Genomic DNA, 72,089 nt, shown 5'->3' on the forward strand with positions numbered 1-72,089 from the left:
GGTATTGATCCAAATTCATTTTCTCTCCCTTCAGCACAGCTCATGTTAGCATGGCTTTTGGCTTTGTCCCTCCATCAGCTTTGAATCCCTCCAGGAAGGTATAGAATATCTCTAGTGTTCTTTGGTCTCAGATTGAGCCACTTAAAAAATTTTTTCGATTTAATTGCAAATTTATGTTCTAACACTATAAATCTATGTCCTCCTACATTGTCTCTTGGGTTATATTACTTGTATAAATCTAGGAAAATGGCAAAGAGAAATAAAAATGAAATGTTAAACACAGTCATAACTTTATGACAAAAATTGCAACTTGCTGGAATCCATGGCATTATAAGGCTATATACTTTCACAATAGATTATTGTGAGGATGAAATGGATACTATGAGGAAGGGCCTTGTAAACCACAAAGGTCTATAACAAATGTAAGGAATTGTTACATCATTGTCCATCTCTCTGGGCCTTAGTTTGCTCATCTGTGAGATGAATTGTTGAGAGTTCTTGTTCTGCTGTAGTGGTTTAAGCTCACTGTAGCCCATCCCTTCCACTGATTGCAACTAAACCCTCAAAATAAAATTGAAAAAACCCCCACAGCTACCTGAGGGGCCGGCCTGGTGGTGTAGTGGTTAAGTTTGCACACTCTACTTCAGTGGCCCAGGGTTTGCTGGTTTGGATCCTGGGCACAGACCTGTGCAGGTGTCCCACATATAAAGTAGAGGAAGATGGGCACAGATGTTAGCTCAGGGCCAATCTTCCTCAGCAAAAAGAGGACGATTGGCTGTGGATGTTAGCTCAGGGCTAATCCCCACCCCCCCACCCCAAAAAAAACCCCAGCTACAGGAGTACTCTGAAAAGGGTTGTGTATAGTGGAACTAGGCACTAGCCACATGGAATGTTTGAAGAGGGACCCCAAATGCTCTGTAGCCCAACTGACTGACCTATAGGATTTTTGTCCAGTGCCTGAAAACCTGACTTGGAGGTCAGCTTCCAGGTGAGAGTGTTCGGAAGAGGGAAACAAAATGCAAATACTCCTTGGAAGGTTAACCCCTCTGGACTCCACTATTGATATTTCATCATAAATTTAGTTCAGCAGATGGAACTTGAACCCTGAGAACAAACCCAAATATGGACTCCACTCTATCTGTCCTCTGGAGCAAGCCCCAAAGGATGATCTCACTTATGCTTCCAGTTGGGAAATGCAACAGGATTTGAAAGTCCTGGAAATAATATTCTTCAGTTACAAATTGGTGCTATAGCTCCATCAAAGTAGGCCATTTCCTGCTGAAAATAAAAAACTGTTTTCTGTGGTTTTTCAAAATAAAATTACTATTTCACTCTCTTGATATTCTAGCCTAGGAAGGTAGGGGTTTTCTCCACAAAAAGAGAGAATTTAAAGAATCCTGTAGCTTCCATACTTTAAGAATTAAAATATTCTTTATAATAACTTCTAGTAATGTTATTCTATGGTTTTGTAAATCCTAATGGTTTTATACCCTCTCTACATTAACACAAACAGAATATTAATAAATATTTTTAATCTTTGTTATGTCAGAAAATGTCTTAGTGGCTTTTTTTACTTATTGCGCTCACTGAATAGAGTTTTGTTTCCCTATTCTTGTTTTAAAAAGCAAATTATAAGAGCTAGTCCAATATTCAAAAACAAAGTTATCTAGTGCATCAAAGGAGCTAAAAAAGGAAAATCATATTAATTGATATGGAAAAAACATTTGACAAAATCCAAACCCCATCACGATAAAAGAAACTGTCAGCAAATTAGGAATAGAGAGGAACTTCCTGAACTTGGTAAAGAAGCTACAAGAACTCTCTGGCATGAAACAGTGTGGTTGGGTTGGCAGTGCTATTCCACCAGGCGAATGGTGTGTTGGCATTGTGGTGGCAGGTGTAGGGGTAGGGAAAGCACTGGACGTTTTTTGAGTGTAGACACTGAAAACGGAGAGCAGAGCATTGAGATGGTGATGGTAAGTATTTGGTCAAAATCACACCAGATTCACGATTTTGCCAGGAGCTACCTTTGTATGGCAAGCTTGTGGTACTGGTGTTGCCCTCTGGTCTGTAGACAGCTGTGTCTAGGCATGAAGAAATGATACCAATAAACATGTGACGCAGAAAGGCCAGTCAGTTTCCTAGGTCTATTTAACTGTCCATTTTCAGAATTGATTTGGCCCTTGAATTCTGTCTGTACTGTCAGTATTCATAAACACCAACTTAAAGATAGTGAAGATTACGTATTCAATGTGTGACACTGATACCAGAAGATATGGGCCTAACAGTGTTCAATTGTGATATGTCTGGTACAGTTAAGTCCTTCCTCTTTTATGGTTTCTGATACAGAAGCTGTTGGATGTTTTCTCTGGATTTTGATGAATGTGTCTCTTGGTCTACCCTTTTAAAATCTCGTCCCCGTTGGTCCAGAGGGATGATTCCAACTTAGAAGCTTCACTGACTTGCCATTACCTTCTTACGTGAGAAAAACCCTTCAAGCCTTGTTCGCTTTCTTTGGTGTGGTTTGTATACTGGCTTCAAAATATTGCTGGTGGGATGACTTACACCAGAGGATGCTTCATAAAAATCAGTTATAATATGTTTTACAGCAGGTTGGACTCTTTTGATGTATCTTGTTTGTAGTATTTGTATCAAGGTACACAGAGAGTGTTGACATTACTAGAATTGAGGAGATCTGCTAAAATACAAGCATAAAAACCGTAGGAGAGGCAAAATTTCCTTGTCTGGAAATCAATTATGTAGCAAGAAGAAAGAGTACTTAGATGGCTTTTTCCTGCTACCTCCAAATCCAAGAAAACAGTGTCTCAACTCTGCATACACCTTGGGACTTATCAGCATGGCTGAATTTCTGCGCTTTTGTTTTATTTGTGTTCCAAAAGTCACTACCAAGATTGTGTCGTCAATATCCCTGAGTATGAGAATCGGCCACAATGAGTTCGAGCTGGGTTGTCTGGCTGCTCGTGTTCCCAAGATGGCAAGCAAATTTACTTTCTTCTTTGCTGTTATTTTACTTAAGACAACCTTTAAAAATATAGGTTAGCCTTCCTTTAGCCATGGAAAAGACAAGTACATAAACCAGAAACAAAACTTCCTACCAAAAGACGTATTTAATCCAGAAGGAACATGGAAACCACTGATTTAAATCTGATACTCTTTCACAAACACACCAGATGTTTTATATACCAAATTATCTCTTGGTGCTGAAATCCAGATCTTCTGACATCCAAATATTGCTATTGCAAGTGTTGAAATATTCCCAAGTTTAACATGTGTAAGGAAACCAAACCTTTCTCCAGATAAAACTATGCACTCTCAAACCATCCAAAGAGCTGTGATTTATTTCAGGGATTGCAAATGTGTGGTAAGGCATTAAATATGCCATATGACATAAGGTGTTTAGGTTATACTTAACATATTTATTTTCAGAGGTTTAACACCATTAATCCATGACAGGTGTGGGGTCTATGATTTGAAACAATTATATTTCAAGCCATTCATATCAGCGCTAAAGAGATGACTTCATTCTTCCCAGTTACCATATGTCCTAACCATGCAAATGAGAAGGAAAAGAACATCTGGTCAATCACTGTGGTCTTGCCTGTGATGCAGGACATGTGATATTGCATGTGCCTCTCATAGGGTTCCTTCGGGATGTCAGCATGGCGGATGGTTTCATACTTTACACAGCTGGTACATTTAGGACGTACCATCAATCTTAGCTCTGTGGCATGGTTACACCTTTGGGTTTTTACTGGGCTTTGGTGATGAATTCCATTTTGGGATTATGCAAATATGCACCTTCAAGGGAGAGTAGCGTATTTGTGTAACAGCATCGCTATATAATTTGACAGTTTATGGGTAGAAACGTGGCCTGGGAAGAGACAGTTCTCTGGAAATCCTGAATTAGAATTTCTATATCTTGGTGTTAATACTGACTTCATTTTGGCAGCATTGAGAAACATTCACTAAGCTCTATCTTTATTTAATCCTTTGTAAAAATATAAAACAGCCACCAAATAATCATCTTGTCATTGTGTTAATCATTGGACAGGGCCTATAATACCCATGCATGGATTACGTACAAAGCAAATCATCTTTTTTAAAGTGTATGTTTGAATGACAATTTATTTTAAAAAGCATGATTTGAGAATTACAGCACAAATCTGGTAACATATTTATTTACTTTGTTACCTCCCATTGGCCCATTTGGTCATCTTCTTACTTGCCCGGGGCTCCAACAGCAAATCTGGGCATCACAAGGTCATAGTTTCTTGGGATCAGTGACCCCTTCTTTGCCACTGCTAAATCCATCCTGTGAGGGAGGGTTTACTCAGGGAGGAGACTTAGTCCTCATCTGAAAAAGCTCGTGGGTCACCAGGGCACGACCAACAGCTCTGGACTTACATATGTTTTACTCTTCTGAAGTGAGGACAATTTTACTGTTCATTTTTTCTATGACTTGGCATTTCTTGAACAATGTCCAAGTAAAATCACTTTTAAAATGTGAGGAATAATTAAACTTGGAGCTTTAGTTTCAGATGCAGGTACAGAAACAAACATGGATCCACACATACACACATGTATATGGAAACCAAAAAATTAAATTAAAAATGAGCAACAATCCAGATCTTCAGAACACCTTTAAATAAAGGCCAGTATAAATATTTTCTTGGTTATATTTTTCCCATTAGTATTCACATGATGGAACAAAAAAGGAGTTTTCTTTTCTTTTTCTCCTGCATAATTAATTCTTTAAGAAGCTGTGAGAGATGGACTGTATTTTTTTTAGCTTCTGAATGCCAGCCGGCACAGTGGGGGCAGTTAAATAATAAATAATAACAAATACTGGGTTTATTGACTCCTGAACCCTGAATCAATCAATTAATCATGATATTATGGCAAGATCAAAGGGAGAAAAATTCTAAAACTGACTGCAAGATGCAAATGGATAAGTCTGTCAGCAGGAAGAATTGCAAACCATTTTGATCAAATATAGAGTGATGACCAATTATGCTCTTTAGGGCCTGATAGCTTAGGTTTATCTAAATGCTGTAAAGTACATCCTTCCAGGATCTAATGATCTCCTAAACATCACTTGTTAGGGTAAAGCAATGTAGTCTAATCACACTAAAGACTGAAGCCACAGATTCAGAGTGGTTAGCACCATCTATATTTAAAGGATAATTTCCCTGAAAATTGTCCCTTGCAACATGTGATTTGGATGGTTCAATAAGTCTGACAACCAGGCCAGTTTCTCCCGTTTGCACTGCAGTTAACTTTCCTTTTCCCAGTCCCCAACCATTGGTTAGGCACTAAAGTAAGAGATTTTATGTGAACTTTTTGATCAATCTACAAGAAACAATGCAGATGGTGCTAAGACGAAGAGTGAGTCATCAGGCGGAGGCAGAAGCCCCAGGTCAGAACTTGCAATATACAGTAATAACACTCAGCCATAATAATGGGCACAAAGGTCTCCCCCATGGCTGCGGGGCTCCAGAATAATAACTGCTAGACGTTTATGCCGTCTGTTATGGATTTGTTTTCTGGATTCATTCGCCCCACCTTGGAGGAGAGTACCAGGCGTGTGGTTGGTACCCAGGGGAGGTTTTCCTGAGTCCAGAGAACCCTCTTGAGTTCTGCTAGGGAATGTGGTCTTTCCAATAGGCTGCTCAGAACACAAGCAGCAACCATAACTAGGGAGTTTCTTTTGGACAATCGAGATGCTGCCTTCAGCAAATTTCCAGGGTTCTTGGTTGTAAATAGCGACATCTGGGGAGACATTTTCAAGGCCTCAGGAAGTTAGTACTCAGGGTTGAGATCTAGACATTGTGTTCTGGGATTTTTCTTTTTTAAGGGCCAGATTGAATTCATTCATTCACTCAACAAGCATTTGCTGAACATCCACGGTGTGCTCGATACTGTAGATTTGTGGATTCAAAGAGGAATAAGGTTTGATCACTGTACTTAGGAATTCATTGAACATCTCCTAGAGCTGAGTGGTACTTTCACATCCATTATCTCCTTTAATCGAGCCATTCTCTGAAGGGTGTTTCTCATTTTAAGATGAGGAAAGTGCGGTTCAGCGAGGTGATGTAGTTTACCTAAGGTTCCTTGGTTGGTGTCAAAATGTGGACTGAACAGAGTTCTCCTCCTTGGCCTGGTGTTCTTTATTCTACATTATAGCATATATGCCCCCTCTGAATCTTGGCTTCCTCCTCCATAAATTAAGGCAGAAAGACTGTTTTGTCAAATTCTCCTCTTTCTCTCTAAACATTCTGTTTTATACATAACCAGTATTTGGATACAAGGAATTACACAGGACTTTAATTTCAGTGACTCACCAACCCCACTCGAATACCTTGGGACTTAGGTAAACCAATTGGCACAATGCCTTCCCAGTTCTCGTGGTGATTTTATTCCCGAAAGCTGCCTGGCGTTAGCCTTCCGAGGGCTGCCAGAAGAGCTCCTAGAGGTGGGTCTGGTTCTGAAGACCCTTCTTCCTCCCCTGTTATAGTCTGTCCCTTCCCCAGGTCACAGTGATTGGGTGGTTAGTTGATAGTGTTTGCTAGGGGTTTCCTGGTTCTCTTCTCCCTGAGTCATCAGTATCACAGCTCTCTTCCTTGTGGATCCCTCATAAACCTTCCCAAGGTTCTGGGAGAGCAGTATTTCCTGGGATGAAAACCACCTCATGTTTTGTTCTAGGTTGCATTGTGTCCCTTCAAGACTTTATATGTTGAAGTCCTAACCCCCAGGACCTCAGAATGTGATCTTATTTGGAAATAGGGTCAGTGCAATTGCAATAAGTTAAGTTAGGATGAGGACACACTGGAGTAGGCTGGGTCTCTAATCCAACATGATGGTGTCCTTATAAAAGGGGGAAATCTGGACACATATACACACCCAGGTAGAATGCCATGTGAAGATGAAGGCAGAGATCAGAGTAAGGCAGCAGAAGGCAATAAACACCACAGATTGCCAGCAAACACCGGAAGATAGGAGAGAGGCATGGAATAGATTCTCCCTTACAGTCTTGGAATGAACTAATCCTACCAACACTTTGATTTCAGAAGCCTAGCTTCCAGAACTGTGAGACAATACATTTCTGTTGTGTTTCGTTTGTTTGTTTGCTTTTTTATTTGAGGAAGACTGGCCTTGAGCTAACATCTGTGCCCATCTTCCTCTACTTTATATGTGGGACGCCTACCACAGCATGGCCTGACAAATGGTGCCATGTCCACACCAGGGATCCGAACTGGTGAATCCTGGGCCACCAAAGTGGAATGTGCAAACTCAACTGCTGTGCCACCAGGCCGGCCCCCATTTCTGTTGCTTAAGTGACCCAGTTTGTGGTTCTTTGTTATGGCAGCCCTAGCAAAGTAATCACCCCTTATATAACAGTACTGGCTTGGAGAGAAAGACGTTTCTCTTGACTCAGGATGCTATCTCCCTGGATTCTCACCATTAATGGAAGAATGCCCACTCATACCTTTCTACATGGGACTATCAGTCTTCCTCAAATGACCAAATAGTTCCACCAGTTGCCCGAAACCTTATACAAATGACCTAGAGCATTGGCCATCACTTCCTCTCTTGTGTTTTCCTAAGGGCCCGCACATAGTGTTCACTAAGGCCTTTCTGTTATACTCCTTGACTCCACAAGCCTTTGGCAAATTGAATTTCTAATGGTGGTTGTGTAACTCTCAGTGTGCTTCTCACTATAGGAGGAATGAGAAGGCCATGCATTGATCTGCAAAATCTGATACTATTTGAGATGCTACTTTCCTCCCAACTGAAAAATACCAATGAGTGAGATGAAGGCATCTCCCTCCCAAACAGCCCGGTGCTCCCTGGCTCCGTGCCTTATTAAGCTATTCATTCATTCATCCTTTCCTACATCAAACATTTATGAAACACCAGCTACATGTTGTCAGTATAAAGAAGTAGACTGCTGGGGCCGGCCCGCTGGCACAGTGGTTAAGTTTGCATGTTCTGCTTCGGCAGCCCAGGGTTGGCGGATCCCAGCTACACACCTATGCACTGCTTGTCAAGCCATGCTGTGGCAGGCCTCCCACATATAAGTGGTGGAAGACAGGCACAGATGTTAGCTCAGGGCCAGTCTTCTTCAGCAAAAAAGAGGAGGATTGGCAGCAGATGTTAGCTCAGGGCTAATTTTCCTTAAAAAAATAAAAAAGAAGTAGTAAACTGTTAGCCTGTCCCCAAGGAGCTCAAAGCCTAGTAGGAGAGACACTCCAAGTCCAGTGGGAGAGTCAGACATGGAAGGAATTGTTCTGTAACAAGTCCATGGTAGAGTAATTACCTATGAAGCTAGAGGCAAAGTGGCTAAATGTACTTGGGAGAAAATTTTTGGAAGTTTTCACAGAGGAAGTGACTTTTGAGGAATGGGAAAGAATTAATGGCAATTTGGGGAAGGGAAGGACAAGGACACAGGATGGGGAAGGGATCCCAGGTAGAGGTGACAAGTAGAAGGCTCCACGGCTTGAAAACACCTAGTTCTATTCGGCTAGAGTGTATATAGGACACGTATGTCTAGGTTTAGCAGGAGGTAGGGCTCAAAAGTGAAGTGGGGGATCAGCACTGGAGGGCTTGCCACACTTTGAGTGGAGCCGTTAGTAACAGGAAGCCACGGAAGTTGTTTACGTTTGGGAGCAATACGGTCAGATCTGTTTTTTGGAACAACCACTCTGGTGACAGAATGACTGACTTAGAGAGGGCGGAGACTGGAGGCCGGATACCAGTAGGGAGGCTGATTCCTTGAATGAAAAATTGGAACCTGGTTCCGCAAATACTAATGTGGTTGTGGACATAACAGGACAGAGTATCTAAAATCGGGGCTATTTGGAAACATTTCCAGAAGCTGTACCCAGGGGCTCTGCAGAAAAGAGAGAATGAAGGTGCAAACCAGGGCAGCGCAAGTTGGAGTGGAGACAAAGGGAGGCATTTATGAGTTAAAAAGGAGATAATAGATGACATATTTAATACAAGAGTGAAGAAGAAAGAGGAATCGAAGTGGCTTCCAGATATTTTATTTGCCCATAAAGATAATGGCAGATGGAGATGCTAAGAGAAGGGAAAAAAGTAATGAATTTCCTGAGAATGCTAATGGGTTCAGTTTGGAAAAACTGAGTTTGATATGCTCAGATATCAAACTCAGATATACTCAGAGAGGATATCTAGGGAGAGAGAACCAGAGGCAGTTGAAATGTTGGACAGGATTTCAGAAGGAAATAATTATGACAATAACAACAAGATAGTATCAACAATTTATTGAACTCTTATGATATGCCAGACCCTGTTGCTCAGTCTTTTTTATGATTATTTTTTTTCATTCCTTCAACAATCCTGTGAAGTATTATCTTCTTCTTATAGATAGAAAAGCTCGTGGTCACACAGCTTATAGGTAACAGAATTGGGATTCCAACCTGAGTCTGCCCGACCTAAAAGCCTGTGTTCTCAACCCCTCTCTTCTACTGCCACCACTGCATGCATGGCTGTGATGCTGTCAACTAGACGAGGTCAGGCACTGCCTGTCTATGGAAGGGAATCCATCAATGTCTGCTAAGTAACTGACCAAGGTTCTCCATGCCACCTGGGTAGCAAGCAGGAAGAAATGGGTTGCACAGTTGATTGAAATATAGCAACAAACAACAGGCACAACTAGTAAGAACACAGAGTCAGCTGCTACTACATGGAGTAGGAGACATGACAGCCTTCTCCTTGTTGGAGGGACAAGTTTCCCTGGTGCTTACATCTCACAGAAGCCCTCATTGAAGATGCTTCTACCTAACTGAGGTGAGAACCCTTCTGGGCATCAAGTCCTCTAAGACTCCCATTGCGATTCTCATGAAGAGGTATGTACTGTCTTGCCCCTTCCCACTCTCCAGCTGTCCAGGAGATCAGCTGCAGGCCCCAAGGAAAGCAACAGTTAATAATCTCAGTACTTTTCTGGAGAATTAGATTTTCCAGATCAATTTTCCTGATGTATAATTCCCTAGAAGGCCCAGGTTTTAGGCCTGCCTGACGTCTATTCCTACAGTCCCTTATCCACCTATCTGGGTCAATAGAGTTAAACACACAAGACCATGTTCCATTAAAAGAGCCTACGTACTTATCAGGCACTCAGTGGCCAAAAAAAAGAGTGGCACTAATGTTTTGCCCCTCTTCCAATCTCCCACCTTTGATGGAAGGTGTAATAGCTCACTCTCTGCACATCTTTGATGGGTGTGGATGTAGCTGGTGATATATGCAATGGTAAATCCTCCCAGTGATTGTTCAAAGGGGTAGTGAAGGAGGCACATTCGTCTCCAGCCGTCATCATCTGAAGAGATAGATGTAGATGCACATTGTAGCAACTCTCACTTGGGATTCAAACTTTCCAATAATCTTTTCCCTGCCTCCTATACTCAGAAATGGGGCCTGGAAGTTGCTCAATCAGCAAAGAGGGCTTTCCTCTTACTACTGTATTTATTCACAAGGTCCTCTAGTTAGAAGTGCACATGCACCTTCCTTTGATTCAATTCCTTTATAGAGGAGGGGCCGAGCTGCTCAAAGCGGGGCCCAGGGCCTTACCGTCACCTGGGAGCTTGTTAGAAATGAGGAAGCTTGGGCTCCACCTCAGACATGATGAATCAGTGTCTGCCCTAAAATGACCTCCAGGGGATTAGTATGCACGTCAACCCTGACAAGCACTGGTTTAGTGACTCCAAGTTGAGGAATAAAAGAAAGTAATACATTTTGACAATCAGAAGTGGCCAACACGAGCTCATTAACTTTTGTTTTATTACTAGATTTTCCATCCATAAAACACACTGATATATATTCTCCCTTCCTCACCTTTCTAGACAAGATAATCACAATGAGAACTTTACAAAACTCTCTACACAAGCAAATAGCTAGAAATTAGGTTTTCATTTTGGGGATGGAACTGGATATCTAGATCTGTTGTTTCCCATTCAAATACATGTGTCTAAAATTCCATTGATGTTACTAGAAGGTTCTTCTTTTGTGTGTTTTGTTTTGTGAGGAAGATTGGCCCTGAGCTAACATCTGTTGCCAATATTCCTCTTTTTGCTTGAGGGAGACTGTCACTGAGCTAACATGTGTGACAATCTTTCTCTATTTTATGTGGGACACCACCACAGCGTGGCATGATGAGTGGTGCTGGGTCCGTGCTCAGGATCCAAACCCATGAACCTTGGGCCACCGAAGTGGAGTGCGCAAACTTAACCACTACACCACCAGACCAGCCTCACCAGGTGGTTCTTAAAAACCAAGGGTAGATTGTCTCCGAAGAGAAAAGGAACATGTTCTATTGTTAAGCAACTGAAATCAATGTAATAATTGAAAACAAATAAGCATGATCTTTTTGGCTCCAGATACACGTCTAGGATTTGAGATGTGGGTCATTAACAGGTGAGAAGCCAAGATCAGCCAATCAAAGCATGAATGAGGGGCTGGCCCGGTGGTGTAGTAGTTAAGTTCGCACCCTTGGCTTCAGTGGCTTGGCGTTTGCAGGTTCAGATCCCAGATGCTGACCCAGCACCACTTATTAAGCCATTCTGTGGCAGCATCCCACATAAAATAGAGGAAGATTGTCACAGATGCTAGCTCAGTGACGATCTTGCTCAAGCAAAAAAAAAAAAAAAGAGGAAGGTTGGCAACAGATGTTAGCTCAGGGCTGATCTTCCTCACAAACAAAAACCAAAAAACAAACATAAGTGAACAAGCAAGAAAAATAAGTGGGTACCAGGCTGAGTGCTGCTCCAACAGAAAGGAAGCAGAAGGGTGGATGCTGCTAGATGCAAAACCTCAAATACTCAGTGAATTGACAAGAAAAGTGGGTTCCATGTGGACATCACGGGGGGGAATAAACAAAGGCTGAGATTCTGCTGTGATATTTCTGCACTGACGACAAAGAATCAAGGCCACTAAAATTCAAAGGGAACTGGAAGCAGGAATTAAAATTTTAAAGGAGTACTTCTCACAGCATTAATCAAGATTTACATACTAAGAAGACTGGCAGAATTTGAAGGTTTGGTCTGACTCTGAGACTTTCAGGAGCCCCCAGTCTCCTGGACAAGTTGCTGCAATTCCACCAGGAGAAAACGGTCACTTTTTAAAGCCATTTGTCTCACACAGAATAACGTCAAGCCTAAGAACATTCACATAAATGTCAACATTGTCAAGCAAACATCTTCAAAGATGGGAATACCTTTTTGATTTTTGCGTTTTGATGAATCTGTTGTGAAGAATATGCCTTGAAGAATATCAAATCTTTCAAGGTTCTGGATCAAGAACGATTTCTACAATTAACTCACTTTTGGGGAAGAAGGATTGATAAAAGGCCTTGTGAAAATTTAGATTCGTATAATTAAAGCTAGCTTGGAAATAAAAGCTGAAGTTCTGAAGCTTCGTGACCTATAGCTGTGAGGTGCAATTATCACTTTCTTTTCTGCACCTTCCATTTGAACAGCCTAATTTTTTGTAAGAAATGTATTCACTGAAACAGTAGAAACTGAAGCACTGACAGGTCGCTTTGATTGAATAGGTGTTTTCACTTTAATTCAATAAATAAATTAAGGTCAGATTTCTTGCCATGAGCCATGTTTCTCTCACTACAATAACAGGTGCAATATGTTATGTGTGTGATCTGGTGCTTCCTTTAAAAACCAAGAAATTCCTTTTGTCAAGCTCCATTAAAAATATTTTTTCTCTTCCTGACCTTTGTACTCATTTCATGGCTAAAATAGGATTCTATAACTGAATAATTATAACATATTTCAAACAACTTTGAACTATAATTATGAATATTATCTCTTAGTTCCACAGATAATTAATCATAGTGACCTGGGCTTTTTAAAAATTAAATTAGTGTTTTATAGGCTTTATGATCAGAAAAGCATCAGCATGCCTGTTCAGATGACATCTACAGCCATCAAAATGCATAATGTGTGACAACTGTATATCAGAATTTCCCTGAATAAATAGTCATTCGAGCCTGTCAGTTTCTGGTGTTTATGACCCCCAATCTTTTAGGAACAGGTATTTATATAGTCATTGGAATCATTCACTTACTTTTGGTGAAAATAACGAAACTCTGGGATGATTTTGTGATCTAGGGTATTAGTTCTCAAATTTCAGGATCTAGTCATAGTAATTCAAACAAAGAAAGTTTAGTATAAAGAATTATCAACTAGTAGTGGGGCATAACTAATCAAGGGTAAAAAGAACCCTAAAGAAAACAAGCATGGCAAATATTGGGAGCAGCCACTAGCTGTAGGGTTGGGGTGGGCTACACAGGGAATGAACACATTTGGAAGAGGGTTCTCTCTCCCCCTAGCACCAAGGCTGAGGGTCAGACTTCTTTGGAGAGGGGTAACTGAGGTTCATTCGATGGCGGAGAAGATCACTGAGGTGCCACAGGCCGAGGGAGTGGAGTGAGCACTCCAGGCAAGAGCGTCTGCAGAGAGCTTGAAGTGGCTTAAGGACCTACAGCCATATAAATATTAGAACACATACTGCTTCACTAACTTCCAGGGTTTTTTGAAGCTTTTACAGATATTGCAATAATGGAAAAATGTCTTACATTTGTGTCAAACTTTATGCAGATTGTTTCATATATGTTTTCTCATTCAAAACTCACAGGTCTGTGTACTTTGATTTGCCCTCCCCTACCATTTTCTAAGGATTAAGGCCGAATTTCTCAGAGTGACTCATATGCTTTCAGAGCACAAATCTAACATATTTCTCTAGACTCATTTCTCATTCGTTCCTACGCTCCGTTCCTAAAAGTTATAATGGATGCTTTCTTAAACCCCATTTAACCCCCTTATTGGATGTACGATATTTCCCATTCTTTCTGTAAAACACACTAACTGATGTTTATAGCCTGAAAAACACACCTGGCTAGCAGGACACTCTCTAGTATGCCCTCAACTTCTGCTTCTACCAGTTGGAGTTGTATACTCACAAAGAAGCCGATGAGCGTATGTGTGCTCCCAAATCTGTTTGTTTCAGTTATGCTTATTATAATTATATAATGTAATTGAACTGAATGTAAAGCATTGTGATATGAGTGCAAAAAGAGAGTTGCGTGTAAGAAATAAAATTGAGAATTTCTGGTTTCAGCAAGCTGGCAGACAAAACAATCTGGAAAGTCTCCTTCTAATAGCTTCTATGCATGCTGGAAAAAATACGATAAAAATTCTTAGAAATGTAGAACTGCATTGATGACAAAATGGAAACCTCCAGGTCCCAGGGGTAAATAAGGAACTGTAAATCAAAGAAGGGTGCGTCTGAGCTGAGGCTAAGTCATCCCTGGAGGTTGGGGCAAGGAGGTCTTTAATGTCCATGAGGAGGAGGAAATGAGGCTGGTCCTGCATAGGCAGAGAGTTTGAAACAAAACCTTTGTATAAAGCCTGGATTTTGAAAATCTGAACCTTCTGTATAAAGGTGGGCTAAAAAACAATCCACACACCAACATAGGGAGACGATGAGAAAGCTTATCTCTCCAGGGGTGAAGGAAAAAAAAGGAAAATCTCCTCTGAGAACCTGAAATCTAAGATTTGAAATTATAATATCCACAGGTTCTGGATACTCTCAAACCAAGAAATTCAACAAAAATTACTGTGAGCTGATGATGTCCCCGGGATATTTTACAGAGGCAAATGCAAAACCACTTTGGAGGAACATACCTTCGCCCCTGTGCCAGGGGATTTCATCAGAATTTGCTGGAGATAAGGTCACAATCCAAGATTATAAAACAAATGAGAAAACAACATACCGTGAATAAGAGCTACCTGGCACGATAAACAGGAGAATGAATCTCCCAAAGCTTCAGATAACAGAGAACTGTAATAGAAATGATAAAACGAGTACATTTAAAATAATTGAAAATGCGAAAGAAAGCATAAAAATCATTAAAAGTAAGATGCAAGGAAAAGACCAGACACATTTGCAAATAAATCAAACCCCTAGTAATGATTACTATAGTCCTTGAAATAAAAAACCTATTGGATGAGTTGTGAAGGGAATTCTTAATGCAGTGCAGTCTATGTGAATTGTGTGCCAGTACAGTTATGTTGGTTATTGAACCCCCAAGTGGCAATCTCTGCCTTCTTCTGCCCTTTTCACATTCCTCATATGGTCTGAATACAACAGAAGTGTAAAGATTATTCTAAATAGAATATGTTATTGAGATTTTTTGACTTGGTTCCATAGCCCTTGGGACCCAGATGTCAGAAGACATATGCTAGCTGAGAAGGGGAGTGTTACCTTCCCACTCAAGGAGTCCAGCAGCATTGAAAAACCTATAGAGAGTCATGCTCATGTGGGTTGTGGCATGACTGGAGTCACTGTGATGCTGAGACTTTAGTTGAGAAAGACATAGTGAGACCCAGGGCTACTGGTTTGCCTACAATGAGACAAAGACAGTGGAGAGTTTGGCCTGTGCTGTGTCCAGCGTGGCTCTGCAATTTAGAGAAGAGCTTGAAGCTCCAGGTGCTACGTCTTCTCCCACTGGAGTGCTGTTGTTGGGAGAACTTTTTCAGAAAGTACCCCAGCTGTTTCCTATGGGCCCGGGAGGGATTTTTGTGCAATCCAATGTTTAAGCAATTGTTTTTACCTCAGAGGGTGCACAGAATTCCTTTCAAAAAGTTTACCTTAAGTCTATAGCACTGAATAAAGCATCAAGGCTTTATTTGGCATTCTCAAATGACAGTGGCTGAGAAGTTGAATGTAAATAACAGAGGTACAGTAGCTAGGCAATAAATTTCAAATGGAAAGTATAAAAGAGAAATTTAGAAATATTGAGGATGAAATGAGAAGGCCTAACGTGGGTCTAATAAGAGTTGCAAAAAGAGAAAAGAGGGAGAATAGTGAAGAGGCGATATATAAAGATGTAACGGCTTATAAGCACCCAGAGAGAGGTCAGCTTACAAAAGGAATGACCGTTAAACACACAGCTGAATTTTTAATATTAACAACTGAAGTCTGAAGCCAGTAGAATGATATATTCAAAATGCTGAAAGAAAATAATTGTTATCTAGAATTACCAGGCTAAACTATCATTCAAGAGTGTGGATACAATTAAGATATTTTCAGAAAAACAAGATGGAGTGAATCGAGCACTCACAGAGCCTCACTGCAAGAACTTATAAAGGAAATAGTTTAGTAAGAAGGAAATTTAACCCAAAGAAAGGAGTAGGAGACAGAAAGCACTGGTGACCTAAGAAATTTGTAAAATATGAATAAATCTAAACAAGAAATGACTGTATAAAACTATAATAATGATGTTGAAGACAAATAGGGGAGAGAGTTTAAAAGCAAGATGGAATTTAAATACTTGGCAAAAATAACATGCACGATCGAAGGAGATATCAGAGTTAAAATATCCTAAGTTTCAGGGCCGGCCTAGTGGTGCAGCGGTTAAGTGCGCACGTTCTGCTTTGGCGGCCCGGGGTTTGCCGGTTCAGATCCTGAGTGCAGACATGGCACCACTTGGCAAGCCATGCTGTGGCAGGCATCCCACGTATAAAGTAGAGGAAGATGGGCCAGGTGTTAGCTCAGGGCCAGTCTTCCTCAGCAAAAAGAGGAGGATTGGCAGCAGATGTTAGCTCAAGGCTAATCTTCCTCAAAAAAAAAAAAATATATATATATATATATTGTAAGTTTCTTGCTTTGTTTGGAAGGAGTAAAGTTATATTGATTAATTTTATAATTTGGTAAGTCAAATATACATAATCATTAATCAAGTGTAATCATTAAAAATAGCATTAATGGTATATCTTCCAAGCCAATTTAAAGAATAAAACAAATAATTCAACAGAAATTAGGAAAGGGGGGAAAAAGGGAAATACATAAAAAGCTTGTTTAGTAGAAATTTCAAAATAATAGCGTAGAAATAAGTGGAAATATTTCAATATTACAACAAATGTAAATGAACTAATTTAGTAGCTAAAAGCAGAGAATCTTGGATTAGATTGTTTTAAATCTGTAATATTTAAAAGAGACTGAACTAAAACTTAATACAGAAAGGCTACAATTAAAGGATAGAAAAATTATTCTAGGCCATACTAAATAAAAGAAAGGTAATATAATATGTTAATAAGTACTCTTTAAAAAGTAAGAGCATTATTCTTTAGTTATTAGCATTGTTACATGACGATAACAAAGAACATTTTACTAAGAAAATAGGTCAGTTCAAGACTTGTATGCACCCAACATCATAAGAAGGGGGGAAAGATCTCCAACTAATTTTTTTTCTTTTGGTGAGGAAGATTGGCCCTGAGCTAACATCTATGCCAATCTTCCTCCATTTTGTATGTGGGATGCCACCACAGCATGGCTTGATGAGTAGTGTGTAAGTCCGTGCCTGGGGTCTGGGCCCATGAACCCCGGGCTGATGGAGTGGAACACACAAACTTAACCACATGCCACCAGGTCGGGCCCAACCCAACTCATTTTTTGAGGCTATTATAATTTTGATAGCAAAATTGGAAAAGGACAGTATGTGAATAAGGAATTATACGTTGTTCTTTCTTACGAACAGAGATGAGTATAAAATATATAACAAATAATCAAATATGGTTCTCTCAATAATAAAAGAATATTTAATATATAAAAATTTACTACAATATTAAGGGAGAACAGCCATTTAATACGTCAATATTTACAAAAACTTTCTGAAAAAAATGAACACTCATTTATGGTAACATTTCTTTGCAAACTAGATTAGAATAAAACTTCTTTAATCAGATAAAGATATCTAACAAAAATATATAACGAACGTCATACTTAGAAATATTCTAGGTAAGAACAACAGCAAAGATGTTCTCTATTCTTGCTCATATTCAGCATTGTATTAGAAATCCCAGTCAGCACAATAAGAGGAGAAAAAGACTGATTGGCATTTGTCATTGTTTGCAGTGTCTATATAGAAAATGTAAGATGACAAATCATTAGAGTTAATCAGCGAGGCAAACAATACTGTTTGATCTATCAAAAGTATCAAAACTTCAGAAGTGATCTGTTTACCCCAGCAAGAAATAATTCGAAAATACAATTTTAAAAATATATTCTTTGTCACTGAAAGAAATAATCTAAGTTAACTAAGTATAAATCCAATAAAAGTTGTTTTGAGACTTCTATAAAGAAAATAATAAATTTTATTAAAAGACAAAAAGGGGACCTAGATGAATGAGGAATCATATCATGTTTCTGGATGAATAGACTTGGTTTGATAAATTCTTCTCCAATTAAAACTTATATTCTGCATGATTATAGTCAAAATATGAGCAGGAGTTGTTAGCGAACTCGACGATCTGATTCAGAAACTCACATAGAAGAGTAAATGGACAAGGATGGTCAAGACAATTTTGAGGAAGAAGAGTAACCAGGGGGAGTGATCTTCTCTGTTATCAAGATTTACCATAAAGCTCTAGTGATGGAAAGTGTGATGTTGATATGTGGATAGACAAATTAGACCATTGGACCTAGAAATAGACTCAAGTACATATGGAAGTTTGGTCATTGACACTAGCAGCACTACAAATAAGTGAGAGAATGTTAATTCCTAAAAAAAATGATGCTAGGACAACTGGCTATCTATGTGAAAAAAATTACATCTCTATCTCAACACACACACACACACACACAGTCTCTCTCTCTCTCTCTCTCTCCCTCTCACACATACTCACACACAGATGGATTAAAGACCAATATGAGAGAAGCAAATCTTAAACACTTTAAGAAAAACATGCAAAAGAAGATAGAAGAAGAGCTTTATGATTTTGGTATAGGAAAGATGCATTGAATAAGATACAAAAAATACAAGCTAAAAAAGAAAAGATGGTTAAAATGAACTACGTTAAAATCTAAGACAAAGTTGAAAAGACAACCCACCATCCAGAAGACGATATTTGCAAAGAACACAAAGATTAGGATCCAATATCAAGAACTCTTATAACTCAACAAGAAACAGACAGAAAAAAAAAAAAACTATGAGAAACATGGAGAAAAGATGTAACACGTAATTCGCAGAGAGCGAAAACTGACTGGCCAATAAATGTATAAGAAATGTCTGACTTCTCTAGTTATCTAAGAAATTTAAATTAAAACAACAGTGGTATACCATTATGTTACTAGCGAGAATTAAATGGCAAAAATTAAAAAGTCTGATGACTCCAAGTGTTAGTGAGGTTGTGGGAACATTGTTGGTGGGACCTTAAGAAGGATGGCTACTTTGAAGAACTATTCGGTAATATCAAGTAAAATTGGAAATGCACAAACTCTGTGACCCAGCTATTCCACTTCTTGGTACACACTAAGGCTCCTGCAGGGCAGAACCCGTGGAGCTGTGCGATGCACAGCCTTTCACATCCTAGAGCAATTCTTGCAAATGTGCACTAAGAGACCATTCTAAAAAACTGGAGGAAAAACTAGGGGTTTGGGGCTCATACTCATTAGAAGTTGTCCTTCTGGTCCCACTCCAGAACCAAGAAGTTGAGAGTGGAAATTGTAGACATACTTTGATATTTATGTAAGAAATCTGATATATGACTCCTATCAAAAGACATACACCGATGAAAAAAGTTTTTTGCCCTATATCAAAAGACTGAAGAATAAATACGCTTTGATGGGTTTATATAAGAATATAAAGTTCTGAACAAAACAAAATGCAATTTTCCTTTGTTTTACAAGGCAGTTGCATTTCTGGAAAATCAAACAAATATTCCTGGATATTTGAATGGGGTCCAAAACAAAAGAAAACAAAACATATCCTCTGTGGTTTATATGTAAAATGAATTAGCATCAAGGCTCAGATAATTATAAACAGGTTTTTTAGCTCCTAAATGCTTGGCACGACAGTGGACATTTGAAAGTCATGTGGGAAGCAGGACAATCGTTTGTGTGGGGAACTGACCCCAGGGTGGGGATGGTCAGCTTCCCTGACCTCTGCCCACTAAATGCCAGTTGTGCCCCAGTCACTGAGACAATAACCCCCCGGGGGATGGGAACCACTGTTCAATCCAGACCCAGTTCAAGCATTTTCTCCTTCCTGGAGAGCTCTTTATTACTCATTTCTCTGCGCCGCCACCGCGCATGTGACACTATAACATTTATCCCATTGTAGAGCAGTGAGCTTTTTCCATATCTGTTCTCTTCTCCAAACCACGGCTTCCCCCGGCACTGGGACCACGTGGTATTTTATATACCCAGATCCCAGAAGTGCTCAGTAAACGCTCGTTGTCTGAAAAATAATTTAATCAAATCCAGCCTTTTAGGTTTGAGTTTCTAGCATGTCCCTGGACTGCTTGCTGCCTGTCTTTTATTTTTTTTTCTTTTCAATGAAAGCTTTTATCTATAAAAGGCTAAAAAAAAAAAAAAAAGAGTCCTTTAGCAGAAGTCATCTTTAGTTTTTTTGAAAAGTCTGTTGCGTACTGCTGGCACCTCAGATCAGTCCCTGTTAACTGAATGTCTTCATCTACAGAGAAATTAGTGTAAAGAGTGTTATAGCTCTTGTTAGGGAAATATGCAAATATATATGGTCAACATTTAAAAAATACTGGAAGACCTGGATTTTGCATTCATTCTTCACTCCCCCGTAGGGCAGCCACCCTTAATATTTCCCCCCTTCTTTTGGCTATATCTTTGTCAATCAACTCTCATTTGGCCAGTTCTGGTCCAACATCCAGCATAAAGATATCCCTGTGGGTCTAGACGAGACTTCACACTCTAAGGTTCGTGGATTGATGAGACGATCTTACCAACCGAAATAAGATTTTTCACAATTTTTAAATCACAAGTGGCATTAATTGAACCCAAGAAGAAATCAAGGGGATTCATGCTCAGATTTATAAATTTTCTTCTTTCTGCATTTTAATTATACTGACATTTTAATTGCATTGTAATTGCACTTTAATTGCATGTATTTGTATAAATTAAAAAATAATTAGGGCTCTGCAGCCCTATGGGAAACTAATTTATGCACATAGACCTTTAAAGATGTACACGTGGAGAATGATTGCACTGTTCTCACCATGTTAGACACATTGAAATTGTCCTTGCTGAAAAGGTCTATAGCTGTCTAGACTGACATGCTTTCCCTGTTCTTTCTGTGATTGAGAAAGCAAGACAGAGCTGGAGCTTGCACAGAGGGCAGTGCTTAGCGCTCATGGGACTCCCAGTTTGGAAATTTCTTTAAATATCAAAAGAAATATATATATGTATATGATTTATGCAAGAAATACAATGTATGACTCCTATCAAAGCAGAAAATATACTCCTATTTATGTATATAGGCTTATAAGATTATAGGAGTATATATATTTAGGAGTATATATGTTTTTCCTGTTTTCTGATAGGAGTCATACATTGTATTTCTTGTGTAAATCATGTACATATTTTAAAATATATGGACATATATATAAATTTTTTTTCTTGCTTAGTCCTGAGAAGTTTCTGTGCTCTGATTGCATGTGGGTGGTAAGGACAGAGGATGAGTCACTGAATTAGGGCAACAGAACCAATGAATTTTTAACAATATTCCTGGCACAGGTTATCCTGGCAAAGCATATGTGTGATCCAGGGGCCATTCATTCAACAAGCATTTATTGAATGCCTGCTGGGTGTCTGGCACTACTGAGGTATGGCCCCACCCCATTTACCCAAAAGCAATTTGAATTTTCCAGCCTTCATTCCTGTCTCCTTCTTCAATGTCTTAGCTTTCACTGGAAACCTGAGCTTTACATAACCTTGGCAGATTGTGGATTGGTTTCCCGGGGTCCTGGTTTCTCTGCCGCTTCAGAACATGCCCTTCCCCTCATCTACCCAATATCCCAGAGAGTTCTTAGTGGCAGGTTTATTGCTCAAAACTTGCGTTTTTATCTTTTTGGAAAGGAAAAAGCTAAGAAGCTTAGTAAGTAAAATTGTATTACTCCCTGGCCTTGAGATGCTGGTCCCAAATGCTTTTGTAAGCAAGAGGGTCCAGTGTAAGCAAACCTGCCGTCCTCACCTCTCTCAGGGCCTGTACTGGAGCTGTTCTCTCTGCCTGCCCTTCTGGCCATCCCCCTCCTACACACACAGCATTCATTCTATTCCTCCCAAGAAAACTTCTTGGGTGCCCATTGTGGAATTATTCCCTCACTGTCTTTTGTTCTTGTAGAACATTCTGCCGCCTTCTCTTTTGTGACACTTAGGTTAGAGCTATATTCTGTCAGATTCTGGAGGTCAGAGATGGTGTCGTATTTATTTTTCAGCCACTTGAAGGACCCAGAGTAGGGCTGTGTCTCTGATAGATATAACCTGAGTCTGGAATTCAAAGGGCAAACATCTTTGTGTGTGTGTGTGTGTGTGTGTTTGTGTGTGTGTTAGTGTTACTGAATTATAAGCCCCTATTAGAACCTTCTAGGGTCTTCTATTGCATGAAAACATGTCAGTCAACATTCTCAGGGGCATTTGTAGGCTCTGCTCTGGGCTGTGGCCGGGTTCCCTGGCCCTGTTTTTTTATGGGGCTGCTCTCTGCAAAAGGAAACTCATCAATTCTTAAAATGTTTTGTGCCAGATGGTATTTTAGGCCTTGGAAGCTTACCCCTCTCTAAAAGGCGTATGATGGGGAGAGCAATGGAGGGGAGTTATAGCTCCTTTGGACACCGTCCTTGGGTGTCTCCTGAAGAGAAGAAAATCCAAAAAGGAATACTTCCCATTCAAGCCAGGTAAAGCTTATCACAAATCTTCTGTCCCTTGCAAACACCTAGTCAGAGTAGGGAGGCTCCAGGCTCCTGCCCCCTTGGACTGAAGCTTATTCAGGTCTAGATACTGTCCCCGAGCTCCAGGAACAACAGTGTTTACCTTTGGCCTAGCCAAATATATGAGTTAAGGTGATGCTAACTGCTATTACAAATAGATCCCACAAAGTATAATATCTCAAACACAAGAGGAGTTCATTTCTTGCTAAGGTGGTAGTTCAATGTAGTGGTTCCCTGTTGGTGGATGTTTCCTTTATGAAAGGATTTTGGCCCAGGCTTCTTCCATCCTGTGGCTCTGTCAGCCCGTAGGGGTTGGCTTGTCTGCATCCAGCCAGTGGGATGGGACAGGTAGTGAAGGTACAATAGCTACTTAAAAGTCATGGTCTGGAAGTGACGCACATCATCTCTGTTCACATTGCATTGTCTCTCGATGCAGGAGGACTGGGAAAGTAGGCCTTGATTGGGCAGCTGCTTTCTGGAGACAATTCACAGCTCTGTAGCATAGAAGGGCGATTCTGAATTGAGGGTACAGTTAGCTGCTAGGCTTGCTCTGCTGCTTTTCTAGGGCAACACCATTTGTTGTCCAATGGCCCAAATGCCCATCTTGCATCAAATTATCTGCTGCTTACTGCCAAGCAGTCATTTCATTACAGTTGAACCAGTGAAGCATCCCCTGCTTCCCATCAGTTGATTGGTAAGTGTCCCAAACGTGCTCCCAACCTTGTCTCCACCTATCTTGGGCAGAGGGGAGAAGAAACCTACCACTCTAGTAGGTACTTAACTGTGTACTTACTGCGTGGAACCTGATGGTGCAGTTCTTACCTCTGTACCAGGCTTTGCTCATTCTTCCCCTTTTCACAAGGGGCACAGCACAGTCAATCCCTTTTGTTCTCCTATGGCTCAGACGGTGGGGAGGGACAGTTTCTAATGAATTTCACCTAAGCTCATGGTGCCTGATTTAAAACAATTGCCTTGGCAGAAGGCCCCTGCCTGTCTCCTCCAGTTACAGCTCCCAACTGTGGGCCTCAGTCCTGGAGTTTTCTTAAGCAGACTTCCTTAGTCCTGTGCATATGTGAAAATGGTCCTGGGGCCCCTGGTCCTGATCTCTCCACCCCTTTCCTCCTTAGGCATCCTCTTTTACAACTGTTGGACCTCACGATTTAAGGCCTATTTTGGAGTTAGAAATATTCTTAATTTAATTGAATTTAAGAGTCTTCTTGAGAAAGAAGTGTTATGTGTTACAGAAAAGAAAATATTTCATGAGAATTTAACTGAGCGAGTATACTATATCCTGTGTCACATGAAATGGGCTATAAGAAATACGAAGGAACATAAATTACGGTCTCTACTTACGAGGATCTTATAAGTTAGTTAGCAAGAACTGCTAATCACCCAGGACACAAAAAAGCTGTGTAGTGAGTGAAAGGTGCTAATTCTAGGCTCCTACCCAGATATAAGATGAATTGAGGGGAGGTTTCTGGAGCATCCTTCCCGACTGTCTTCCTTGCCATCCTTCATCTGATAAAGTACAAAACTAAGGCTATATTTTGCTTAACCTTTCCAAATCTGATTAAAGAAGAAAATTTTAAAGTATTGTTATTTTATCCTGCAACTGTAAAAACAGTGTTCATTTTTTCCAACTCTGAGAAAGTGTACCAAAATTTAATTCATACTTTTTAAAATTTTCAGGATTAGAAATATTTGTTTAATCTTGCTCATGGTAGAAATGCAAACAGCATTAAAGAGTTTATAGTGAAAAATAAGTTTCTCTTTTACCCTGTACCTCAGACTTCCTCTGAGGCAACCACTGCTCTCACCTATCCCCCTGCTTCCGGAGGCGATCTGTGAGTATACACATTGGGCATTTCGTTCTTCATTTTCTCCCAACTTCTTCCTCTCCATTTACTAGATCAGTAGTTCTCGTTTTCTCGTGCAAAAGAAACATCTGGGGAACTTCCTAGAAATGCAGATTGTCTAGTTCTTTTCCAAGAGACTCAGTGGGTCTGGATGAGTTCAAGGAATTTGCATTTGTAACCAGGTGACCCTGAAGTAGGTGGCAGGTGTACCCTACTCTGAGTCACGGTTCTAGAAAATAATTAGGGTCTCACTGCACTGGTGACTAATCTGGTCAAGTCACAGGCTGCTGGGTAGATTTTATCTATTCCTATCATGATGCCATACTCACTTTCCCAGTCTTTGACATTTACCGGGGTTACCTTCCCTTTGGTCACCATGGTGACGCACAGAGGTCTTCCACATGTGATTAGCCTAAGGATGTTGATCTGCTCCATTGCCTCTCGCTGACTGCCTCACTGCTGAACTGCGGAGTGTTATTCACCAGACTGAGGAAACTCAATTTGTTTTCTTTCTTCCTCTGGTTGTATGATTGCAGTTAACATCAGTTTTCTTATATCTCTGAGGAACAGGTAAGAGGCACAAAACCGTAGACTTTTGAGAGATGAAAGTAACTTAGACATAGTTTCAGTGAATCTGTTCATGGGGAAACGGAGGCCAAGAGAGATTAAGGAATGGAACCAAGGTCACAAAATAAATTAGTGGCAGAGCTGGTTTACTAATTGTTTTCTCATCTTAGTGGCAGCTAAAACCTCAGGGTCCCTGAAAGGCATTCAAACTGTTCCTCTTCCCCAGTCCACCTACCTCTTTGAAAAATGTCTCTGTGCCCTATCCATCCTGACCCCCATGGGTCAGACTAGCCCTGGTTAGTTGTCTTGCTAAGGGTAGTGATAGTGTGAATTATTTCTGAACTCTTGAACGTGGCAAAATCTCATCTACTTGAACCTTAGGTCACCAAATACAAAGCAATTTTGAATGGAGGGTGTTGTAGTTACTTTAAGTTTCTGTGGGAACACAGGAGCTCACAATTTTTATCCTCATCTTCCTCAAACAAAGACCCAGGGAACAGTCCTTATTACTTCTCAGAGGTTGGGGGAGGGCTGAGGTCATGAAAAGGTTGCTTGGTTTACAGTCTCATCGCGCCTTCCTCCTGCTATTGACAAGGCATCAGGATGGTTTATAGATTGCCGCCTCCCTTTAAGGCCTATTTGCTGATGTTTTGAGACATTTATCCAATCTCAAGAAACTCAAGGGACCTGGTTTCAACTTTGAATTATATATTATCCATATTCTGGATGGAATGGGCAATTTTAATGGAAAAAGCCCATTAATCAGGCCAGGGATTACGAAAGGCTTTGATTTATATATTTGTTGAAATCATCCATATTGATGTAAAATTTTTACAGTTCTATGAATTTAATAATATTTTAACCTGAATATGATTCTTAACACACACATCCCTCCCTCACCACACATGCATTCTTCCTTTTTTTTTTTTTCGCCTTTGGTGAAATATTAACTTATTGTACCATACATTTGATAATGTCCCCAGAGTTTAGCCAGGAGAAATATCAGAATGTCCTTGGAGAACATGTATGTCTTGAGGAGAACAAGAAGGATTCCAGGAAAAAAGACTCAGATCCTGAAACAAATTATAGTAATTTCAGAGAGGAAATTAAGTATTTACTGAAAGATGCATTTACTAGACTAGTGACTTTTCCCACTTTTTTGTAGTTTAGCTACTGTATTCAAGAAAAGAAAATTAAGTGGAGCTTTTGGATACAAGTGGTGAGAAATGGGAATTACTTATCATTTGCAAGCCTTTGAGCACATACAGTTTGGTACTTAGGTAATTATAGCTGTTGGTGAATCATTCCAATACCTTTACTGATTTAGTTGCAGCCTTTCAAACGGATATTTATGTTAAGCCTGAAGATGGGTACAGGCATGAAAGTAAAGGTATCTCTTTTAATCTCTTGTAACATGTAGCCCATATCTCTAGCTGTAGGATAAGGAACAATTCTATTTTACTCATGTGCATTTTTCTTGGAATTCTGCATCCCTGGGAAAATGTTGTCAAAGGTCACATTAGCTGTGCAGTGAGGTGGGGACAGTGTACCCGGGCACATTCTGAAAGTAAAAACCTTGCTGTACATGTCTGCTCCCATTACACTATGCATCAGTGCTTATAATTTTTAAGGACCAAAACCGCCCATTGCTATTTTTAGTCCATTTACTCTCTTTTGAGGATGATGGCTGTTATTCAACATTTTGCTTTGTAAATACGTCCCCCTGCCGTTGAAATCCAAATAGATGTCAGTTTTCCATCTGTACATTTTCATACCTACCACACAACTGGGCTGGGCTCATTTGCATTTAGTCGTCTTGGGAGGGTTAATGATTTTATTTTTAAAAGGTCAATTGCTGACACACAACCTATAAAAGAGCTATTCAAGATTCTTTTCGCTCATTCTTCAAATACTCATTTTAGTTTTGGTCTTTTTAATTCACTACTACAAATCAGTTGCCTCTAGGAATTTCAATATTACATTATAGCATAACAAACTATCCAATATTGCTAATGGCCTATTTAGCAGTGAAATGCTTTTTTTCTGGTTTTAAGCAATTTCTAATTTTGATGAGGATCAGGCACCATCTATAAGGATGGAGTTAATAGCTCCCTGGAGGGACACATCACTAGCCAGGTCGTAAAAATCATGCATGGCTTGCTCTTTGAGCCATAAGGCAAGAGGAAAACAAATACATCTATTTTCCCCCAGCATTATGGTCTGAAGATACTTGAAAAATTGCAGTCATTATATTGTTATTGTTGTTGTTGTTATTTTTTACAATGCATCTGAAATCTGGGTATTTATTTACATCTATCTATCTGGTATTTATATCCTTTCCCTGAGAATTTGCTCTCTAAGATGTCTTCCTTCAAAATCACGTCCAAAGCAGAATGCAAGTGCCGGGATGAACATAATACACCATTTGAGATTTTGCTGTGTGAAGCTATTGTCTGGAAAAGTCAGGCAAAAGAACTAGTTAGTGAGAGGAGAAATTACTCAATGTATTTGTTTTGGCTGCTCCCATCGATCAGATTTGTGGGATAACAACTTAATTCCTTGTGATAAAACACACCAATCCTCTCCTATTTCTATATTGAAAATGCACCCCAGTTGGACTAAGACAAAATCAATCTAAAGGCAAATGCGTTTGCTTTGTCACTATGAAACATGCTTGGGGAAGAAGGACCTCATGGATGGAGGCAGAAACAGAGTGGCAGAGGAGGAAACAGGAGTGGGTGGGCTGAGGACGGGATTTGGGATGCCTCCTAGAAATCACATGATAAGAAGAAATTGGGAAAAAGATCCCAGGGTTAGGAGAAGAGAAGGCCAACCAGCGAGGTGTAGAAGACTTACTAGAATTCGACATAGATGCAGAGCGGGGAACACACACGGAGATCTTCAAGATGTTCTCCTCTTCAGGAAGAGGGATGGGTGTGTATTACTAAGTGGGTGCAGAGAAATACCTTGGATTAAGGTCACCTGAAACCTAAGCAGATTCGGAAAGGACTTATTTTTCATCAAAGGGAAAGGAACTAATGTTTGTTGTGCTCCTACTAATGGGCCAGGTCTTCCACAGATGTTATGTCATTTAATTCTGCACAGCATCCCTATGAAGGAAATGACAATAATAATAGCTAACGTCATTTGCATGCTTACTATGTGTTCCACACAGTGCTAAGGGCTTGTTTTGCATTGCTTCCTCGTAACAGTCCTTTATAATTAAGGAAACAGACTCAAAGATGAGGGTAATTTACTCAAGGATGGACAGTTAACAGAGCTGTAATTTAAATCCAAATATGTCTGACCCAATGCCCAGACCTTGTGGCTTACCATGCTTCCTCAATGAGTGAAAAATCCACTGAAGATGGAAGATCCATCTGTTAATTTGTGACGCATTGTATCTGGTGGGTAGGCTGAGTACCTGCTATTTAATCGGGTAGGCCAAGTCGTTACCTAAATCCCTCAGAATGAAGTCAAGGCAATTAATAGTCAAAGGAAGTTGTTAGAGTCAGAGTTTCCATGACTCATGGATGGGCAAGGGCAAGGAGTGGAAATATTGGCTAGGCCCTATCCCTAGGTTACCATCTAATGATAAATAATCAAACTCACAAGAACAAAAGACTCCAAACCTTTAACCTTTTTGAGTGGTAGTGATGGAAAGACTCTTAGAAGGGTGTGGAAACCCTTGATTGGATGGTACTTTGGAAAATGTTATTTTATTCAGCATCCCATGTTGCCTCTGGGCTTCACAACTATCACGTATCGATGAGGCTAATTCAGCTTCATAACTCTCTCCACGTGTGAGGAGAGGGATTGGGCCTCTGAAGAGGAGGACTTTTTGGAACCCGTCTTGTGTTGAGCTCATGGGTGGATCTGCTCTCCGCACAGCCTCACCAGCTACTGCAGCAGTTTGCGGAGATTTCGCCTGAGGGGAGAAAAGGTCAGAGGTGCCAAAAACCCGGAGGCCAGTAGCCAGAGCAGTGCAGTCCTCCTCCCCCCACCACAGATTCCTGTGGGATTAAGTAGAACTTTCATCACTGGATTTCCCTGGCTTCTGATGACCAGGATGTGGTTGTGGTTGGCCAGAGTGTGCTTATTTTGAAATTTGAGGTTTATGTCCAGCTACCACCAAGAATTCTCACTGGGTGGCATTGCCTGTGCCCTTTCAGTCTTAAATGGGAAAAGAAGTGGGTTCAGAAAGAAGCTCTTGTCTCAAAAATGGAGTATTTTCATGATTAAGTTATAATTTTCATGAATGAGACATAGTATCCTTAAGCTATATTATGTAATGGTTTTCAGTTAGAATTTTGTGGTGTGCTCTTTGTTAAAAAAAAAACATGTATCAGGTTTATAAAATGAATTTGCTAAATTCTGAGCTCCCCACAACTTATTTTCCCTTCAAAAGGCCCCAAACGTCTTGCTATACTTTTAATTTATGATAAAGACTTTTATTATTTGACATATTGGAAAAAATAGAGAGTGGCATATAAGACTTCCAGTTATCTGTGCTTTAATTTAGGCTAATTTCCTAAATTTCCACATGTACCTAATGCCCTGTCTGCCTTGTGAAGCGGAGAGCCACAGATGTTGTCTGAATAATTATTTAAAGGTAAGGAGTTTCAACAGCTCTTCAGTTGAGAGAGCATGAGAAGACCACCTGGGCATCTAAAAACCATCTCCCATTTCAAAGTGGAGTTTGAAAACCCCAAACCCTCTGAAACACATGCTGAAAACATGCAAGAAAATCAAGTTTTTCTTCCGAAATAATTAGGATTGAAAATAAACATGCCATGGTGAAAACAAGCGGCTGAGTGGCAGAGGAGAGTAAACCGCTGCCCAGCTATTAGAGGGGTTTATGAAGATGTGACAGGGTAGGACGATGACAGTGAAACCGGGCCAGATTCTAGGTTCATAACCAGGGACTGTTGGGTTGTAATTTTTTATTAAGGTGCAAAAGTGGAGAGAAAATTTATATTGGAGGACAAAAGAAAAAACAAGGCTCTAGAACTATCTATGTGGTAAAATGCCAGATACCATGGCTTTGACAATAATAGGAATTTTCTGTTCTGCCTCTTTCAGAATTAATTTTCTTCTCCTCTTGAAATCAGGAGAAATTACAAAAATCTTTTATATTAGATTTGCAAATATCAGTGACACCCACCCCCACCTTTTCTTTATCAGCTTACCCTTTTGACAAGCATTCCACAGTAGAATGAATAAATTCAGCATATTTTCCTGTTCGCCAAGCATAAATTATTGCTAACCATGGTGAAAGGCTATTTGAAAGCTGTTTTATTTTACAGAGGCGTCTTCTCTTATCTATAAATGATTCTATTGGAAATCAAAGTAGATATCGTCTTATCTTTGTGACCTCAGGAAACTGAACTATGATGACATATTTCCATTCTAAAGAGGGCAATGAGAGGATTCATGCATAAGCTGCATAAACTCTACTAATCTATTCCTGCTCTTGGATCACATTCCCAGTCTTTGAAATACTAGGAGAATTACCATAGCATTAGTATGTGATACGACACCATTGTGAATTATCTGATGAGTGTGTTCGAACTGGCAGGCTTCAGCCTTAGGTGGGGAGACTGTACTCTGTGACCTCGAGATCTCTTCCAACTGAAACGCATTACAGGTCATTCTTACCATAGCCCTTTAGGAATGGGCTGTGGCTCTGTTATTTTTGCTCGTCTTTCAGCTCTAGTGCATTAAGTCCTGATTTCCCTCAACCACGTTGTGTGATTCCTACACCTGAAAGGATTGCAACAATTTGATAAAGTATCAGTTTGAAGTAGCACTAACAAGATGTGTGTCTATCAAATGATTATAGCTTGTATTCAATGACAAACAGCCTGGAAATTCACAGTTTTCATGCAATAGCACATTTATTCAGTCCTCATTTCATCTGACGCCTTCCTTCTGCCCAGCGCTTTCATCATCATAAGTTGAGCATTGAACCACGAAGTTGGCATTTGGTATTAACATGTTATACTGTATCCCTTACCATCTTGCTATTTTCTTGATTGATTTTTATTTCTATTTATTTCTATTTTTATTTTGGAGGAGTGAGGTAAGGATCAATGATTTCTGAAAATGAACATTTTTAATGAAGCCGTTCTGGACTGTGGCTTCTCACTCTTTGGGCATTGGCGCTATAGAAAAGAAATTGGACATTTTGAACCTTGTGTGGTAAGGCAGAAAATAATCCTGAATCAAAGACTCTTGGCTCTGAGCAGGGCTGACTCACAGCCTTGGCTCTTCCATTGAGCAGGAAGCAGAACTTGGAGGAGGCACGTGCATGAGGTTGAGCAGTGAGACCAACTGCCTGACAAGCCGTGTTGGTTGTTCTTTCAGCGAAGTGAAAAGCATGTGAAAATTATTCATCCTCATATGTTAGGTCTTAAAATAGTTTGCACTGTTGATCCATTTATAGGAAACATGCAACCGGTTTTCTCCGCCCACCTAGGTGAAAGTTTAAATGACCAAAAACTCTTCATGGTAGAAACGCATGTGAAATATAAAATGTTGGGATCCACTTTGACTACTCTCCCTTTCTTGCCTGGAGACATCTCTTTAGTTACAAGATTTTTACCCCTGAACTGCGTCTTATGGAAACCACCCCATTACCTCCTAACCTCTCACCTGTATCACCGCCATTGCCTTTAAAGGGCATGACGTGGTTAAGGTTCCTTGGTTGCAAGCAACAGAAACCAATTCTGGGTAATAAAAAGGAATTACTGGAAGGACACACAGAATCAGCAGGAGATGGACAACTGACATCTCTGAAGGCCAGGAATTAGGAAGCACAACACCTGCTTCACAGCAGGTCGAATCTGGTCGGGACAACTGTGGCCATGGCTGAGGTGCAGGCATTCCTTCTGTCCTTGCATCGCTGGTTTCAAGAGTGTCCAAATGACCCTTTTTGTCCCTGGATGTGTTGGGGTGAGAAGAGAGAAAGTCTAATCCCATGGCTTCCTGAACCCCTGGGATTACCATCCCTCTAAGACCACACATGGCGGGATTAGGTAATTACCAAAAATGAAACTAGAGGGACATTAAAAAGCAGAAAAGGAGGCTGGGTGACAAACGTCTGTGAGAAGGCATTTTTTTTCCTGCAATTCCCCATCTTTCCAACTCATTTCAATTCAACTTAGCAAACATTTATTAAGTATCAACCCTGCACGAGGTGCTGTGTTAGGTATGGGGCATTCTGGTGAAAGGGGTCTCTATAGTTTGCCACCAATTGTGTTGCATTTACGGGGCCCATGTACTCCCATAGCTTTTTTTTCAGACTTTATTTTTTAGAATTGATTTAGGTTCACAGTAAAATTGGAAGGAAGGTACAGAGATTTCCCATATAACCCCTGTCTCCACACAAGCATAGCCTCCTTCATTGTCAACATTCCCCACGAGACTGGTACATTTGTTGCAACAAATGAACCTACATTGACACATCATTACTACTCAAGAGTCCATAGTTTATGTTAGGGCTCCCTCTTGGTGCTGTATATTCTATGAGTTTGGACAAATGTATAATGACATGCTTCTACCTTTATATTATCATATGGAGTATTGTCACCTCCCTAAAAATCTTCTGTGCTGTGCTGGTTTATCCCTCCCTCCCCCAGCCCCTCATTGCTGATCTTTTTACCACCTCCATAGTTTTGCCTTTTCCAGAACATCATACAGTTAGAATCATACAGTATGTAGCTTTTTCAGATTGGCTTCTTTCACTTAGTAATATGCGTTTAAGGTTCCTCCATGTCTTTTCAAGGCTTGATAGCTCTTTTTTTTTTCTTAGTGCTGAATAATATCCCATTGTTTAGATGCACCACAGTGTATTTATCCATTCACCTACTGAAGGATCTCTTGCTTGCTCCCAAGTTTGGGCAATTATGAATAAAGATTCTATAAACATTCATGTGCAGATTTTTGTGTGAACCTGTTTTCCACTCCTTTGAGTAAATACCAAGGAGTGTGATTGCTGGATCATACAGTAGGAATATCTTTGGTTTTGTATGGCCATGGCTTTTCATTGAGGAGCGGAGATGAAGGGCTGGCCATCTCTGACGTGCATTCCAACATTGTCTTCTGAGAGGATCTGAAGACTTCCTTTGACCCATTCTGCACCTCTCTCTGGTGTTCTTTCACCTGCTAAGGTGCACTAATTCCCCTCCCTTCCCCTTGCGTCCTAGCCTTTTCCCAGCTACCTGTCAAACAATATCGTTAAGATCTTAGGTGAAAACAGGCATAAGGGGTCTTACTGAGGTGCTGGAAATCTTCTAAATCTGGATTGTGGTGATGGTTGCCCAATTCAGTAAATTTACTAAAAATCAGCAAATTTTACATTTCAGATGTGAGAGATGGATTTCAGCATACACTCACAGGCACACAGATATATACCGAAACTGGCATTGTCCCAAAGGTCACCCCCTGTCCCCAACTTAATCTTTGGAAATAGGGCTGGTACCTCTCTAGCTTTAACAATTTTGTGTCTCTTGGCAATGATTTCTCATATTGGAAACTTCTTCACTTTTCTCCCTTCTAGTAATGGGCCTCCTAATGACTGGGATTGTTCAGGATTCCTGTGAGGCCCTCCTGAACTCTGGCCCTCCTCTCAACCCCAGACGGTTCTATGTGTTTGACAGAGAGCTAGTGGGATAGAGCATGGAACCCAGAGTGCCTTTAAAGTAGGAAACGTATTACTGAGTGTTGTCGGCCTCCTGGCTGAGAGATCTGCTTACTTTTATTAATAAAACTCCATATTCATAAGCAAAAGCATATTAACAACGACAATAATAATAATGCATTTTAAGACTGCGCTCAGCCAAGTCTCCTGTTTTCCTGATATCGAGTAGAAAATGCACCCTCTCCTCTTTGCCCGCTTCTTCCAAGGAGGTGAAGGAGCTTTGAAGTCCCTTTGTTTCTGAATGAGCAGCAGAATGAAAGAGCCTTCATTTAAAATGGGGAGGCTGAGCCAGCTTGCTTTCTCTCCAGCTCCCTCAGTGAGCCCAGCAGCCGACCTTTTGGCTCAGGAACGGGCCTGCTAGTTAAATGCAACCACTGAACAATCACTTGACAGGATTTCCAGCTTATTAAAAATGGAGTATGGCCACCAGGGATTCAAGCACAAAGGTAATGAAAGAGCACCTATTAAAAACTTTAAGACGGGCGCACACACATTCCAGGGTGCACCGATCTTTAACCCCCACGGACCGCCTAAGATGAGGATTCGAAGACCCGGGATGAAGAAATGAAACTAGAGCTACAAAACTGAAATTACAGGACTCTTTCAAAACTGGGCTTTTTTTTTTTTTCAAAGTTGTTTTCTAAATGATGGAGCAGTGATGTTGATGATGTTGCTTATACCTAATTTACATTTTATATATTTCAAGATGTAAGCCCTAGTTGTATAAATCAGTAAAATAATGTAAACATTCAGACACAATTAAAAACCATGTCTTCTAATTTTAATGGATGAAGTGTGTGGTACATGAAGGAAAATGAGAGTGTCAGCTTCTGTAACCTTGGGTGACATATATCTTATGGCAGGGTACAATTTTCCTGTCACTGCCCTCACCTGCTGATGAATAAAATATAAAAAATATGTTGTCTGAAAACCTCCTGACATTGTTTTCTTGTGACTTCTCTGTGGTTTCTTCTCAGGTAATCTTAAAAGGGATCTGGTTTTCAATGTCATGATTAAAACATATAGATGTGCTCCAATTTATATACGTGACTGTTTCTTGCTGCCTATCATTTGGTTACCTTCTATACATTTTCACGTTGTCCTCTGGAAGAGGAATGCTGGTTCCTCTCACGTGGAGCACCGTCAGACTGTTGGTGCCATATTTATTAATTTCTGTTTCTGAACGTGAGTAGACTTGGAAAGAGGTCGACACAGGGAATGTTGAGTTGCTCTCAGGTTGGCCCGTGGTGACTGGAGGCTTCAGCAGAGCAGCTAGGAGTCAGATTCCAGAAGCCCGATTTTCTTTATAAGACACTTGAATGTGGTGGAGAGAGCCTAGAACGAGCAGGCAGTAGGCCCAGCTCTCTCTCCCTCTTCTGCTGACAACTTGTTTCACTTGAGACAGGACACTTCACATCTTTGTCCCTCCGTCTCTTCATCTGTGAAATGGGGGGTATGTGAGGTGAGGCTAGATAATCTCTAAGCTCTGGGCTTTGACACTCTCATCATTTGATTATGGAATCAGAAAAATCTGAAAGGCCCTCCCAGGATGAGCAAGTTCATTGTCTTCTGTTACAGTGATTCTGTACCAATGGCACTCTGCATGAAAGGCGACCTGGTCTAAATCAAGGATAAAATAACTCACTTAGCGGGTGCGTTCCATGTGGGCTTCTAAAAAACGTACCTGAAAGAAAGACCTGCACTCTTTTTCTCCCCAGAGGCTGGGGAAGAGGATGCCGTGCGCCTGTAAGTCATACTGTATACAAAGGCAAAGGGCTGTGTGGAGTTTTGTTCACCACTGTATTCCAAATGCCTGGCAAGGTGCCTACAGGAAGTGAATAAATATCTGTTGAATGAATAAATGAAACCTTCAATAGGGTCTTTGTGTGGCTAAGGATTTTTAAAGAGATCTCTGGCTTCCTAATGGGTCAGTTTCTGATCCCAGGGAGGCCCAGTGGGACATAATTTGTAAATGGGGAGAGGACGAGGGAGGGGAGGATAGAGGAAAGGAATTAACACTGCTCTGAATAATAATATGACTCTGCCTTCATTGTGGATTAAGACTGAGTTAGGAAAATATTTCTCTTCTTCATCATTGGTTTAGAGTGGTACAATTTCTGAGAACGAATGTTGTCTTTTGGTTGTGTGTGTGTATGTATGTGAGAGAGAGAGAAAGAAAGAGAGAAATCCAAAAGTTACCTGCTGACAACAGGGATAGGTGTGTCTTCAGCTCACCTCTTGAAGGGGAACCCACACCCGTGCCGTGTTCTGCTGCAGGACTTAAGAGTGTCAAAGCCCCAATAGACACCTTGGGATCTGATGTGCCAAAGGCCATCGTGATCTATTATTCTGGAGGCACCGGGTCCTTAATCCAGACTGAATCTGTCTCTCTGACCTGGGAAATGTACGCCTGCAGAGAAGTAGATCCTGTGGGGAGAGAATGCGGTTTCTCAAAAGGTGGTCAGAGAGGACAACAGGTTAGAAGGAAGTTGCTCTTGAAGACCTGAGAACATAGCAGCCAAGCGAGGACCTAGGATCTCCTGAAGTGGTCACCATGAAGGGTTAACTTCTTGGGTAATTTTCTTTTGGAATATGAGACGATTTCTATTTAGAGCAAGGTTTAAAAACTTTTCTTTTTGTTGAAATTTCCCTTACTTAGTCTAACCTTTCAGGAGATTCTGATATTCCCACTTCTCCTGCCGTTTCAGGAGCTTGAACAGATTAACAAAGAATATAAAAGTGCATTTTTATTAAAGAGAGCTGTCTTATTTATTTATTTGTCAAGGAAGCAGAATCCTACAAACTAAGCTTTATTACTCAAGAAGGTCCAGGGAGGCCACATATAGACAGCTGAATCACTGTGCCCAAAGACCACCCGGATTGGCTGCTGTTACGATCACAATAGTCTTTCAAAATGATTGCCTATAAACGGGTTTCACCAAATTTTGAGCACTGAACATTTTCATCATGTAATTAATGGTATACACGTGGAAAGAGCAGCTGTGGCTCCTTCAAGGACCATGTTAGCTCAAGTACTTTGTATTACTAGAGGCCCATTATTTGCATAGGCAATCCTGAATGCCTCTTTGGCCATAATTGGTTATTTAGTTGGACAAGAATTATCAGCAACAATAGCAGCACAGGAATATAAAGATTAAACATTTGTTCTCATTTAAGAAGGAAATATTCTGGAAAGTAGAAAGGTTTTCTGGTGTGTCTTGCTTTCCTGGTCTCCAAAGTCAGTACATCATCCTGAGCTCCACGGTGGCCACTTACTCATAGATCATGGTGATTTGGAAAGGAGAAGCTGCCAGTCTAGAAAACTGCTCTTGCCTGGTAAACCAGAGACCACGCAGCACTGATAGCTTTACAGTGCCATTCAGGCATCAAAATAGAAGTTAAGTCAGGCCTGGGCACTAAAAGCTGCTTTTTTAATCAGGCAAAACCATTCTTCCGTAATTACTGAAGCCAGAAGTTGTTTAAATAAGAAAAACTTGCTTGGGTTGTTTCCTGATTTCTGTTGTTGTTGTTAAGATAGCTTTTTATTCCTTTGGAAGACATTACAGCCATATCTCGATAGCTTAATTTGAATGAATTTTTTTTAAAGGGATGAATTAATGCCACATTTTGTTTATAATTATAAGGGTCAATGGCTGCCCCAGGACCTCATCAAACCAGGGCTCCATTTATTGAGAAATAGAAAACAGAAAACTAAGCCGCATTGCCCGGAGGGCTTCCACAGGCTGGTGGTTTGAGAGAGGTTTTCTGTCTCTAATGAGTATGATATTAAAATTAGCTGGGTTCAGGAGGTTTATATTTTTGTGGTATTTGAACTATATCTATGGACATCTGTAAACGCTGCTCATATGGCTCACGTGGGCACCATGAATTGTTGGTGCTCTCGCCTATGCTGACAGCACCTGCTTCTTCTTCAGCTCTGGTTTGCTTCGATCTTTTGATTTTGTTTTAATGCGCAGGCGTCTGCTGAAGTGTAACCCTTAGAGAGCATCTGGGCTTGCATGGGTTTGAAAACGGAATCCACATTTTAACAGTTTCTCACCTCTCGATCTGGGTTATAAAAAACAAATACATCATAGTAACCAATATTAATAGTTCTTTCGCATTCCTAAGTGCTTACATTTGCTTCTTGGTTATAATCCTCAATTTGGAGTTTGGCTCCCTACTTTGTTGCAAATTCCCACGGGCCGTACAATAATGCTTATCATTTGCATAGTGCTTTTAAAGCCCCTTTCCATCATTAATTAATTCATTCATAAGATGTCTTTTCACAATATCCATTTAAGGCATGAATAAGCAAACTGGGCCAGGCAGGGGTTAAATGACTAGGCCAGGGCCACATGGGGATTTGGCTAAGTCCTTTCATTCATTTTTTGAATTTCCGGGAAGGAAGATACATTTTAATTCCAGTGCTCACCAAAATTTGCAACTCCAATATCACACTCTCAGGGTCAGTTAATGAACTGGGGCAACCTGGGGAAATATTTGCTCTTTGTGTAGTATTAGGTTTTCAAGTGGAAAGGAGAATGGTCTGACTTCTTAAGATTCTGGCAACCTCCCTGATCTAGAGGCTCAGGGCAAGCCTTAGAACAGAGCTGAGGTCTCTTTTCCTGAGGGGAAGCTGTTTTTTGATGTTTTTGGACATCTAAGAATTATTGCCCAGGAAGGAACTGGAATGCCGATAGTGCAAATCAAAGACTTAAGATATAAGAGGCTTTGAGTCACGGTCTTCTTCCCAGGAGATCTTTCCAAAGGAGGGAAAATTGGGGTGGCAGCTGGACTGAAGATCAAGTAGGTGAAAGTTTAAGATTGATAATAAGTGTTTTACCTCTGGGAGCCCAATGGTGACGATGGAAATGGAAGAATGTGAGCTGGGGAGCCTCACTCAACTTCTTACCAAATGCCTAAGAAAATCGTGATTTTTCTGTTCCTTGTCGCACTTGGGACCTGCAGGATACCTTTAGCATCAGTACTCCATGGGGCTTCAATAAAGACCTGCTTAATTGGCTGTTACCCTGAGCTCAGAATAGCATCCGAGCTGGGAAGAAAAGTGGCTGGTATGGGAAAAGAGCAAGAAGAAGGTGGAAAACAGAGACTCAGATTGTGGAGGTGTGTCTACGCCAGGAGAAAGGGAGTGGACAGAAGAGGCAGTCTCCCAGAGAGTCAATCATTTCTGAGATGGTCACTGGCGGCCTTTACCCAGGTGTCCTGAAAGCGCTACCTGGAAGATTGTCTCGTTTTCCTAAGGCTGCTATAACAAATTACCACCAACATGGCGGCTTCAAACAACAGAAGTTTTTTCTTTTACAGTTCTGGTGGTGAGAAGTCGAAAATCAAGGTGTAGGCAGGTTTGGGTCCCTCTTGAGGCTCAGAGAGAGAAGCTGTTCCATGCCTCTCTCCCAGCATCTGGTGGCTGCCAGGACACATCTTGGCTTGTAAATGTATCACTCCAGTCTCTGCCTCTGTCTTCTCGTGGCTGTCTTCTCTCTGTGTCTCTGTGTCTCCACGTCTCAGATCTCCCTTTTCTTTCTCTTATAAGTATGCTAGCCACTGGATTTAGGGCCCGCCTAAATCCAAGATGATGTCTCTCTCCTTAACTTAATTACATCCTACAAAGATCCTATTTTCAATAAGGTTTCATTTACAGGTACAGGGGGTTAGGACTTGGCGTATCCTTTTGGGAAACACAATTCAACCCACTACAGATGTCATCCTTTAAACCTTGGGTCTGGGGAGAAGCTGACACAGCCTCTAGGTAGTGCACACTTGGGTCTCTCCTATGAATCCAGACAGAGACTGACAATGAGTGTTTCTGGAGGCAGAGCTGACAAACGTTTCTTTCTGCTTCTCTCCTATATCGTCCTATCATCCAGCTCTATGCCCAACTAGAGGGAGGAGCTGCTTGGGAGCTCCAAGAATCCCTACTGCATCTGGTGTCTACAGGAGAAGGGATTGCTATCTGGACAGCAGAGATAGCCTTCTTTCCATGCACACCAGCAGGCAGATGCCTCCCTTTCCTTCTGGCTCTGACCCTGTCAATGGCTCCTTAGGTGGTCCAGGAAGGGAGGGTAGCTCTACAATTCCTGGGTATATGGGCCTTGCAGGTGGGAGATAATTCATTCTCTGGCCATGGTAATTCATAGAACACCAATCTGGGTCCCTCGGAGTGTCTTTGTACTGTCCCGATCTTCCTGTTCCTTCCCAAACTAGCTGCACAATACTCCCAGCCACCCAAATTAGTAACTTAATGCATCATCCTGGGGTTTTCCCTCTCTCACCACCTACAACAAATCAGCCCCTGGCTCATGTTGATTCCCCAAGTTTGTATTTCCTAATCCATCTCCTCCCTTTGATCCTCATCAGCCCTGTTCTATTTCAGGCCCCCACCACTATCTCATGAACATTAGCTGCTTATCTGGTTGGCCTTCCTCAGTCAATCCTTCCTTCTAACCTCTCTACTACTCTACAGCAATATCGATGCCTCTACCAATTTTTAGGCACTCTCTTGCTTTAGGTCTTTCAACAGCCTCTGTGGCCAGATTAACGACCAAACTCTCTAGCAGGTCACAAAGCTCTTTATGATAAACTTGACCAGGCCGCCAAGCCTGCTGTCAGTGGTACAGACGTGACTTCTACTGAAGCACCTCAAGGCGGGTAATGTAGTACACGGCAGAAAACACCTCTGCTCAGCCCAGCGCCTAGCAAATTTACATGTCCAGATGCTGCTAAACAATCAGCAATGCTCAAGAGGCTTTGTTTTTTAGATATGGGGTATGAACATTTTGTAGTCTATTGGCTTTAAAAAATGTACGCTCTTTCTTCTTCCCCTGAAATCTCATCACCTAGACTCTATGTTGGATTGGGTTTCCTGCTTGGCAATAAAAATATTTTCCTTTGAGTATTCAATCATTGGTCCCTTAACCTTTGCTTATTTTTAAAAATTTATCTATCTCTAAAACCTTATATTTCCCCTGTTTTCACCAAAGTTTCCTGTGCTCTACCCATTGGAAACTCCTTGCAGTTCCCTGAGCACTCACGCTTTCGTTCATCCAGCATTTGCCCAAGATAGTCCCTCTTCCAGGAACACCCAATGTCCTGTGCGTGTATCCTTCAAGCTGAAGTGTTAGGTATTCTCACTTCCCCATGCAGGCCTGGGAGCCCCTTGCTTGGCATCCCCATAGTAGTCTAGTAAATGTTGATAACAGAAATTTGCACATCTATTGAACCTCACAGTGGAGTTCTTAAAACTGTGTGTCAATATCCCATTTGCAGGTGGCGACATCAATTTTAAACATGAAATAGAACAGAAGATATCAAGCATACTGCATTTAATAAGGGTCTGGTGTATGGACTTTCGCTGCTGCTGTGTGTGTGTGAGAACTCGGTCCAGGAGTATTTCTTACTGTGGGTCATGGGCACTAGACTCTGAATTACTTGAATGCTGGGATGTTGCTTCAGTCATCTTTGCATACCTGAAGCCTGGTCCAGTGTTTGTACTGAGTTGACAGTCGGCAGGTGTTGGGTGAATGAAGGAATCAGTGCAACTGTGAGAATCCTGCAGAAAGTTCTCAACACACACTCAGGAGGCCAAGAAGAGTAATGAGAAAACCGTGAGAATTGCAGAACTCACTTGCTAGCCCTACCCGTGTTTGCAAATAACAGAAGCCAGCATTCTACAGTAAGTCATGCCCGTGTCTTCTGCAGGTTATAGACTCAGATGCAGCTAATATTTATTTAGCGTCTACCTCTTTGCCACATGCTATCTCATTTAATCTTAGAAAAATGCTGCAGTCATGATATTCATTCTTCAGTTGGTGGAATTGAGGCATGAAGAGGGTTACAGGTTGTTTCAAGCTGTGTTACAAACTGTCAGTGAGGACTGTGCTTGAATTTGCATCTTTTGTCCCTTAGGCGAGTGTTTGTCCCTTTATATAAGGAGATGTACTAGTCAGGAGTGTGGCAGCTTCTGAAAGGCTGTGGAGGAGTGTTGGGAGAGGAGAAGGGCAGCAGGGGCCACTTGCTCGGTTACAGCACTGAGGAAACAGCCACATGGAGAAGAAAAACATTACCACACATTTGTGACAAAGATGCGTAAGGCCTGTGAAGAAGTGATTTGAGTAGGTGCATCAAAGGTCCATTAACCAAAAAGCAGAAGACACGGCTTTCTAAGTATGACGGGAAGTATTTGTCATACAGTTGTACTGTCACGGATGGGAGCCATCAGCAGCTGTTGCGTGCTGCTTGCACATTAACCACACGATTGTGGAGATTGATTTGGGAGCCTGCGTCCCTGAAGCCCTCCCCTGTCTGCCTTCACCTGCCTGCTCCCTCTTCCCTCACCCCTACCAGACTGTCTGCTCACCCCGCCCCCCAGCCCACCTCCTACTTCCATCTGGATGCCTCAGAGCAGATGTGGACAGAGCCATATGTTCTATCCCTCTGACTAACACTGCTGTGCTTCGAGATTGGCTCAAGTTGGATTGTGATCAGTGTTTATTGTGATCATCACTAAGTCAGATAATGGTGGTGGTTATTGATTTGCCCAATACAAACCTCTTTGTTTATTAGCAGCCTTGCACACAATGAAAGGAACTCATCAAAAGACAAATAAAAGTATTTGTATTTATTTGTCTAAAATGGGCAAGTACGAGAACGTGTCCTTGGCTCTGTCCTGCTGAACATTTTTATCAGGGACTTGGATCAAGACGTAAAAGGCCTGCTGATTAAGTTTGCAGTTGGCATGAAGCTGGGCAGGAAGGCTAATAGGCTAGACAAGAAGATCAGATTTTTAAAAGATCTTGACAAGTGGAACAAAAAGCCAAAACCAACATGAAAAATTTAATAAGAAGAAAGTTAAGGTCTTGCACTTGGCATAAAAAAAAAGTGCTTCAAAAGTCTATCGGATGGAAGGAAGAGACCTATCTTTGTAGCAGTTCTAACAAAAACAGCTAAGGGCCTTTAGTGGACTGTGGCTGCTCCAGGCCCACTTGAGTTAAGCATAAAGGTGATGCAAGCTAGGCTGTAGGAATAGAAGCACAGTAAGCGTCCATCCGAATGAGCCCTGCACGGGTCCAACCACATCTGCAGGACTCGGAGCGTCTGTCACATTCAAAACAAAAATCAAAACATACGTTACTTATTGATTAATTGAAAATTCTTTTCTCAAATTCCTCTTCAAAAGTGACCAGATTGACAAGGGTTAACTGCAGCTAATGAAATATTATTAGGTGTATTTAAAAGACCGATATTTTTTCCTTCCAACATTCCCTAAACCAGGTAACCCAAGTTAACAGCCTGGGGTACATCCTTCCACGCTGTTATTCATGTTGATACAAACACCAAAACAAATATGCATGCGTATAAGATTTTCATCGGCATTCTTTGATTTTTATAAAGTGGATTCTGCAAAACCCATGACTCTCCAACTTTCTTTCTTCACTTAAAGATGCATCACTGACACCTCTCCAAGTTGATATGTATAGATCTATGGTATTAAAAAATAATGCTGAGGGGTCAGCATGGTGGTGTAGTGGTTAGGTTTGTACGCTGCACTCCAGTGGCCCAGGGTTTGTGGTTCCATCCTGGGTGTGGACCAACACATGGCTCATCAAGCCATGCTGTGGTGGCATCCCACATACGGAGTGGAGGGAGATTGGCAACAGATGTAAGCTCAGCGACGATCTTCCTCACTAATAAATAAATAAATAAAATAATGTAATTAAAAAAGTAATAATGCTTAATATTCCATGATACGGATGCAATACCATTTATTCAGCCTTTCTCAGTGTCACATTTTAAGAGGAATATTGGCAAATAGGTGAGGGGATGACTTTCCAGGGTGGGATTGTGGAAGATGGAGCTAGCAGCCATGACATGCAAAGAATGATCGAAGCAACCAGTGATATTTAGTTGGGAAAATGGAAGGTGGGTGAGCGAGGGAGAGGGTTGGTTGGATTCATGAATGAATGGTGGAGTTTTGTTCAGTGTGGGGTTGAGCAAGCCAGTGATTCCGTGTTTAGTGTTTGGTTCCCTGTCAGATGGGGTGGCGGAAGGGCAGAAGGTAGGGACTCCGCCTCCTTCCGGTGGTTGGAAGGATGTGCAAAACAACAGCTTTTGGGGTTAACAAGCCTGACCCTGCCCCATCCCCAGAGAGCTGGCAGGCACGGAGCAATCTCCATGGTAAGCGCATTATAAAGACATTAGGTGAAAAGAATAAAAATAATGACATTAAGAAGAAAAATTATTATAGGAACCAAACAAGCCCAGCCCTAGAGCTGAGGCAGGCACTAGCCAGGATGTTGTTGGCATGCTTGGGAGAAATTTGATTTCGATGAATTTCATTGTTAGTGTAACCAGGCATGAATCACCCTCCTCCGCCCTTTCTCATCATTCTAATACCGCAGATTTAGGGAACATGGCATTAGAGAGATAAAGAGGTTCACAAACAGCATCAGCCAGGAGCCCCTTGGGCCCTGTGGCAGCGCTGGACTCAGCCAGGAGGCAGTTTCCCTCTGTTATGGGCCTATAAATCTGCAGGCAGTTGAAGCCCTGTGGGACTTGAAGCCGTCAACCCTGAGACCAGGGCTGTTGCTTTTTCCGCTCCTAACCTCTCCCTCCCCCACACACCACCTGACTGAGGGTTGAGAAATGAGTTTTCTTACTCAGAAGCAAGATTTCTAGGGGAAGCAAAGCGGGTGCTGGAGAAAGTCAGCTCTCAGTAGGCTTCCAGGGTTTGTTTCCCTGATCCCAAATGTTCTCTCTTGAGGTGCTAGGAAAAGCCACCTGCCCTGGCAGCAAACAGGGATGCAGTGCCTGTGTAGGATCTGGAGGCAACCCTGGGGGAGATGCTTACAGCCTGGTGATCAAGGAGTCCCTGACAGCCCTGAAAACATACTGTCATTTCATTTTTTAATGAACATGTATTTGATCCTTTCGTAGGTGCCAGGCATTCCACACGGATAATCTTGATGCATCCTCCCACCCCTCTGGTAGGAACATCCCAGGCACACTGTGCTCAGGAAGAAGTGGAGGCTCAGGCAGATGAAGTTACCCAGCACAGGTCACTCAGCTGGCCAGCGGCAGAGCCAGGGCTTGAACTCCAGCATCTGTACCCTTTCCTTTAAGAGTTGATGATGGCACATTGTCATGAGAAGGAGTTAGGGAAAAGTGGGCCTTCCTAAAGCCTGCGCTTTCTTTCTTCTGATTATAAACCCAAACAAGTTCATATGTTCCATTTCAAAATGCTCAAGCGACCTTCATTTATCTAGAGTTCATCACAGCCCTCAGGATTGCTGAGGGCCTGGGGAACCTGTTTTCTTCATACCAGTGCATCAGGCTATTACCATCCACACGGGTAACTGACACAGGCCCTGGAAATTAGAATTAGAAAAATCCACAAGATATTAAGGTTGGATGCCTCACGGTGGCATTTTTCAGATAACAGGACCCACTGATGGCTTTTCTTCGTGGAGAGGCAGTGAGGAACAGTGGTCACGAATATAGCCCTTACATTTGAATTCTGGAGTGGAATGATTTGTTTTCACCTAGGGCTCTGGGTAAGTTACTGAGCCATGTACAAAACAGGGAGAATAATAAGACGAAATGAGATCTTGTGTATAGAGTGCTCAGCTCAGCATCTTGCAAAAAATAGGTGTCCTGAAATGTCATCTACTGTGGGTGTCATGTTGTCCTCAGGGACAGAGATGACACTGCGGAGGCACTGTCATTAAGACGTGCACTTGGAGTTATTTTCCCTGGAGTGGGAATATATTATAGTCAATCCATTTCTGCTCATAAATTTAGCATTTTTGGGGGAATCATTTGGAAACTGCATGGCCTGGGTAGAGACAGAGGCAGGTTGGGTAGGAAATAATGCCAGGCTCTGAGGGTCAGCAGATCTGATTCCCAGTGCCTACACTGCCCACTGGGTCCTTTGCACAAGTCATGCCACTCCTCAGAGCCTTGAATGAAGGCTCACAAGAAACACCTTGCCTAGGCATTTTCTGTCAAAAATGCGGTCACAAATAGAAAGCATCTAGAGTTGTTTGGCACCCAGAAGAGGCACGGTGGGCATTAGTTCCCTCTTGCCATGGCCTGACCACCAAGCTTCCCAGACCAGACCACAGGTGAGTGTCCCCCAGACTTCCCCAAACCTTGACAAGCAGGACATGACATCCTAAGGCACTCAGATGACCCCCAGGTAGTACTCTGGGTTTGAAGATAGAAAAGTCTGCTCACTAGAAGGGAATTCAGTCAGTAATTCAATCAGAATTCAAGCAGGACTCAAACTAGGTAGGGGAAATCCTTTCACTGTGTGTTTAAAAGCCTTTGAGATCCGAGTTTATGCAGAAATAGTGAGAGGGTTACCTATCATTCACTTCAGGTTCATGACTATACCTGGTACCTTCTCCTGACTACTCCCTGACACAGGCCCCATCTTGCCATTAATGAGGATGTGTGTACTCTGTCAGGTCAGCGCCCCCGATCCTGGGTTTCAGAGTCCTCATCTCAAAATGGAAAATTGGGGTAGATGTTCTTAAAGGCCCCTTTTGGTCACTAGAATTCTCTGGTTCATTTTCTTCCCTTCTGAGGACTCCCTGTAAGAAGGCACTCATCTTGAGACTTTCTCTATCTCCCTCCCCTACCCAGAGATTTCTCGCTCTCTTGCTGGCGTCCCCACTCTATTTGGTTCTGTGCTACCAGAATCCAGCTTATTGGCTGGTGCACGGTAGATGTTTATTTATGTTGAAGGAATGGATGTTGAAGAAACAATGAACAAGGTGTTTTAATCCACCGTAGTTCCTCTATCCTCACCTGTAACATGGGGATAGTAAGAGTATCTCATATGGTTTGATGAGAACTAAGTGAGATAACCCATTGTTAGTGCTCAGCATAGCACCTAGCATATGGTCACCACTCAGCAAATATTAACCATCATTGTGTAATATAATCAACATTCCAATTCCAATATTGGTGTCCCTATTTAAAAAACAGAGAAACTGAGGGGCTGGCCCCGTGGCTGAGTGGTTAAGTTCGCGCGCTCCGCTGCAGGCGGCCCAGTGTTTCGTCGGTTCGAATCCTGGGCACGGACATGGCACTGCTCGTCAGACCACGCTGAGGCAGCGTCCCACATGCCACAACTAGAGGAACCCACAACGAAGAATACACAACTATGTACCGGGGGGCTTTGGGGAGAAAAAGGAAAAAATAAAAAAAAATCTAAAAAAAAAAAAAAAAAACAGAGAAACTGAGATACAGAAGAAAATGGCTAGCCCTCGGGATAACCCAGAGGCCAAGTATAGTATGAAGAAAAAGCTGAAATCCTTATTTCCTATTCAAATTTTTAACTACAGTACTTACGAGGCATCTGCCTGGGCCTGGGGTTTTAGACTTTGCTCATGCCTGTTGTTCAGCAGGCAGAATTTGGCTGGGGCTCAGGCAGGAGGAGGGTGAGAAAGCATTGTCTGAGCTATGGAGAAAGTAGTTTTTCTGGCCTTTGAGGAGGAAATGAGAAGTACCCTTTAATCACTCTTTGACATGGCTTCTACATACAAACCTTTGAGCCTGTGGCTCAGGAGAAGAGAGCAGAGGGAGATATTCAGGAGGGAAATTATTTTACATCAAAGTAATGTTTGGCAGATATCTCAGTGTGCAAGAAATAAATATCTCTTAAGACAGAAATGTTTCTGGAAATTTAGAAATGTTCCTAAGAGTAATCTAGATGAAGAATATATGGGAGGAGATATGAGAATACTCTGTACACAATCATTCATGCAGACTGTTAGCACAGAAACCCAAACTAGCCAAGGTCATAATGCACAGTCAGGAAACCTCCAAAGAAGCCCATTGGATCATAGCTACAAGCCTAGAATTATTGCCACTGAGTCGATACTGCTGTCTCTACAGGTAGCCAACTTATACCTTGGTGATTGCATCTAATTTTTAATAAGCTGGTACTCAATTATTTTTACGGTTTATTATTTTCATATAAAATTCCAGAAAGCCTGGCTCAAGTAAAGAAAAATCCCGAAAGTTTTCAGCTAGAGAGTCTTTCGGTATAATCAAATGTATAGTAAGCAATATTTTTTGATGAATGCATGTTTTTCTCTCCTTCTGTCCTTTCGTTCCTCCCTCCCTCCTCTCTTTATTATACTCTAGAGAGAATAGCGTCGGTTTACCCAAATACCCCTTTTTCACTTTATCCGACCCATACTTGTGTTTATGATAAGTACAGAGATTTTTCTTGCTTTCTTTCCTGTAAGCTTCATTTTGTGGATGTTTGGGGCGTTGCATGGTTAAAGAATGCTTTGAGAAGGACTAAGAATTCCTAAACAGATTCTAGCTTTGGGAAGAGACCTCTTTACCCAATGCCTGTTTCCTCGTTTCCGCTACTAACAAGTAGTAAGAATGAACTAATTCACGTCCCAGACTAGGCTCCTGGGTCACTGTGTGCTTTTGCTGTGAAAGGGCTCCTCCTTTCCAGCCACAACATGGCAGTCCTGAGGCACTTTGGAAGCAGTGACTCGGGAGACCAGCAGATGGCACATGGGAACAAGAATACACGTGCCTTGGTCCAGGACAATGAGATGGAGGAGGAGCTGCTTCTGCGCAAGGTCAGTTGGCTGACTTCCTCAGTCTTGAGGCATTGAATACTGCGCGTGAGGACCACGCAAATCTGCAGGACCCAAGTGATTAAAAGCCAGGGAGGGCAAGACGAGGGCAACACTAAAGGATAAGGACATTATAGTCATTCTTTTATCTTTTCCTAATCCTCTCTCTTAACTCAAGCTAGCTTATATGAGGATTGTAAACTGAACGACATATTGTAGGTAAAGCAACAAGCTGAGTGTGAAGAGCTCAGTAGTGGCTGTAAAATAGTTATTATCTGGTTGGGTTGAACACAATCCAGTGGTGTTATTTAGGCATTTCTGATCAATATAGTGGTTTCTGATTCATTGATCTTTTCATTCATTTTTTTCAATCAATGAAGATATATGGAAAATCTACTCTTCACCTGGCACAGGGCTTGCGCACATAGGGGTGAATAAGACCCACTTTCAGTTCTCCAAGAAAACAAAGCAACTCACTTGGCTAAATTGATAGTAGGGTGGGTGGTGGGTTTCATATGAAACCAGCAATTAAGCCTGATAACCCAAACATTCAGCAGAGTAGTCAGGCTCTGGAATGATGGTTTGGTTGGTGGGGAAGCTGGGACGGGAACATGAGGGAAAAAAGCACCACAGGGCTGTTTATAAACCCCAGAATCATTTCTAATATTAAAATAATGAATATGCTCACACGTTCTATTTGAGTGTCCTCTTTTAGCTGGATCTGCGGTGGACTCTCTGTCTTACAGAGAGTAATACTTTGAGGCTAATCTAACCATTTTCAAATAAGAATATATACAGTCTGTGACGGGTAACTTTTACAGAGAACAATGCTCAGATATTCCCTGTCCCCAGACTATGAGAGGACAGGAGCTTTAACTAGAGCAAGAAGAATGTAAGGGATTTCTTGGCACTGAGAATTGTTAATTCCTGGCATGTTACTCTCTGTAGAAGGGGATTATTTTGGTTGAAGGCCTTTCAGAAAGCAGAGATTGCCATCTATCTGGACTAGTTTAGAAGAGGATCTCTTAGGGAAAAGGGATAAACAAGAGTGATTTTTTAAAAATACTTATTTCTTTTTTATTTATTTGATTTGATTGAGGTCATAATAGTTTATAACGCTGTGAAATTTCAGTTGTGCATTATTATTTGTCAGTCACCATATAAGTAGTCCCTTTACCCCTTATGCTCACCCCCAAATCCCCTTCCCCTCTGGTAACCATTAAATGATTCTTTTTGTCCATGTGTTAGTTTACCTTCCACATATGAGTGAAATCAGTGTTTGTATCTCTCTCTGTCTGGTTTATTTCGCTTAACATAATACCCTCAAGGTCCATCCATGTTGTTGTGAAAAGGGACAATTTTGTCTTTTTTATGGCTGAGTAGTATTCCATTGTGTGTGTGTTATATATATATATACACACATACCATATTTTCTTTACCCAGTCATCAGTCGATGGGCACTTGGGTTGCTTCCATATCTTGGCTATTGTGAATAATGCTGCAACGAACATAGGGGTGCATAAGTCTCTTTGAATTGTTGATTTCAAGTTCTTTGGATAAATACCCAGTAGTGGGATAGCCGGGTTGTATAGTATTTCTATTTTAAATTTTTGAGAAATCTCCATACTGTTTTCCATAGTGGCTGCACCAGTTTGCATTCCCACCAGCAGTGTATGTAGGTTCACTTTTCTCCACATCCTCTCCAACATTTGTTATTTTTTGTCTTGGTGCTTATAGCCATTCTAACAGGTGTAAGGTAGTATCTTAGTGTAGTTTTGATTGGCATTTCCCTGATGTTTAGTGGTGTTGAACATCTTTTCATGTGCCTATTTTCCTTCTGTATATCTTCTTTGGAAAAATGTTTGTTCATATCCTCTGCCCATTTTTTGATCAGGTCGTTTGTTTTTTTGTTGTTGAGTTGTGTGAGTTCTTTATATATTTTGAAGATTAACCCTTTGTCAGATATACGATTTGCAAATATTTTCTCCCAGTTGGTGGGTTGTCTTTTTGTTTTGTTCCTGGTTTCCTTTGCCTTCCAAAGCTTTTTAGTCTGATGAAGTCCCACTTCTTAATTTTTTCTTTTGTTTTCCTTGCCCGAGTAGACATGGTATTCAAAAAGATCCTCTTAAGGCTTATGTCACAGAGTGTACTGTTTATATTTTATTCTGGGAGTTTTATGGTTTCAGGTCTTACCTTCAAGTCTCTGACCTATTTTGAATTAATTATTGTGTATGGCGAAAGATAATGATCTACTTTCATTCTTTTGCATGTGGCTGTCCAGTTTTCCCAACACCATTTATTGAAGAGACTTTCCTTTCTCCGTTGTGTGTTCTTAATGCCTTTGTTGAAAATTAGTTGTCCATAGATGTGTGGTTTTATTTCTGGGCTTTCAATTCTGTTCCATTGATCTGTGTGTCTATTTTTGTGCCAGTACCATGCTGTTTTGATTACTGTATGCTACAAAGTATATTTTGAAGTCAGGAATTGTGATGTCTCAAGCTTTGTTCTTTTTTCTCAGGATTGCTTTAGCTATTTGGGGTCTTTTGTTGCCCCATATGAATTTTAGGATTCTTTGTTCTATTTCCGTGATGAATGTTATTGGGATTCTGATTGGGATTGCATCGAATCTGTAGATTACTTCAGGTAGTGTGGACATTTTAACTATATTTATTCTTTCAATCCATGCGCATGGAATATCTTTCCATTTCTTTATGTCATCATGGGTTTCTTTCAATAATGTCTTGTAGTTTTCACTGTATAGGTCTTTCACCTCCTTGGTTACATTTATTCTAGATATTTTATTCTTTTTGTTGAGATTGTAAATGGGATTGTATTCTTGAGTTCTCTTTCTGTTAGTTTGTTATTAGACTGTAGAAAGGCAACTGATTTTTGTAAGTTGATTTCATATCCTGCAACTTTGCTGTAGTTGTTGATTATTTCTATTAGCTTTCTGATGGATTCTTTAGGGTTTTCTATATATAAAATCATGTTGTCTGCAAACAGCAAGTTTTACTTCTTCATTGTCTGTTTTGATTTCTATTTCTTTTTCTTGCCTAATTGCTCTGGCCAAAACCTCTAGTTCTAAGTTGAATAAGAGTGGTGAGAGTGGGTACCCTTGTCTTATTCCTGTTTTCAGAGAGATGGCTTTCAGTTTTTTGCCATTAAGTATGATGTTGGCTGTGGGTTTGTCATCTATGACCTTTATTATGTTGAGGTACTTTCCTTCTATACCCATTTTATTGAGAGTTTTTCTCATAAATGGCTGTTGGATCTTGTCAAATGCTTTCTCTGCTCCTGTGTTGTGGGGTGCATATATATTTATAAGTGTTATGCCTTCTTGGTGAAGTGTCCCTTTTATCATTATATACTGCCCCTCTTTGTCTCTCATTGCCTGTTTTATCTTGAAGTCTACTTTGTCTGATATAAGTATGGCAACTCTTGTTTTCTTTTGTTTGCTGTTAGCTTGGAGTATTGTCTTCCATCCCTTCACTCTGAGCCTGTGTTTGTCTTTAGAACTGAGATGTGTTTCCTGGAGGCAACATATTGTTGGGTCTTATTTTTCAATCCATCCTGCCACTCTGTGTCCTTTGATTGGAAAACTCAATCTATTTACATTTACAGTGATTACTGATATATGAAGGCTTAATGCTGCCATTTCATCACTTGTTTTCTGGTTGTTGTGTATTTCCCTTGTTTCTTGTCCTATGTATTTCAGACTAGCAATTCAGTTTGGTGTTTCTCTATGACGGTTTTCTCAATTTTCTCTTTATTTATCATTTGCATCTCTGTTCTGATTATTTGTTTAGTGGTTACCATGAGGTTTGTATAAAAAAAATCTCATAGATGAGATAGTCCATTTTCTGATTGCCTCTTATTTCCTCAGTCTAAGCCGATTCCATCACATTCCTCTTCCCCTTCTAAGTTGTCGTTGTCACAACTTATTCCATCTTGTGTTGTGGGTTTGTGGTTAAAATCCCAAGATTATATTTATTTTTGATGTTTTCCTTCCCTTTATCTTTAATGTTATAATTGTTTGTTGATCTATTCTGATAAAGAGCTGCTATTTTCTGACTTTGCCTATTTATCTCCTTGCTCAAGGCTTTGTAAACACTTTCTTTTTATTTTCAGATATGAGGGCCTTCTTGATCAATTCTTGAGGGGTGGCATTTGATGTGATGAACTCCCTCAGTTTTTGTTTATCTGGGAAAGTTTTTATTTCTCCATCATATCTGAAGGATATTTTCACTGGATAGAGCATTCTTGGCTGAAAGTTTTTTTGTGTGTGTGTGAGGAAGATTGGCCCTGAGCTAACATGTGTTGCCAATCTTCCTCTTTTTGCTTGAAGAAGATTGTCACTGAGATAACATCTGTGCCAGTCTTCCTCTATTTTGCATGTAGGAGGCCACCACAACATGGCTTGACAAGCAGTGTGTGGAACCTCAGTTCCGAACCTGCGAATCCCAGGAGGCTGAAGTGGAGCGTGTGAACTTAACCCTACACCATGAGGCCAGCCTCTTGGTTGAAAGTTTTTGTCTTTCAGAATTTTGAATATATCATTCCACTGTCTCCTAGCCTATAAGGTTTCTGCTGAGAAATCCACTGAAAGCCTGATAGGGGATCCTTTGTGAGTTGTCTTCCTTTGCCTTGCTGCCATTAATATTTTTGCTTTGTCATTGACTTTTGCCAGTTTTACTACTATATGCCTTGGAGAAGGTCTTTTTACATTGATATAATTAATAGCTATATTAGCTTCTTTTACTTATATTTCCAGCTCCTTCCCCATGTTTGGGAAGCTCTCAGCTATTATTTCTTTGAACAAGCTTTCTGCTCCATTTCTATATTGCTGGCTAGACTGCTCACAGCTGCTGCTTTTCTAACATATGTCGGGGTGCTCTGGCTGACTGGCTGAGCTGGCGTGCTGGGCAGGGGGAGAGGCGCTTTCTTTTGCCTGCCCTATCCCAGGGGCATTCTTGCTCCACTCTTGCTATCTGCTCTCCTGGGGTGCTGGCTTGATGAAGACACCCCCACAATAGCTTAGCCACCTCTTTGTGGAGCTTTCCCATGGGCTCTGAGGGAACTTGGAGAGCAAAGGTGTTCCTGCGGAGAGCTGCCCCTCCCCACTCTTTTCTCAGGGATGAGCATGTCCTGTGCCCTAGGTCATTGCTGTTCAGGAGGGAGAGGAGGTCCCCTTACCTCTTTCCACTTCCTCAGGGGGGTCCAGCACCTCCAGCTTCAGACATGTGTCTGCGTGGGTCTCTCAGACATCTTTTGTGTTGTGTGAGTGTCCTCTGTTGGTTTATGAATGTCCTTTTCACTGTATCTTAGTTGGGAGAGTCTAAGAGGACAGCTCATTCTGTCATGATGCTGACGTCACTCCTCCAAGAGTGATTTTTAAAGACCCTGTAAATAATCATGATTAACAGAATCTGTATCAGGCAGATAGATACAGAGAAAGAAAAGAAAGAAGAGGAATGACTGAATTATTGATTTTCAAATAAACAAACGCTTATAACTGGAGAGAAACTGCTAGATAGAAGAAAGAGGGAACTAAAGCAGGAGATGTATACTAGGAGGGAGGGCCATTCTGACTCTAAAGATTCTGTGATACTCCTAAGGTAAATATTGAGAAACTACAGAATCTCCTTAGTTTGGGGGCACGGGTGTTGAACACAATTTCCATATGTGCCTACAGGGTTGCAATTTAAGGTAATTAATAGGAATATTGGTTTCATTTTACATTTTATTTTTATAATCAGCAACTAAAATCTTTTTTCTCATTATGAAATATTTCAGGCATTCATGAAATATTATATCAAATATGTATATCTCAAATATTTCAGCTATCAAATACAATCATGCTCTTCATAATGTTTGGATCAACGATGGGCCACATATATGATGGTGGTCCCATAAGATTAGTACCATAAAGCCTAGGTATGTAATAGGCTATCCCATTTAGGTTTGTGTAAGTACACTCTATGATGTTTGCACAATGACAAAATTGCCTAATGACAAATTTCTCAGAACGTATCCCCATTGTTAAGCAACGTGTGACTGGACAGTAGTACCCCTCATCCCTGGTTTCCCCTTTGGTGGTTTCAGTTAGCCATGGTCAACTGTGCTATGAAAATATTAAACAGAAAATTCCAGCAATAATTAGTAAGTTTTAAATCGCGCCCTGTTCTGAGTATCATGATGGAATCTCCTGCCATCCTGCTCTATCCCACACGGAATGTGGATCATCCCTTTGTTCAGCATATCCATGCTGTATATGCCACCTGCCTATTAGTCACTTAGTAGCCGTCTCAGTATCAGATCGAATGTCAAGGTCTTGCAGTGCTTGTGTTCAAATAACCTTTATTTTACTTAATAATGACCCCAAGGCACAGAAGTAGTGACGCTGGCAATTCGGATATGCCAAAGAGAATCCGTAAAGTGCTTCATTTAAGTAAAAGTCAAAGGTTCTCAACTTAATAAGGAAAGAAAAAAATTGTATGTTGAGGTTGCTAAGATCTACAGTAACTTTTATTATAGTATATTGTTATAATTGTTCTATTTTATTATCAGTTATTGTTGTTAATCTTTTAATGTGCCCAATTTATAAATTAAACTTTATCATAGGTATGTATGTACAGGGAAAAACATAGTATTTATAGGATTTGGTGATATCTGAGGTTTCAGGAATCCACTGGAGGTCTTGGAGCAAATCCCTCATGGATAGGAGGGGACTACTGTAACCATGTTCCCACCAGATAATCTTTTCAAAGTTTCAAATTTTGCTATATTTCCCTCATACTTATTTTCTTTTAAGAAACGTAACTTTACAGATCACGTTGATGTCCCTTGTGTACCCCTAGGATGCAAGTTTGTGTGGATGCTGATTCCCAGCTCTCAGGGATACAGTAGGAGGAAGTCCTGAGTTGGATGGGATGGAGACAAGATCACCTCTAAGACCATAATGCTTTGGAAACTTCCTGGAGGTGGGGTAGATGACCTCATTTCTAAGTTGGCAAGAATGATGAACTCCTGGGGCCGGCCCCTGGCTGAGTGGTTAAGTTTGCGCATTCAGCTGCGGCGGCCCAGGGTTTCACTGGTTCGAATCCTGGGCGCGGACATGGCACCGCTCGTCAGGCCACATTGAGGTGGCGCCCCACATGCCACAACTAGAAGAACCTGCAACTAAGATATACAACTATGTACCAGGGGGATTTCGAGAGATAAAGCAGAACAACAAAAAAAAAAGGTTGGCAACAGTTGTTAGCTCAGGTGCCAATCTTTAGGAAAAAAAAAAGAATGATGAACTCCTAAATGAAGTCTTTGAAATGCACCAGGTTCTTACAGTCTCACCACAAGCTAAAACCAAAGTTTCCACAAGTCATTTGGAAATGATGCATCCAGTTATAGGTGGGGTTCTTAAGTGAAGATGGGCCACTTCTTATAGTCTGCCTTTGCAACCCTAAATCTAAAGTGGCAGAAAATACTTTAGAGTTTTTATAATATAGAGTGTGGATTTTACTCAGAGCATAGAGGAAAGAACTGCATGAAGAGTCATGAAGTGACTTTTAGTAAATATCCAGTTACCATAAGAGAATTCTGATAAGATTCAAGGTAGAGAATTCAGTGTCTAAATCCTGATTGACCCTTCTGAGATAATTATATATACAAAGATCAGTAGCTAAGGGGGGGAATAATAACCAGATTTATTAGCATCTGAGCAATCTCCTAATTACAGCATTACCACCCCGCCAGGTCTCTGCAGGATGTCTTTGGTTAAATTGAATTGGAGCACGTGACTTAGGCTCAAGGCTGAACGCGCCAAAAAGCTTCTTCCTAAAGGAAGATCTTGACTGTCCTGATTCCCACATGGAGTTGGAAGAGCAAGAAGAGGGTAAGGAGAGCCAGGCCTGCCCCTTGAAGGCTGGGCCTCTTCCAGGCAGCTGCAGCAAGCATAAGACATGGTGCTGGCAGGCACCCAGGACTTTTCAATGTGATGGCCCTACCCAGTAAACTCAGGCTCCGGAGAGCAGATCAGCACCTCTTCCTCCTGTGAAAATGAGCGAGTAACAGGGTGTGGAAATAGGGCTGTATGTTTAAGTCAAGGCGGAAACAAGAGGATGGGAAGAACATTCTCCCAACCAAATACCCTCCTTGACATTTCTGTTCTCATTTATAGAATCCAGAGCACTGCCCATCTGATAAATCTGGCCATTAACTAATAATAGCTCCATTTTAGCAGCCTTAAATGAAAATGGACTCTGGGTGGAGAATTCGTAATGCTTATCTCTGATTTTCTTTGTTGAGATTTAAAATTCTTAAGTTGGATCCAATTTCAGATAAGGACTGAGGTTGAGAACAGGTTCAGAAGTCATAAGGTTCTCCTCCAATTTCAACGCAGGGACATTTCCTTCCCAAGCATAGCTGAGAGAAGTACACGCCACAGTGAAAATGGGAAATCTAGATACCCTCATGGCTAGGAATGAGGGTAAAGTACTGGGCTGAGAGTTCTCTCCAGTATTACCTACACTCGCAATGACTGTGAAAATAAGTTTTAGGAAAGGCAAACCAGGTTTGTGTCATGCATATGACAGTCAACCAAACCATCAAACATTTATCTTGCCTGTGATCATGGCATTCGATCATCAAAGGAGACGTTAGTTTAACAACAGATTGACAAGAAAAATAATGAAAAGTAGTCCAAGGAAATTGTGTCTTTATGAAAATGGAGGCTTCCTCTCCCTGGGTCATGTTGCCCCTTTTTAGGTCTAGATACTGATTGGCACAGTAGGAATGCTGGGACCCACCATCACCACCATCATCATCATTAGCACCCTCAAAACCTGGGACATCATATGACAATCAGTAAGTGCCTCTACTTGGGTTGATGGTAACAAAAATAAAAGTTAGTTGAGAAGTTAACACAGCTACCTGGAAGAAAACAAAAACTGGGGGTTCTCTCTCACTGATTTATGCTCCCTGAATCTTCGGTACAGGTGTCCAGGACCCCCAGGCTTCCACGGAAGTCCATGGACATCCAGGCATTCCACAACCTCAGGCTCTCGAGGGCTGGCTTCCTCTGAAGGCAGTCACCCACGTGTCATCCCTCCTGTTGTCCCTTACCCCTGCTGTGTGCCCATATCCATGCCCAGCTGGCCCTCCCGGCCTTCCCCGCCGCTCCTGCTCTGTCTGCCTCTTGTAGCTGAACTGCTGATCACAGACACGGGGGCTGCCACCCCAGCAGGCGTCAAAGCAGTGTAAGCATTTTAGTTGGCTTGCTCTCTACCTCTCCAATTGGACTTTGAGTTTTTCTTCTAGAATAATTTCCTTAGAGCAGTATTTTTGTGGGTTTGTTAAAAATGCAGAAATGCAGTTTCTTGACCTAATCAGAATCTCTGGCAGGTCGGCTTGGGAATTAACATTTTACTCCCTCTTCCATGTGACGTAAATGTGTGCAGAGCTGGGAGAAGCCTGGCCCTGGGAATCGCTGTGGTCCCTGCTGCCCGCCCCCCATCCATGTCCCACAATGCAGGCTACACCACAGTGACTCATGTAAGACACATTGGCCCTGTGTTCTGGAGCTAAAGAGTTATTCCCAAACTGTTATAAACCTCCCCAGCCTAGGAGACAGACCATTTCTTGAGTGAAATATTTCTTGTGACTGTGACTATCCTTTCTCTCCTTGGCATTAGCTCTGAGTGTCTCTCTCATCCCAGCTGTTATAGACTGAATGTGTCCCCGCTATAAATTCATAGGGTAGAAGCCCTAACCCCGAGTCTGGCTATATTTGGAGATAGGGCCCCTAAGGAAATAATTAAGGTTAAATGAGGTCATGTGGATGGGCCCTGATCCAATAGGCTTGGTGTCCTTCTAAGAAGAGACACCAGAGAGCTTGCTTTCTCTCTCTCTCTCTGTATACACACAGAGGAAAGGCCATGTGAGCAAACAGAAAGAAGACAGCTATCTACAAGCCAGGAAGACAACTCTCACCAGGAACCGAATTTGCTGGAACCTTGATCTTAGACTTCCAGCTTCCAGAACTGGAGCAAATAAATGTCTGTTGTTTAAGCCACCCAGTGTGTGGTACCTTTTATGGCAGCCTGAGCAGACTAATACACCAGGCATACTCATATTAACACTGAACACCTGCTATGTGCTAGGTGATGCATTAAAGACTTCCCATGTCTCGACTGACTTATCCTTATAACAGCTCTGTGGAATAGCTGCTTATCAATATGTCTGTTTTTCAGATGAAGGAATGGGCTTAGAGAGGATAAGAACTTGCTCAAGTTAGCACAGCTGGTAGATTGTGGGTTTGGGATTTGAACCCAAGTTAGTCTGACTCCAAATTCCTCACCTGACTCTCTTTTGCTCTCTTTCCCAGGGAACCTGGATCATAACTACTGAGCAGACGGAATCATAGAAACCTATAATTATCAAAGTACTTTTAAGCCTTTTCACAACTAAAGATTCCTTTTATTATTTTTTCTCACCACCATTCATTAATGTATTTTTTGATAGAGTATTAATCTGAAAATTGATATAAAATGTTTAACTCTCAGTGACTTTTTGAAATATTGAAAATAACTCAAGAGCTTCTACCATTTCCTCTGAGCTCCCAGGAGTTTGAAAACCTAATTATCAGCCTCATTTTACAAACGAGGAAGCAGAAATCCAGAGAGGATAGTGGCTTGCTAGTTACAGAGTCAGGAACAGAGCTCAGGTTCCCTCCTTCCTGTCTGAGGGCTTGTCATCTATCCACCATCACGCTAGATCAATCAATCCATCATTACTTGTCACTGAGCACCTACTTATGCCTGGTAGACAAGACTATGTGGAGGGTACAGAAAAATTATAGCTATGGCTTCCATATTCAATCAATTTACAGTCTATTTGAGGAAACAAGGCTTAGACTTAAAAAGCAATTACATAAAATCACAAGATAGCATGTTTCTAAAGCAGCATTTCTCATCCTTGGCTGCATATCAGCATCACCCATGGAGCTTTCAAAAGCTCCAGAAGCTTCCAGAATAAGGATTTTCAGTGGTAGGGGCCAAAGGATGTATATTTAAAAAAAATACCCCAGTCAGGGTTCAGAACCACAGTTGCAAAGCAACGTATTTTACAATAGGGACTAGAAATGCTCCAAGAGTAAAAGCAAGGTCAAGGTGGCCAGAGTGGTTAGCGGACCTCTGAGGAACAAAGAGGCCTTGAGATGGATACAAAGGGTTTGGCTTAGAGGAGAGAAGGTGGAGACACATAGGCAGTCTGGGAAGGAGAGAGGGGCTTGAGAAGAGAGAGGAGTCAGCGAGACTGGTGAGTGGCCAGTTCCATCTAGGGGGTTCTGGGAGGCAGAGTGTCCTGGAGCTGGGGTACAGTCAGAGTAGGGGGTCTTCAAAGTTAGTTGGAGGAGCTCATTTTTGAAAATAAGGAAAGCTTGCAGGTTCTTGAATAAAGATCCTCTACAACTGATGAGTGGCATTAACCAATTAGGGGGGATTTCTCTTTCAAATGTGCAGAGTATCTGGAGGATCTTGCAGAAGCTGCCCCTTGGGCTGGAGGGAGCCCATGCAGACCAGTTCATAAGGAGAGTCCTCGGTCTCTAGAAAAGAGAAGGCATTGGGCTGGCCCCGTGGCCGAGTGGTTAAGTTCGCGCGCTCCGCTGCAGGCGGCCCAGTGTTTCGTTGGTTCGAATCCTGGGCGCGGACATGGCACTGCTCGTCAAACCACGCTGAGGCAGCGTCCCACATGCCACAACTAGAAGGACCCACAACGAAGAATATACAACCATGTACGGGGGGACTTTGGGGAGAAAAAGGAAATAAAATAAAATCTTTAAAAAAAAAAAAAAAAGAGAAGGCATTGGATTCCTCGGTGAGAGGGCTGGAGTGGGGAGAATGACCTTAGGAGAAAACAGGAGGCAGGGGCGCCTGCTCCCCCTGGCCCTGGCAGCCCACATTGCCCCACAGCTGTGTGTGAGAAGGAAAGGAAGGCGGTGCAGCAAAAGTGCTAGAACTAGGGCTGGCAAAGGACAGCTCTTTGGGCTGTACAGGGCAGATTTCTTCTTGACAGTGCGTGACCGGGGTGCACCCTCCAGGCAATTCTGAACTAGATAGCATAGGGTGGGCCTCCTGGGCCTTCCTGTGGTACAGGCTTGGGTCTCCTTGCAGCCCCCACTGGGGGCCTCACTGAGGTGTGGCTTGCCTGGAAGCAGTGGTGGTAGCCGCAGCAACAGCAAAGCAAGTGTGGCTTCTCTGGAAAGCACCCATATTCTTCAGGTGTCCCAGTGCAGTGCTGGCCTGGGCAGCTATAGGCAATGGAGAAACAAGGGAAATGCCCCAGCTTTTGAACCAGAGGGAAAAATTTACAGGGGTCAAGAGTTACTGCTTTGCACCCTGACCATATCCCTTGGCTGGTGGTTGAGAAAAACTATCGCAGAGACTAGGTTTATGGACAGTAAGTTTTGGTGGCAGTGCATAATGTAGAATTACGGTGGTGAGACAAATCTGGATGCTATGAAGTGATGAGGGCCTGGATGAGGACAGAAGGCAGGGAGAATGCAGAAATAGGGAAAGAATCAGAATAGATCGAATGAGGAACATAGGCATGCACAAACCTACTGGAAATATACATGTGCATTTACGAACACTTTATACATTTGTTCAGAACTTCTGAATCCCACTGGCTTACAGGCCCCTGTGAGGTGATGGAGGCCCAGGATTAAGAGTCTTCTCTGGTCTGGCTCAGAAGATCTCTGAAGAAGGATGGGGCAATACAGGAGCACTGGGTCAGCTTTGCACAGCCACGCCCAGGATGAGTGTGGCATTCTCTTGCCAGCATTGGGGGAAGAATGGTGCCGGAGGAAGGAGAGCTGGGACACTGGAAAGGAAGAGCATCTTGCACCTACAGAGGTTCATTTACCATGAAGCTAAGGGAGCTTAAACTTTAGGGTCTCTCATTTGAACAGGCTTCATCCAAGACCTTGCACTTCATTTTCCATTTGTAATTTTACACTGTTTTTTTATAGTCAGTTCCCTAAATTATACAAACCTCATGCTCCCCACCACCCCCAATCCTGGATCAGCCTCCAATCACCCATTCAGCATCGTCCCTGATGCTCTCATACCTCAAAACAGGTTTTCACCACCCGCTACTTTTTGGCATCCTTTATTGCTGTTAAGAAATCAGCTATGAGATTTATCAGGACTTCCACCTTGCACAACTCCAGGGGCCCCTTTCATGTTCTGGTTTATGTAATCGGGAGTCCCTGGAGGTGTGCAATGTCTATGCGTCTTTGTTGCCTGAATTGTTGATTTTTTTTTGTCTTTGATCTTCAGTTCCATGGTGGGTATCCAGATGTGATTTTCTTTTTATTTATTCTACCTGGGATTTATTTGGCTTTGTCAAGCAGCAAATCAATATCTCTCATCAGTTCTGGAAAATTCTCAGTCATGTCTTCGAATGTTGCTCCTGCCCCATTGTCTTTCCACTTTCTTTCAGGAATTCTTATTAAAGATACATCAGACCTTCTTCTATCTTCCTTGTATATTAACATCTCTTCCTTGTTTTGCATTTGTTTCTCCACTTCATTTTAAACCAGGGGTTGGCAAACTGCTGCCCATGGGCCAAATCCGCCTGCTTTTGTAAATAAAATTCTGTTGGGACGCAGCCACGCCCCCCATCTCCCATCTGCACTTTGTGCCCTCTTGTGTTATTTCTCCATCTCGTCTTGTCTCCGTGTCTTGTCTAGCTCCTGTTATTCTCAGTGCGTGAAGTGCCCTTTTCATCCTTCTTTACTGACCTACTCGCCTCTCAGGACCCAGCTCAACTCCAGGAAGCCTCCCCAGACCCAAAGGCCGAGTTCAGTGTTCTCCATCATGGTCTCGTGTGTCATCAATTATATAACCCACTCTGTTACACTGAAAGAGTGTGAGATCCTCAGGGACGTAAGTTACTCATCTTCATGAGCCTAGCTCAGTCCTCAGAACACAGTAGGAATTTAATGTGTATTTATCGCCCAGAACATAATACAGACTTACTACCTATATACTGAGTTGAACTGAACTGTCTGGGTTTGCTGTTTTAAAATCAGGTGCCTTTGATACCTGGCAACATGGGCAATGATACCTCTGGGGCTCTTTAAATTCACAATATTTGTAATCATATTCTCCAACTAAATTCAGTTGTTGCCAGTTGTGTTAGGGAGAAGTAGAGATATAACCTGAGGGTTAAAATATGAATCCCAGCTGAAACAGAAAACTAAATAATTTTCAGATGAACAGCGAGAAATGAAATAATTAGAAATCTAAAATTTTTAATTTCCATCTACATTGGAACCTGCAATTCGGTGAATGGGTGTTGTGCAAAGGTTGGTTCCCTTGCACAGGCTGCTTGGATGAGAGGGGCTCATCCTTTCTGCAGAAGTCGGGGTCCTTTTCCCATCCCTCCATCCCGCCTGACTTCTCACCCAAGCCTCCCAGGGAGATGATGAATGCCATCCTTCTCTCCTGGATGGCACAGTGCTGGAGAAACAACCAAGAACGACAGACTTGCGTGCGGTCCCAGAGAAAGCAGGGGGAGAGTGGAGGACCACTACAGATCCCTCTCCCTGGATATGGAAGACGCGATGCTCCCTCCAGTAGGAAACTAGGCATCACTTACTTTCCTGATGTGCTGTACTCCCTCCTCTCGGGGACAACAAATGGGATCAATCTAGCCCTTCCCAGACAATCCCAAATGACAGAGCCGATCAAGTTTTCTGGAGTTTTGCCGGGTAGGATCAGAAGGATCAGGGCTGGCCATGCCAGAGTTGGCTGCCAAGTTCTTCCAGGGGCATCTTGCTTAGAAGTTGGGGCTGGCACCTCATGCTGGTTCCCAGAATTCACGGCACCTTTACTTCCTCCTCGGTTTACAGTTTTATATCCATCTTACTATGATCTGTTTCAGAGCTACAGTCCTTGGGATGGAACAGAATCCAAACTGTGGTATTATGCCTCAGCAAGTACGCAATAGATGTTAATTGATAAGGTTAGTGATCACGAAATGGAAGAAAATACATTTTTTGGCACTATCTCGAGTAGCTGTTATCTCCAGCGTCTACCAGAGAATAACCACAGTAGTAAGAAAGGGCTCTCAGAGAGTAAACGAAGAGGTGGCAAAGATAGCATCTCACGCGGGGAGCCACAGCCGAGATGGAGCTGCCGCCCTTTGAGGGAGATGACAGCCGATGTCAGCTTTAAAACCACGGTAGGGTCAGTTTGCCAGTAGAACGCCTTGAAAGGAAAGGCGGGGGTGAAGGAGTGTCCTTGGCAAAAATGATCTGACACATTGACGAATAAGCAAAGGCTTCTATGTAGAGAGCTGCTGTTCTCCTCAGATTCTCTTTTGTTCCTGGAAACTGCTAGACATCCATTTGAAAAAAAAAAAGTGTCCCTTCTAACACGACCCATCACTTTAGATCAATCTGCCAACTGGTAACTAGGGGGGATTTGAGAACAGAAGACCTGGGTTCAGGGGACTATGCTATTTCTGGCTGTGTGATCTTAGGCGACCCACTTAACCTCTCTGAGTCTGGCTTTCTTATAGCTAAAATATAGATAATAGCAATATATATCAGATATGAGAATTAATTGTGCTAATGTATGTGAAGATGTGTTTTGCCTCTAGATGATAACGCAGTTCAGGACATTCTGTCTTTGAATGGCCGAGGAGGAGAAAAAGAAAATGCAGATAAGGCTGCTAATGAATAAAGCTGCTTCCAAACCCCACCCCCTCTGCAAGAACACACTAATAAACCCAGACTTATGCAGACGGGTGTCAGGGGCTGCATTCATCAGCCAATTTAAATAATTTTATATCTTAAAATAATTATGGCATTTGCAGTACTGTTTTCCAGCACATTCGAGGTCTAAAGCAAAATGCCCCAAAGACTACCACATACGATCGTCGCATTTATTTTACATTTTTAATGAAGCTGCCTGTCTCCAGAGCCCTGCTTGCACTCCCGGCAGCCGGGGTTCTGTTCATGTTCCTTCGTGGGTACCGGGGGCAGCCTGCCTGCTTTCTCGTCTACACACGAATTTTAACTCCATCGGAAGAGAGAGGACAAGGAGAAGTTCTTTCTTCCCCATATTACGACCCACAAACAACATCTAGTAAAAAAAAAAAAAGTAAATACAATAAAATAGCTAGCTGTGATTTGTTTCTTGACGAAAGTAAGCAATGTAGCTTTTGCCCTGCCACTTGCCGATGGCTTTAGGGGTCGAGGGTAGCATCCCTTCCCCGAATGCACCATTCCTACTGCTCTTCATATTCAGAAAACGGTATTAGAAGGAAAAGCTGGCCCCACATCCCTGGCTTCATCCGGCTTGAACAATCCTGTTCCTCAAAACAATCTCAGGGATTAGAGTGACTTAGTGAAGATTGCACATAAGTGCCACTGGTAAAGACTTTAGCAACAAGTAGGGAACATAGATCATGCTCACAGGACCTAGCACTGCACCACATAATGTTCATTGAGGCTGTAAGTGTTTTAAGGATTTTCCCATCTAAAGTCTTATTCAATCTGAGCCCGACAGTAATGCTCTCAGGACAGGAAGACAGGCCTTGCTCCTAACAATAGCCTACAAGGCCCACAGGATCTGGCCGCTGCCATCTTAGACTATTCTTCACCTTGCCACTCTGCTTTCTGTGTCCTATCTACACTGAATTTCCTTCTGTTTCTTGGACACCTCACTCTGGTTTTTGCCACAGGGCCTTTGCATTGGCTATTCCCTCTGTGGCATGCTCTTTCCCTGACTATGCTCTTCCAATGACTATTTTCTCACCATACAACTCTCAGCTGAAATGTCTTCTACTCAAAGAAACCCCTTCAGGCCACTCTGAGGAAATACTGCCTTCACCCCATCCCCATCCCAAGACAGGCTTCTCTATGACCTTACCTTGTTTATTGTTTTGAAGGTTTTATCATTCTCTGGAAGCATTATCTTGATGTATTTGTTTATTGCCTCCATTCCCCCACAGAAAATAAGGGCCATGAGGGAAGAGGTCTTGTTCGTTTGGTTCACCACTATGTTCCCAGCATCTAGAATAGTGCCTGGCACAGAGTAGATGCTAAAAAACTATTTACTGAGTGAATTTTAATTTGGCCAACGAGGAAACCAAGGCAACAAAGATTAAGTGGCTTGCTGGGATCTGGTTAGGGCAAAGCTCGGACACCTGTCAATTTTCAGACCTATGCTGTTCTGTCTAGGTGAGGAAGTCCACTGCTCCCCTCTGGGTAACTGGAATTAACATGTTACCCTTTGGTATGACCCAGGAGGGTGAGCTTTCTTGTCTTCAGAGATAGGTAACACGTATCGGATCAATCCAGAGGGAGGAATGGACAGCCACACTGTTGAGATGTGTGTGTGAAGAACTTAACCCAGGCCTCCATGGTGTCACTCTGCCTTATTTTCCTGGGATTTAGGAGTTTGGGTTTCATCTGGAGTACGATTTTGAGAAGCAGCCTGAAGGAATGGAAACAGACACAACCGAGCAAGAGTCTTGACCAGGCCAGTTACTACTAGGTGATTGTGGACACGTCTCTTGACCTCTCTCTGAAGTAAGGATCACTTAAGCTTCATGGCTGTCCTGAGCTGAATGAGTCCGCACGCGTAAAACACCCAGCCCAGGGCTGGGGGGACCGGAAGTTTGAGTGGATGCTTCAAATTTTTCTTCATCCAATTTTTGATGGAAGCTTCCTCCTTGCGGATGTGGGCTGAGCTCTTCTCTCTCTCTCTCTGTCTCTGCCTCTCCCAAGTTCTCAAAGTGTCTGGAAACTGCTTTACCATAAACATAAGTGGTTTGTTGATACCTGGTGATTAACAAATGACGACAGAAAGGAAGGAAGTGGATCTTGAGGGTGACTGAAACGTTTACACTGGGTAGTTATCGTACTGAAGTGGAGTTATATGACATCGGGGAGAAAGGGACTAAAAAATGTGACTGCTGCGGTGCTCCATGGATAGCAGGAGAGCTCTGCATATAGCCAACACGGGTTTCGAGCCTGTGGCCATGAGCACTTAGAAGACCCGTTGGATGGGCCAGAGACTCTGCCGTCAGCCAAGGTGAGAGGGTGGCGCTAAAGCAGAGCATAAGAGACAAAGGAAGAGACGTCCAGGAGGCGAGTGGAAATTCTAGGTCCCCGAAGTCAAGTTTGGCAGTAAAGGTTTACTCTGCAGTGCTCCTCGTACAGCCTGGAGCTTAGAAGCATGGCTGATTTGGAATGTTGTTACCACAGGGGAACTCTGGAATTCCAGGATGAGAAAAGAGACAGCCGTTAGGAAAATAATGAAGTTCTACTTCTATGAAAGAGCTGGATAATGTTAACATGGAACAAGTTCCGTAGATGTAATGGGTGCACTCTACCGGGTGGCTTCCCACTGGCTGCAGGAAGAGCACTGCTTTCTCACAGAGCTACAGAGAGGATCGTCGTGGGGAAGTGTTTGTGAACCTCTCAGTCTCTCCATGCATACTGGATGTTCTTCTGATGACGATTTGGCTGTGAGACTAGTTGAGGCAGGAACGAATGTCAGAACAAAGCAGTAGGCTGATCTTCAAAAGCTTGGTCCTGCATTTGCTTCCAGCTCTCAGATCTCAGTTTATTTACTCAGCTGTAAATAAGCGCTGAGACGCACCACTTAGCTCCCTTCCCTCTCTGCCCCTCTCCCCTCCCTGAAAGTATCAACAGACATTGGATGTAAATAAGCTGTGGGGCAGAAATGTGCTGAAGAGGTGAGAGACGTTGTGCACTTGGAAATTGCCTCTAAACAACCCTTCTTAGAGGCAAAGCAGTTAAAAAACATCCACAAATTAAATACACTGAATCAAACAGCAGAGAATCTGCAGAGATTACTGAGGTAGGCCTCTTTCTTCATCAACAGACATGATCTCTGATGAAAGCATTTATTTGACTAAATGGGCAGAGAAGGAAAGCCTGCTCAGTTAACCAAAGGAAGGCAGCAGGACTTCGTTCTGGCTCAGATCATGTTGCTTGATGGGAGCATGGAGATATACAAAAATAAAGATGATCAAACAGAACCGTGTGATATATTGACTCAAATTTTGTGAGAGAAAATCTGTACCATTCTGGAAGAGATGATTGTAACGGCTCCAGATGCTGCCGCAGCTCCTCCGTCCACACGTCACCTGACTTGACGTCTTCATTTGCCATATCAACCCTCTCATCATTTCCTCTTCATCTCCTGCTCTTGAGCTTAATTCTTTGGCGGACATTCTCACTCTCTTTACTAACAGGCAATCAATATGACATCATCCAGTTCTCTGTGAGTCCTCTCACACGAGGAGATATATTTGAGCAAATTCCGCGTGGACTTGTTTTTCAACTCTCTGATGCCTGGCAAAGTGAGGCTATGAGAATGCCACGCGAAATACTGAACCTTGATTGGACTGCAGCCCAGACAGCATGATCACAGCAACATTCTTACCCTCCCTTATGTGAGCTGGTGGCTCTAAGACGTCCATATGCTGTTACTTTTGTTTCCACCCAAGATGAATAAAGCATGAATGAGGGAGAGAAAAGATAACGAACTAATTAGAGTTGTCGATTAATTAAAAGGGTTAGATGTGTCTATATTAAATTCAATGGATCATGCAACTGTCAACATGTGAGTTTGTTATTAAGAGGGCAGAACTTGACGTGGAAAAATAAAGAGAATCACAGTGTGGCAGGCTGTCTCAGTCTCGGCACTGTGTGTATTTTGGGCTGGGTAATTCTTGGTTGTAGGGGGCTCTCTTGGGCATTTTAGAGTGTTTAGCAGCATTCCTGGCCTCTACTGACTAGATGCAGTAGCAACACCCCTGCCAAGTTGTGACAATCAAAAATGACTCTAGACATTAGTAAATGTCCCCTGGGGAGCAAAATCGCCCCAGTTGAGGACCACTGCACTATAGTAAATAAAAAATCATCTTTGACCTTCTTTATGTCCTACATCATCCCTTTCCCAGTGACCTACTTGACAGAAGCTTGTTGTAAAGTTACAACGAGAGCATAATATTTAGGCTGAAGGTAGTTTAAGAAAGAGAATAAACAGCGTGACACTTTTTCAAATCATTGTGATTTAACCATGTCCTACCAGACACGAGGCTGTCTCTTCTGACTCTGAACATTCAGGAGAAAAAGGGACCGTGATGAAAGCCCGGCCATTCCTTCCTACGGAGGGGTTTTCAGCTGTTTCTTAAGAAAAACTGACCTTTAAAATTAATTTCTCTTCCAGATTTTTTTCCTTCTTGAATTAATCCTCTCTATCTTGCCTTTCACTACAGCAAAATGGCGCTTAATGACTCTTCGAAATTTAATATAGGATAATGTTGCAAGACTTTCTGAAGTTTAATAATAACTCTTTGAAATGATTTGGAAATAGGATTTGAGAGGAGAAAGGCTTTACTTTCATTTGTTTTAAACATTTTCTCTGCTATTTTAGCGGATGAGCAATCTGATAGTCTTTCCTCCTCTCGTTCTTCGTGAAGGACAACTGAATTAATGTTGTCACAGAACTTTACACATACTTAGCCGTATATCAACCGTAACCAACTAATCTACAGGAAGCAGGCAGCAGAAGGACAGTCATTACTGCATCCACAGAAATGACTCCCAGATCTTCCATTTTTGCTTCTGTAAACAGACGCATCGCTCCTGGCGAACCCAGATTCTCAATGCACCTCTCTTGAATAAATGATCTTTTAGAGTGCTATGATAAATTGTTCCTATTTTTCACGTCAGCAGACTTACAAAAATCCATGCTGACTTGCAATATTTACCCTAGGACTGTTTCCTCTTAAGTTAGGGTTGGACACAGAATATGCACCTAAAAAAAACTATCAAAGACAATGAAACAGGACACCTGCTCTGACCAGCGCCACCAGGACCACCACCCCCCTCATTAGTGCAAAGGACTCCCGCGTGTGTTTTCCTTACAACAACCTTGCGCCACAGAGGACAGGAAAAGGAAAAGATTTTATACCTCATGTTACAAATGGAGAAGCTGCCACCCACAGAGTCACGATAATTTGCCTTTATTCATAAGCAAGTATGTGCTGAAGCTAAAATTTATTAGAGCTTAAGCATCACTGTTCAAAGAGAGATAGCAGGTCTCTCTCCTGTTGTGGGTTTAAAACAGCTTATCAGCATTTTCTTTATCATGAACACAGTCCTTAAAACCATTTCATATTCTTTCCTCTGTTTTACTAGCCAGCAAGAAAGGTTATAATCATCAATTTGACTAGACTGTACCTTCCAAGAGGCAGAAATCGTTCTGTCTGATTTGCTAGCACAGAATCTGGCACATAGGAGGTGCTCAATAAAAAATTGTTAATAAATTTGCTGAAAGAATTTGCATATGGCCAGAACCTCAGGAACTTTGATATAATGACAGAGGTAGCTGAGAGAGCACATGCAGATATTCAGGCCCTGGAAGGCATATTGCTCACTTCCCGTGCATATGAATAAAACGTTGACCTCACTCCCACCTTTCCCTCTGGTGAGCTTGATTAGCTTAAGCTGGTTGTCCTGAACTGCATTCACTTCAGGAGCACTGACAAATTTATTTTTCCAGTTTGTAAAGCTGAGGACAGACCACGAGTCTTGATGCTTTTATGAGGCTGTGAGGAACCAAAACGTCATTAATCTTTCTTCTCTTTTCAATTCAGCGCACCGGCCCTAAGACGCAGCTGTCAATTGCAGATACTTTTGCAGATACCCTCTCCTCATCCCTACCACCTCACCTCTGCCTTGCAGCCAAGTGGCTGGAAACCCTTGGGAGCTTTGGGAGTGGAACAAAATCCCCAATGCAGAAAGAGCCCCTGAGGCTGATGCCCTCCTCTTTCACACTCCAGGCCTTCATTAGCGGATGGAATTCACTGCCTCCTTCCCAATGAAGACTGTCTCCACTCACAGAGAGCAACAGACAGACAGAGCAATTACAGCTCCGGGTGTTTCAATCAAGCCAAGAGGAAAAGGAGGAGGACCACTGGCTTCCCTGCAAGCAAGGGATCCTTCCCTGAGTCTTTCTATCCCTGGTTTGGGCTAGGATGCAAAGGTGGTGCCCTTCGTCTGGCCATCTTGCTTCTCTCCCAGATCCCCATTTTCTAGGATCTGGGGAGCAGCATCTTCTGTGGGGCGTAGAGTCCCACACTGCCTCCCCTGCATGGCTGTGAGCCCATGAAGTCCAGGCTTGATTCTCGCTCAGTCTCCACTGAGAACCAGTTACTGGGAAAAGAAACTGAAGCTGAGACGTGGGACCCTCTTTCCCCAATGGGGGAACTTGACAGGTAAAGGTTGAATATACAGAAAATTGTGTGGCTCCTCTAAAATGGTGGTTCTCAACCATGGGTAACTTTTTCCCCAGGGCACATTTAGCAATGTCTGGAGACATTTTTGGTTGTCACAGCTGGGGCAGTGGGTCTGCTCCTGGTATAGATGGGTAGGAATCAAAGATGCTGCCAAGCAGCCTACAATGCACAGGACTGCTCCCCATGACATGCAAAGCAACAGGAAACAAAAAGGCAGGCCCACGTAGATTAGAGTTTGTTCAGGTCAGCATTAATAAGGTCAAACAGCTTCCATTTGGAGGTCTGTGGTTTATACTTAATCCACAAGACCAGGGGTCAGCAAGGGTAGGCATTTGAGGCTGTTCACCGTGATTTTGCCAGTATCTGTAGCACAGTGTCTGGCACATGGTGTGCTTCACAAATATTTGCTGAATTAAGCACTGTAGTTCAGACTATTGTGTCTATATTAGGCAGTGACTGAGTCGATTAGCTGGTGAGGAGGGAACAAGGAAAAGTGATGTCAAAAGAGTGAAGGGCGGGGCAGAGCCAGGAGGTCAGCTAGGCTGCAAGACTTCGTGGGACTGGCTGTCCAGAGAGTAGCCAAATATCTAGAGATTTAAGGACCAAAACTTCAGCCATCAGAGGCAGCTCAGCTTGTGACACTAATGAGCTAGAGGTCCCAAAACACACAGAACTCTTCCTGACGTTTGCCTGCCCTTTCCTCTTGGGACATCCTTACACACCAGAGGTCCAGGACCTTCAGTGGCTCTTGAGGTGCTTGAGAGGCAGGTCATCAGCGCTTCAGGAGCCAAGTTCTCAAGATCAAAGGCTGGTCTTAACTGGGCCTTCCTTGCTATTCTAGTCTTTCTCTCTCTTCCACACTCTCTACTCACTATTTCCAGGTTAGTTTTCCTAAGGTTAGTTCTGATACATCAGCCGCTTATTGTACAACCTTCAACAACTCTCTAGTTTTACCAAATTAAGTCCAAACTCTTTGCTCATACCAGTATATAAAGCTCTCTGTCTTCTGACCCCACTGCCCCTCACTCTTTTTTTCTCTCATCACCGTCTCTCCTTTGATCCCTTTCCATTCTATCACGGCTGCTTCTCCACACACACCCATAGCTTCAGCCACACTGGACCATTTGCTTTTTCAAGAACAAGCCCATGCTTTCTCTCCTGGGTGCCATGGCCCCAGACAAACAGTGTCATCTACTGGCTACCACATTAC

The sequence above is a fragment of the Equus przewalskii genome, chromosome 9 (assembly GCF_037783145.1).
Source record: "Equus przewalskii isolate Varuska chromosome 9, EquPr2, whole genome shotgun sequence".
NCBI lineage: Eukaryota > Metazoa > Chordata > Mammalia > Perissodactyla > Equidae > Equus > Equus przewalskii.